This window comes from Pseudopipra pipra, chromosome 3 (genome assembly GCF_036250125.1).
Source record: "Pseudopipra pipra isolate bDixPip1 chromosome 3, bDixPip1.hap1, whole genome shotgun sequence".
In the NCBI taxonomy this organism is placed as follows: Eukaryota; Metazoa; Chordata; class Aves; order Passeriformes; family Pipridae; genus Pseudopipra; species Pseudopipra pipra.
Window position 1 is genome coordinate 112549421 of NC_087551.1, and position 71853 is coordinate 112621273.

A 71853-nucleotide genomic window follows, 5' to 3' on the forward strand; every position below is an offset into this window, starting at 1 on the left:
ACATAAGAAATGTTCTTCATTCTTACCCTGGGAGATTGATTATTCCTGCTCCAGAGCATTTGGAGTACGTGGAACAGTTCAGGAGAGGGGATGCCAAAGCTGCAGCTTGGTGTTTGGTGAGGCATCCCATCACATTGCCTCAGGGTCTGGGTCCTTGTTGACAACGTGTGCCCACGTTTCTTGGGAAAAAAATTGCAGTACAGAGGGATAAAACATAGAGACGTGAATTGCAAACAAAAGTAAACTTGGATACAAGAGTAATTCTCAGTCCAGTAACACAGAAAACACTTGGAGGGGCTCCCTTTTCCAAACAGCCCACAGGATGCGTGAGGCTTGTTCTGGGAGAACTAGACTGCGTAAAACTGGATATGAGCCGGAATGTGTGGGCTCACAAATAGGGATTCCTGCTGTCAAAACCTGGAGAATACTGGAGACAATTGAGTGGCATTTGCGCTGATTTTTTATCATGGTTAGACAAATCAGTGTGTTCAGTTTCGGGCCCCTCACCACAAGAAGGTGCTGGAGAGTGTCCAGAGAAGGGCAATAAAGCTGGTGAAGGGCCTAGAGAACTAGTCCTATGAGGAGCAGCTGAGAGAGCTGGGGTTGTTAAATGTGGCAAACTGTTTGGACCTGCCCATAGGAGCTCAACACATGTGGCTGAGCTTTCCTGATTTGCTAAAAGCTGCTCCTGATATCTTTCTCTCTGCTGGGTTTGGTGATGTTCCTCATTGAAGAATGAGCACTGGTGGGTTTGGGAAAATGTCAAATGATGGGGACAGAATTTTTAGCAGGGACTGGTAATGACAGAACAAAGGTTCATGCTTATAAACCAAAAAAAAAGGTTAGGTTCAGACTAGATATAAGGAAGGAATTTTACAACACTGGGCACAGGTTACCCAGAGAGGTTGTAAGTGTCCCATTCCTGGAAACCTTCAAGGTCAGGTTGGATGAGGCTTTGAGCAATCTCATCTAGTTGAAAGTGTCCCTTGTCTCACTGAAGGGGGTTGAAGTAGATGACCTTTAATGTCCCCTTCCAACTCAAACGATTCTATGATCCTGCAGTTGTATGATTCTATGAAAAACCCTTATTATGTATGCAGAGGTGGTAGGGAAACTTAATTTACCAAAAAAAAATATAGGAAGTTGGATTTTTAAGAGAAGAGTCTTGGTATTATTCACAAAAAAAAAAAAAAAAAAAAGGTATAAAATGGTCACCAAAGCAATGATTTTGTAAATCCATCAATAAGCAGGCAGTAAATTTTAAGCTACATTTTGAGATACCTGCAGTGTTATGTGATTTTCCCCCTGTGAATTAAATTGAAAAGCTTTTTAATAAAAAATACTGAATTCTGAAATACACGTGAGAACATGTGGAAGAAAATTGTTGGGGGGGGAAGAGAGAGTTTGAAGGCTTTTGCTAGACCTAGGAAACCTGTCTTTACATGAGAGCAGCGAGCAGCAGAGGGCGCTGGGATAAACGGATTTGTTTTAAATTCCAGCCAACAACATAGATGTGCTGGGAGCTGGATACTGAGGAAGATAGATTTTTATTTATAGAGATCCACGCTGGATTTAAAAGGCAGATCAGGACTGAAAGTCCATTTCTGAAACAGAGCCTTGACTAAGGACAGGAAAAGTTAAAAAAGAGAAAAAAATAAAACAACCAAAACAATAATCTTGGAAACAGGATATGAAATGAGGGCAGCATAACTTGTTCACTAAAATCAGATTTTTTTTCGACTTCTCACCAAAGTGGCCATCACATTATTGCAGGTCCTCTCCCTCCCCAAGCTATCAACAGTTATCTCATTGGGATGATTGGGATATTTGACCTAGTCTGTATTCTAATTGTCCTACGGTGAGTAATATTGAATGTATTTAACAGTGGGGTATGAAAGATTCATTCTAATTATAAGGTAGGGATTCAAATGCTGAGTGGCCTGTTAATTAAAAATAGGTGTAAATAAGAAATTGTAATTTCATCCTTATGAGGGAAACCCTCATAGCAACACAATTTCCAGCAGAAATTGTAAAATCCCAGTTATGGACATGGATCTCTTGGATCAATCCAGAGGAGTCCACAAAGATGCTCAGAGGGATGGAGACACTGCTCTGGAGACAGGCTGAGAGCATTGGGGTTGTTCAACCTACAGAAGAGGAGGCTCCAAGGAGACCCTAAAGCCTCTTCCAGTGCCTAAAGGGGCTCTAAGAGAGCTGGAGAGGGACTTTGGACAAGGGCATGGGACGATGGGACGAGGGGGAATGGCTTTACACTGAAGAAGGGCAGGTTTAGATGAGATATTAGGAAGAAATACTTCCCTGTGAGGGTGGTGACATCCTGGCACAGGATTCCCAGAGAAGCTGTGGCTGTCCCAGACCTGGAAGTGTCCAAGGCCACGTTGGACGGGGTTTGGAGCATCCTGGGCTAGTGGAGGGTGTCCCTGCCCGTGGAAGGGAGGTTGGAAACAGATGATATTTAAGGTCCCTTCTTACTCAAACCATTCCATGCTATAAAGGCCGGAGGTGAAGCGGATTTCGGGAGCAGCTGCTGCGGGAAGGGAGTCCCCATCAGAGGGCGCCGCTGTCCCGCTCATCGCGCTCCAGCGCTCCCGGCTCCCGTGGGGCCATCGCCCGCACCACCGGAGCTGGAACGGTGCGGGGGGCTGGAGGGGCTTCCTCCGGCATGGGCAGGGCCAGATGTAATGGTATCCTTTCAAAAAAAAAAAAAAAAGTATAAAATATTCCTTTGCCATCGCAGCTGCCAGGCTGAGGCTGCAGTGCCCCTGCCCAGCTCACCGCTGAAAAAAAACGGGGTTTTCCTTGGAAGAGGTTGGAAAAACACGCCCCAAACTGCCGGAAAATGGCTGTTTTTCACCTTTTATTTTGCTAGTTTTGGAAATATAGGTTACAATGGTCAGTTCTGAATACGTGTGTCGCCTCCTGGACTCAGCGCTCGTTGCACATTTGAGGTATAAACCGGTGCAAGTGTCGCTGTTTGGAATTGCTGAATTAGACTGGAGGCAGCTGCGGGGGTGAGGGGTACAAAACAAGCGAGAAAAAATTGCGAAGAACCTTTGTTCAGTTTGATTTTCTAAATGATCTCTTGTTCGTTTGTCGTGTTTTGCAAATGCAAGAGAAATGTAATAATAGTGGGGTTTGAAAGTCAGAATTTACTGTCTATACCAATCTGTTTGCAAAGAGACAGTGGACGTCAAGTCTATTTTAGCTTCTTTTTTTTTTCCACTCCTCTCCCCTCCCCCAGCACTCAGAGTATATTTAATTCAGGGTGCCACGAAATTGTAAAGCATTAGCCGTCACGAAGCACATTCACTCTGCCCTGTGCCAGCCTTCATGACTCAAAGACTTTAACAAAACTGATGGCAAACTGTCCTTTTATGAGCTTGGCATTTTTCTAAGAGGGTCATTCAGATCTATAGGTGGATAAGGGTGTCTGCCTGGGTATCTCCGCACACCCACATGCAAACAGCACACATCCTCTCTCTTTTTTCAGCATTTTTTACTCTATTGCTTCAGTTGAAATGAGCAGTCCAACCCACCCAATGATGTACTCTCCTTCTCCTCAGTGCAGCACTGGTTGTGCTAAGGAAAAACTCATATCTGCCTAAAGAACTTCCAGCAAGACCGTTGTCCAGCTCCTGCTGTAATATCTGGCTGTTATTTGCCTCTTGCCTTTTGTGGGTTGAGGTTTTAGAAGAAGATGTACACGGTGAAATGGGGAGGGGTGGCGGGATGGTGCAGAGGGCTGAGGGGAAAAGAGATGAATTTATACTTTCTGCCTTAATTTGAGGCCAAAGCGAACAGAAAAAGCAAAGCCCACCCTTCCCACCAGCCAACCACGCACCAGCAAATGTGTCTCCTGACAAAGTTCTCTTCGTTTCCGAGATTATACATATATATATAAAAGCGTCTTTACCTGTAGGACCTTTGAAAGTACAAAGGACACTGTGCACTTTCCCATAGGATCCCATGCAGAATAACAAAGATTTGTAGGAACCTTATAGGCAGGGCTTGAAATTTCCAGAGACAGGACCTTGAATTTAGAAACACCTTCTTTCTCTCTGTCTCTCTGCCTCTGTGTCTCTTTTTTCCCCCGTTTTTTTCCCCCTCCTGGTGCACCAGCCCACCGCAAAGCTCGATTGTTTCCTTTCAAAGGCAGAGATGGGCTCTGCTGCCTGTGCCGGCTCTTTGCCGTTCAACGTGTTAAAAAAATCGGACAATGAGAAGGAAGGTTCTCCCGGGGAGGAAAAAAAAAAAAAAAAAAAAAAAAAAAAAAAAAGGTTAAAACTGGTCCAACTCCTCCTCTCCCCTTCCAAACCGAGGGCTGTCCGGGAAATGCACAAATCCAACTCTGGTTTTAATCGTTTTCTGAAAGTAGTAATCGCTATTCAAATACGTGCAGTGAAGGGTTTACTAAACTCCTTCCCCCCCGCCTTTTCCCCCCCCATATAAAGTATTTCTAAGTTATAAAATATACAGTCCAAGACTAAAAGTATAAGTCTTTCCAGTGGAAAACATTGATCTAAATTTACTCCTTTTAGATTTGCTTGAATGTGCTTTGATGAGACGCTGTTTTGGTGTTTAACTGCATATGAGAAGATAATTTCTGGACATGTAAATAAAAGCATATTGCATGGGGGGAAAAGCATAATATCTCGTTGCAAATGATGAATCGCTTAGTGCAGAGGCAAATTATTCTTTATTTTATTTTAGGGAGGATCGAAAATATATTCATTTAATTTCTCCATTCTATCTATCTATCTATCTATCCATCTATCTATCCATCCATCTACTAAAATAGCAGATATATACACTACATAATACATTTATTTAATCCCTCTATATCAACATATATATGTGTAAATGTATAATTAGATACACAAATATGCATTTAAACACACTCCTATATAAACTGACCAGGCTTGTGTGCATATGTGCGTATATAAAGTGTAGCATCCATGTACCTATGTGTGCAAAAATATATATAATTTACATACCTAAATGTGGCAATTAATATGTCTATACGTGGAAAAAAAGTTGTCCGTTCAGAGATTTATGCGTGTATATGTGCACGTACGTGTAATCTGTGTATGTGCAACTCTGTATATATATATATTTTATATGCTGCATATAAGTCTCTATATGTGTATATGTCTATATCTAGTCACATATATGTCTGTAGCTATATGTAACTATGTAACAGATAATGTTTTTTACTATCCCATTGAGGTAGACTTGTGCAGCCTATTGTTTCAGACAACAGATATAAGTTGCGATGGAAGAGGAACGTCGGATTTGGTGTCTGTCCCCCATTTCCAATTATAGATGGATCATTACAGACAGAGAAGTACTGAGAATCCAGACATCTGCTCTTCACATGAATGCACTCACCTCCTAGAGAACAGCCAGCCATCATGCTCTGGAAACTGGTTGAAAATGTCAAGTATGAAGATATCTATGAGGTGAGTATATAACATGCATATAAGTAAGAGAGTATATGTATATTTAAATACACATCTAGTATATAGATACAGGCATGACTTTATAATACATATATATCTCTACATATACATCTAGGCAGAAATAGAGACATACACCAACACACACAAGTATAGAGACGGGAAACCAAGAGTAAATGCTTAAATGCTTATTTATTTGCATATTTGTATTCAGCATGCCAAGTCTTAAACTTTTTTTTTTTTTTTCATGGAAAAGCTGTTTGATGCGATTTAAAACATCAAAGAAATGATCTGGGGATTGGAATGAGGCAACTTAAAGGCAAGAGTTTGATTGTTTAGACCTCTAATTAGATATAATTCGATTAAATATGGACAAATGTCGAGGAAAAAAAAAAAGAAAATAGAAGAAAAACACAATCTGGTATTCAGGGACCGGATGCATTTCATTCTTTTATTTTTTATTTTGCAATTCCAAGCTAAGCTCAACCTGAATGTGGATTTTCTTTTTTGTTCCCTTTTCTTGTTTTCAGAATCGGATACGTTTTTTACGACTTTTTGTGCCTCTATAGCAATAGATAAGATGTGCGTGTATACATATACTCGCATTAATTAAGCGGCACATACATTCTCGCACGTATGTGAGCACACGCACCCGAACCGATACAGTCAAAGGCAGCTCCGCACAGTCCGCGGGCACGAAAAGTTGTGAGCTTTATTCAGACCTTATTTTCGAGGTCAAAAAGCAAACCAAGGGTGGGGGGGGTTAAAAATCACAGCTCAAACACCGCGAAACCTTTCTTAATTTTTCACGGTTTCCTGAGCCGGATCTTTCCCAAACGGGCTGCGGGAGTGTATTTCTTGTAAGTTAAACCAGCGTGCGGGATTTGCTCAGAAAAGGGGTTGGGGAAATATGTGTATGTAAAAGAGGAATGGCGCTCCACAAAATCTCTTTTTTTTTCATAATTTTTATTTTTTAATTGAGGGGAAGGCATTGGCTCGGCAATCTCGGAGGGAGGGGGGGTGATTTTCAGAAGGGAGCAATTCGCCAGCTCCAGAGCGGGAGTTGCTCCGTGGGGAGGCGGCCGGGAAGGAACCGGGGACTGGGAAAGAGCCGGGGACAGGGCAAGGACTGGGGAGCGGACAGGGGCCGGGGAGGGACTGGGAGCTGAGGAGGGACCAGGCGCCCGGCAGGGACCCGACAGGAACCGGGCAGGGACTGGGCAGAGACTGGGCAGGGACTGGGCAGGGGTTGGAGATCGAGCAGGGACCGGGGATCGAGAAGGGACCGGGGACCAAATAGGGGCCGGGGAGGGACTGGGCACTGAGCAGGGACCAGGGAGTGCGCAGGGGCTGGGCAGGAGCCGGGCAGGGGCTGGGCAGGGGCTGGGAATCGAACAGGTATGGGGGACCCGGCAGGGACTGGGTACCGAGCAGACACAGGGCACTGAGCGCGGGGCTGGGTACTGGGCAGGGGCTGGGCAGGGACCGGCTAGGGGACGTGTCCTGGGCAAGGGACGGACAGGGGACGGGACAGGGGACGGACAGGGGCCGGACAGGACTCAGGGTACCGGGCAGCGGCGGCAGCCCCTCCAGGGAAGCTCCATCGGGGCCGCCCCGTCCCCGCATCCCTCCCCTCCGGCACTTACAGAGGGGAAACTCCCGGGAAAAGCGGAGAAAGAGATCGAGGGGAAGGTACAGCTCCGGCTGTTCCCGGCCGGAGGAAGGACGGGATGGAGGGAATCGGGGAGGGGATCCGGCAGCCGCACGGAAGAAATGTCTCCATTCCCAAAAGCTGCCGTCAGGATAATTATCCTTGGCAAAACCCGGCATCTGCAGAACGAGCGCAGAACGAGCACGTGTGTGTGTGTGTGTGTGTGTGAGAGAGAGAGAGAGTGTGAGTGTGTGTGTGAGTGTGTGTCGGTCTCCATGTGTGTGTCCCCGTGTGTCCCCAGCCCGTGGAGCCCTCGCTGCTTTTCCCTCCCCATCCCCAGGCACAGCCAGGCCATTGTCTCTGCCCGCAGCAGCAGGCGACAAAACATCTCTCCTCCCCGGCTGCCGCGGTCGGGGATGAGGGGTTTTATTCCACCCTCCTTTTCAGAGGGATTTTTAAAAGCGCTATGAATTGACGGACACTCGTGCTTGTAGGTTGCCGTGGGAGGGAAGCGGAGTTGGGGCAGCGATTAGGGGGGATTTGGCTGCGGGGTGGGTATTCCCGAACTTGGGGGTGCGCTCCGAGGCATCTTGTAACGTGCAGCATTAGAAAAAAAAAATATTGTTGTCGATTTTTTTTTTTTAAGCGCTGAAACCCTCTAGATTTGTCTTAAAAAAATATTTCCCTCTCTTCTTTCCGATTTATAATTAACAACACAATGGTAGAGGCGTCTCAGCCACTTAAAATGAATCTGTTCTTAAAACAAAAGTGTGTGTGTGCGTGTATGTGCGGGGGGGGGAGGCTGCTCTGGGAAGTGTGAGTCTATTTAGGAAGGAACGTAAGTTGAACTTTAACAGAAATGGCAGACAGTCCAGTTGAACGGGTTCCTGCAACATCAAAAAGGTTTTATATCGCCCCTGGCTTTGCCTCAAAACTATAAATTTACTATCCTTTAAAACTCACTCCATACATTTCGCATTTGGGTGAAAATCGGGAGATCTATGTACATTTATACTTTTTTTCGTATCGAACTGTAGAAATAGGATTCAGGAAAAAAAAAAAAAAAGAGCCAAACAACGTAGATTCAAGTATTTATTTGCCTATTGCGAATAAATACGATCTGTAACACGCACCAGAAGGGCTTAATCTTCGCTGTAAATAGGCATCTATTACAGTGACTGCACAGATCTTCTTCCATTTCTTTAAAAATAACAACAAAAAAAAAGGATTAGAAAAGCCTCTTTTTCTTCATTATTTGTTAAAAAAAACAAAACAACAACAAACTAAAAGAACAAAAGCACCAAAGGCAATCAATTCCTCGTATTAAGAATGTATAATTAAATATATATTTAAAGAAAAAAAAGGGAATATGCTTTTCTTCTTCGCCTCTAGCATTGCTTCATCTCACTTCCTTGCTCCAGCTCAGCAGTGTCTACTTTCCGCATCTTCCTCCGCTCGAGTTAATTGAAGTTCTGCCTCTTCCTTGCTAAACTTTTTCCCCCCTCTCCCTCTCCCCAAACTCTGCCTCTGCCAGCCCCCCTCGTCTGATTACATCTAGTAATTCTCCACTGAATGAACGTCATTTACAATAGTAGGGGAGCTCTCGAGCTGGCTGCCAGCTTCACGCTCCATTTGGTCCTGCATTCTCCCTTTAAAGTAGTCGTGTAATATTAATAGTCATGAATATCAATTATTATGAGGCGGTGTAGAGAAGGAAAGGGAGGAAGGGGTAGAGGAGCAGTCTGAGCCTAGCCTTGGGTTGAAGAGGATTGTATTTGGGAGCTCAAAGGCAAAAAAAAAAAAAAAAAGAAAAAAAAAAAAAAAAACAACAAAAAAAGGAGGAAAAAAAACTGAGAGGGAGGGGTAAATCATATATGTAGATAGAGGTTTCCAGGCTCGGTTTTGGGGGCATTGGTCTTTTTTTTTTTTTTTTTTTTTTTTTTACCTCTGTTTTTTTTTTTTTTTTGATGGATAGACTTCGAAATATCTCAAGCTGTTCTCCTGTGTCCAACACGTCCCTGTGCAGATCTCCTTGATATTTTTCCCTCCAGTTATTAGTATTATCACCATTATTTTATTTTTAGCTATTACAAGACTTTTTTTATTTCCAGATGTTAGTCCACACCTATTCCGCCATGGTGAGTTTGGATCCATGTTGTACTAGAATTGCATGTTCTCTCTCTCTCTCTCGATCTGTTGTCTCTCTCTCTCCCTCTCTCTCTCTTTTTAAACGCCTTTGGCTTGGTAATTTAGCACAATAATTGGAGGAGGCTTGCAGCTGCTTCTCCCTTTTTGCATTGTGTGTTCCCGATTTGAGCGAGGGGAGTCTGGGGGGAGAGTAGGGGGAAAAAGAACTTTTTTTCCTTTTTTTTTTTTTTTTTTTTTTTAAACCATGTGTGCCACTGCTTGTGGGGGTTTGAGCTACACTTTGTGGAATAGATATTTTTGTTGTTTACTTTAGCCTCGCAGCTTCAGTGCGAGGGAGTTGGACAAAACTCCTCTCCCACCTTTTCTCTGAAGCCTCTACACATTTCTCCCCCCCCCCCCCACCCCGTCCCCTCCACACACCCCAAAGACTTTTCATTACAATTAACCCCCACCCCATACTCCGGAATACAATATTGGAAAAGGAAACAAAAGACACTGGAAGTTGCTGCAGAAATCATAGCGACTGGATTTGTTCAATGCCGATGTTTCATTTTTATTTTGTTTGATTTTTTAAATTTATTTTTAAGGGGTAGACTCTCTTTAAGCAAAGATCCCGCGTGGGTTTTATTTTGAGTTTCTTTTTTTTTTTTTTTCCCCACGTCCTTTTTTTGCACAACTTCTCACCTCGGAGTCCTCCGAGAAGTGCAACTTTCTTTTTGGGCTTTTCCACGTGAAAATGGGTTGGTGATTTTGAGGACTTCAGCAATGGGAATAAACAAACGTTTGGAAACTTTAGGCAGGGGAAAGAGTGGGTTGTTTGGATGGATGGGTGGTGTGAGGCTCTTAATTTTTTTATTATTATTTTTTTTTTTTTTTACCTTTGGTTTGATTTGGGGGGCTGTGGATGGAGAATTGTATTACTGGACTGAAATTGCAGATCATATATGCATACGGAGCACTAGTCCTACAGTTTTAATTTTGACATTTAGCAATTCTCCCTCACACCCCCCGCCCCCTTCCCCCTTCTTGATGGTTACCGGGAACAGACACAATGTGGGTACGAAATACTGTAACATTTCTAATACGTGGCAGGGGAAAGGGGCACATCTGAATTCCAGTTTCCAACTGTTTACGGGTTTATTTTATTTTATTTTGGGATGGGTTTTGCTCTTTTTATTTTTTTTTAAAGGTCTTCTTTTTTGTTGTTGTTTTTATGTCATTCCGCCTGTAGGACCGGCATGATGGAGTGCCCAGCCACAGTTCCAGGCTGTCCCAGCTGGGATCCGTCTCGCAGGGACCCTACTCCAGCGCTCCTCCGCTCTCTCACACCCCATCCTCGGATTTCCAGCCGCCTTATTTCCCACCCCCCTACCAGCCTCTTCCTTACCACCAAAGCCAGGACCCTTACTCCCATGTCAATGACCCCTACTCCCTAAACCCCTTGCATCAGCCCCAGCAGCACCCCTGGGGACAGAGGCAGAGGCAAGAGGTGGGATCAGAAACCGGGTCACTGCTGCCACAGCCTCGGGCCGCCCTGCCCCAGCTCTCGGGACTGGACCCCAGGCGGGACTACCACTCAGTAAGGAGGCCAGATGTCCTCCTGCACTCAGCTCACCATGGCCTTGACTCCGGCATGGGGGACAGCCTTTCTCTACATGGCATCGGACACCCAGGGATGGAGGAGGTCCAGGTAAGGCACCGCGTTCCTTTCTCCTGGGCAATGCAGCTGGAGCCCCCATGCCTGGGCTGGGAATGATCAGTGAGGGATTTCCAGCGATATTGCTGCGGGTTGCCATTCTTTTTTTCCGTTCTGGGATTGTAACTGTGGTACTCCCCCTCCCTTTCCCTCTATTTTTCTATATTTTTTTTTTATAAGAGAATTTATTTCCTTGCTGTCACGCACAGGCTGTGTTCTATAAACCCTCCCCTACATGGCAAGCCAGCAGAGTGCAGGGGGAAGGCGGACATGCTGCTCCAAATATTCCACGTGTTTCAAAAGCTGGCAGAGTTCAAGCCTGGCTTTTCAAATTCCAGTTATTTCCCATGCAATCTCAGCTTCCACCCCCTTCCCCCCCCCCCCAATCAATTTCCTGTCGTTCAGGGATTTTGATGAAACTGTCGAATTACTACATTTTTCGTCCGGGAGGGAGGCAAAATATAAACAAAACCCAAACCCAAAGCAATAACTGGTAATCAGAAACAAGTCCGGTGTCCATCCCCCCCCACTCCCTCCTTATTTTTTTAAGTGTAGTTGGGTAAGGTAGCACTGATTTTAAATAGTTTTATTCTCTCTTTTGGGTAACAAAGGAGTTTCGCCGGGCTCAAAGCACAGTATTTCCCAGCTTTCTTCCATCCCACGCGAAACTCATCATCACGTGTTATTTCCTAAAAACAGAAAGGCCCTTAACAGCTTCAGTGCTGGGCTGGTTTGCACCTTGCTGGAGCTGGGCATGCACAGCCCGTGGGGACCCCCGAGCCCGAGGCTGAAGCCTCCAGGGGCCAAGTCCTGCATTAGTCTTTACTAATCGGGATTTTGGGGGTTCCCTTCCATTCTTTTTAGTTGGTTTTTTTTTTTTTCCCCCAGAATTTCTATATCATATATTATATATATATAAATATATATATATATACACACACATATGTATATATGACACATATATTTAGTCTTGGAATAAATAAAGAAAAGAAACATTGGATGAAATACGGACTACAAAGTTACAGAAAGGGAAAAAGAAAGAAAAAAAGAGGAGCCTGGGAAGAAAAAAAAGTAGCCATGAAAAAGGATGTGCTGAACATTATAGGAATCAGCGGCAGGGAAGCGGAGGGGATGTATTGCTTTGGCTTGTGGCTTGGCTTGTTTTAGGGCTTCACGGGAAAATCCCCGGTCCTTGCTGGGTCGAGATGCTTTAGAAATAGAAAGGTTTTGCTGTTTGGATTTGCTCCTGCCTCCGAGCTCAGTGACCGTCGGGTCGCTGGTTCCTGCAGGTTTCCAAGGTGGCTTTGAGACCTGGGGGCAACCCCTGACCCCCACGGGCGCGATGCGCAAGTCTCGTCTCGCATTCCTGGCTCAGACAAACTGGTCTGCAAGTCAAGGCGAGTTTTACCTCTGTGAATGCGGGAAGGAGATCGCTCTCCTTTCTCTCTGCAGCCGATAGGCGTTAAATGCTGTTTGTGCTTTGATATTTACACTTTCCCCGAAGAAAAGCCGGTAATTGTTGTGCTTTCGTGAGAAAAAAAAAAAAAAAAAAAAAAGAGAAAAACAGAAAAGAGGGAAGGTAAAGGAAAGAGGTAAAAAGGAGAGAAGAAAAAGATAAAATGCAGAAAAAAAAAGAAAAGGTAGAGGAAGGAGAGAGGGAAAGGAATGGAAAGATATGGAAAGGAAGAGAGACAGACATAAAGAAGGAAAAAAAGGAAAGAAAGAGAAGAAATAATAGGAAAGAGGAGCTCAAATGAAGCAACTCTCCATCCCTTTTCCAATAAAACATCCCTTCTGCGGACAGGGGACAGTACTGGCGGCAATTGCCTCCCCTCGATGCCTCCGAGCGCAGCGGTGACGACCCGCGGCCATCCCCGACCTGCTCGCCCGGGCTGGCTGGGCCGGGGGGGTGGGATGGGGTGGGATCGGGGTAGGATGGGGCAGGCGAAGCTGTGGACCAGCAGAGCTGGAGTCCTTGTTTTGGGGTACTGAGACAGCAGGAAATTAAACAGACCCTTTATCTCTGTAAGTTTGGTCTCAGGTTGGGGGGAGGAGGGTGTCCCAGGGAGAAACACATGAAGGAAGAGGTGTCCAACTGCAAGTCAACACAGGCAGGAGGGAAAGCATCCCAGAACTCTCTTCTACCGCTCAGCATTTTCTATTCTTGTCCCTCCACTAGTGACAGATGAAATTGGGCAGTTTTCCATCCTGATATTCAGTATGGATTTATTCTAGATTCGAGGAATCCATTCTAGCTACAGGGATTTTTATTTAGACCACATATACTTATTATCCGCCACCACTAGATGGAATTTCCAGGAAGGATTTCAAGTATTATTTGTTTAATAGTCCAGAAAGTTGAACTGATATCTAGATATAGAGTTGGATAAAGAAGTTCTCTTTGCTTTAGCTTATGCATGTCTTATCAAATATGTGCCATGAGGATGGGCTGGGCTGAGGAGGAGACAGAGAAAGAGAGTGCGTGACAGAAAGAAACAGCGGTTATTTTATAAACACCAAATCCAGGCCATGTGTGAGCCATTGTCCAGGGCTAGAATTAAGTGATTGTAACATGATAGCGCTCTGTTATTGTAAACAGGGCATATTGTATTGCTATTGCTGCCCCTTTCGAGAGGAATTTTCAATCTGCGATTTACAGCCTTCAGACAGGGAACAGAGAAGCCAAGACCTACATATTGAAAAAAAATTGCATCATCTAATAGGGACTCTGAAAAAAAAATAAAAACCCACCATTGCAACCCCAGATATTTTTTTCTCCCCATCGACTGGGCAAAAGTAGGGTTATAGTAGTAAAAGATACAATGAAGGAAATATTCAGACTCTTTGAAGGAAAATAAAGGCTGGATTTTTCAGGTTTTCTCTCAGATATGTCCATAGCTGTTGAATAATGTGATTATAGATAGTATTCAGGAAGCTCCATGCTATCAGATTATTGGAGGAGGGAAGGGAAGGGAATCTTCCCCTCCAGATTTTCCAAGTACATCTGGAAACTCATCACCTTTCCCCTCCCTGCACACACACCTCCGCTCCTCCTCCTCCTCACTCACGCTGCTACTACGTGCCAGCTAGAGACAAGGAAAGTTAAGTTGCACCAAAACACCCAAGTCTCTTATAAAGTAACCCCTGGTATCACTTTTAACTAAAGAAGTCTAGTAATTAAAAGTCTGAGTTGTTTTTCCACGTTTCCGCATGCAGTCCTAATTAAATCTTTACGATCCTCTCTGTGACTATTAACTGCCAGCATGCTGAGCGAATATCCTGTACAAAAACCCAGCAGGAGGGCGTAATTAGATAGAAAATCAGACAGGAGTCTTCTCATTAACTACAACAACTAACCCACGTTGCTGATGGAGCGAGCGGAGTGCATGCACACGCATAAAGGGTGTGCACAACCATCGACTCCAGAGATAGGGCGAGATCAGGAGGAAAGATGGAAAAAAATAAAAGGGAAGGTGGTGTTTCATGTTTACCTCCAATTCTGTGCCATCGAGGTGCGCCACGCTGCACTCCAGCAGGCTGCAGGATTTGCTCATCATCCCTCGTCGGGAGCTGCTCAGGGAAAGGAGGGAAGACTTTGTAATTTTATTTTGTGCCCTTTAGGTATGTAGCCTATTGATTATGGGAGAGAGACACAGCCATGCCCAAACACATCACATAAGGCAACCCTCTGCGTGTGTGTGTAGGTTCGTTGGAGGGTGTATTCAAGGAAAATGAAAGGAAAGCTCTCGTAGAAAATATTGTTCCGTCACGTTTTGGGGAGATGTAATTTTCTCCTAAATCATATTCCATCTGGAATGTCTCCGCTGAGCACAGAGATGGAGATAAGGGCTAGATCCGGATAAGCTCAGCCTCTCGGTGTAGCAAAGATAAAGTTAAAATAATAGTGACGAAAATCATTGCTTTGCTGTGAAGGTGTTTTCCTTATCAAGGAAAAATGTGACAACAACCCAAACATACAATAACATCGAAAACCCTAAACCCTAAATAATAACGAGAAAAATAAAATAATAAAGTCAAGAAACTCACAGGTCCCTCCTTTCTCTAGAATCGACCCTAAAATGGAACCTGTCGGAATTCTGCAGTAAATTGCTCTTATGACATCTCATCTCTTTGGGAGATGATTTTACTCTGCCGGACGCAGATTCAGCGGTAGTTTTAGTTGTTTTTTTTGGGTTTTTTTTTATATATATATATCCCACTTTCGTGTTGAGAAATGAAACGCAACATTGGCTGTGTCCTCTGTGCCCGTCTTTGTTCTCTTCCCTGCCAAAGAAGTTAATGCCGTAATAACAGGTGTGCTCCTCAGCGGGCTGAAAAGAAGGGGGAAAGTGTGAAAACACGGCTTTGAAATCGGGACCTTTTTTCCTAGGCTATCAATTTGGTGGTTCATACTTTTGATAATGTATATTCCCGCTCCTCCCTCCCCGTCCCCACTAATTCAGGACATGGAAGCAACCTCGAGAGCTGTAAATCTCTTTCTGCCCGTCCCCTGTACAATGTGGGCGTTGCGCTGCGCTCCGAAAGGCTCAGGCTTTAATTAAAAGTCCATAATGTAAACTATGATATATAAAAAGTAAATGGCCCTTGAATTATTAAGATGTAGCAGGGTTAAACAAACAAACAAAAAAACAAAAAGAAAAAGGAGGAGGGGAAGGAAAGGGGAGGGAGCATTTAAGTTGTCCTTAATCGTGTTCATTTATGTCATGCAATAGATCTTGCAGATGTTGCCAAATTGCCACATTTTCAAAGGAAGAAATATAAAGCTTTATGGAATGCAAAGAAGTCTATGTGATATCTATGTTTTATAAGATAACAAAACCACTATTGCGCCCCATATGCTTCTCACCTCTTTTTGTTTTATTAGAAGACTATATAATTTGTAAGAATTTCATTTTCTTCTCGATTTGGGGAAATAATAATAACAACAATAATAATAGTAAAAGAAAAATTCTCCCTCCCCTAGTGAATTAATATAAATGGAAATAACAGGAACTCCAGTTTGGAATGACATGATTTATGTACGCGATTCTTTAATATCCAGTCAATTTGAATAGTGATGTTTTTATATCCACAGTCAGTTGAAGATGCCAATAACAGCGGTATGAACTTATTGGACCAGTCTGTCATTAAAAAAGGTATGGATTATTCCAACGAGCTAGACAAACTTTTACTGTGTAGCAATATCTTCATGATATATTTTGACTTTGGGGCAATTAATTTCTCCGGGAAGCAGGAATACATGGCAGCAAGATGAATAGTTGATTGGATCAGCAGATAGAGTGAGGGGATAAGATATGTGAACAGAAAAGTTTATATCCCCGCCTCCCCCGTCCTTCAAAGGGTTTAGTGACACAAATGCTCTCTAATGGAGCACCCCATACTCGAATGCAGTTTCCATGGGCCCTCCTCTCCTCTTTTCCCCCCTCACCTCGAGAGTCTTCGATGGGAACACCTTGGTTTTTAATAGAGGAAGGTGGTTGATTCCCTTTGGGGCTTAAATGCATTTCACAGGCGAATAAAACGTGGAGAGAAAGAGATGCCCATGGAAAGGCAGCCCCGACCCCCTTCCCTGCTTCCTCCAAGATTCCTCCCTTCCCCCTTCCTCCAAGGTTCCCCCCTTCCCCATGCCCATTTTTTACATCTTTCTACATATGCGCCCATGATTTAGTGCAACTGCAGAATCACCCCATACTGTTAAAGGGAATGTGATATTAACAAATGTTTGCAGTCTCTTGTACAGCTGTAAGCAAAATAATTAACTAATTAAACTAATTAAATGTAATTACAATAACTCATTTTGGGCGTATTGCAGCTGCTTAATTTTTTTACATTTCTCTGACAGTCCCTGGAAGATGCTCGGCGATTAGTGTTGTGTTATGCTGATAGACATTAAACAGATCACACGCTGCAAATGGAGGGAAAGCTATCTTTAATTATCTAAGGAGTTTCTATTTCTAGATTCAATTTTAAGTACCAGAGATGAGGCTTAGAAATGCTGTCCCTTATGCTTACTATCAGCAGCACTTATCTCCAGGACCTTGTTATTTGTCAAATGCTCACAAATGGTTTAATAGCAATGATCTTGTAGGATGTAAAGCAAAATAACGCGGAGGGTGTTTGCTTAAAACGTGTTGAAGGCAGCACGAGGTCCTTCCGTGTATTTATGGTTTGTTTTGCTGTTTGCTTGGTTTTTTGTTTTTGTTTTTGTTTTTAATTTAAATCTTCATGTACGGTCTCTCACACACATGATCAAGGTCTAGTTGTTTGAGGGAGGACAGATGAAAACTTGAAGACCCTTTGGCAGCACCATTTATGACTATTGGTTGAAAAGTCGAAGGTTTTTTGGGTTTTTTGGTTGGTTGCTTGTTTGTTTGTTTGTTTATTTTTTCTTTTTTAAGAAACAGAAAGTTACCTTTAAAAAGGAAAAAAAAAGATTTCTGCTGTTTTGGTTCAGTTTGAATGTTTAATGGAGTATCTACTCAGGGTCTGTAACCTGATGGTTTCTGGTTGTATTTTTAACCTTTTTTTTTAACTCGCTCTCCTCCCCCTTCCCCACCCCCACTTGACACCTCATACATGATGTTGTCTCTTGTGTGTATTTGATTAATTGGTACTTGATTTGTGGTCGAGAGACTCCTTCCCAATGTTGTTCCGCGCTGGTTTTTAACAGAATGCACAGTTCAAAATACTCTTTTTTTTTTTTTTTTTTTTTTTTTTTTTAAACACGCACACGTCTCTGTCTCTCCCTCCTTCAGCTGACGAGGACAGCAGAGACATTCCACGTGTGTGCTCGGTGCTACAGTTAGAGAGCGAGTAGCACTAGAATGTGAATGTCAATAATTCTATGGATCAGGTATAGATTTTTATATGTGTAAGGTATATATTTAAGTGTGCTTTTTATGTGTGGGCATTGCAACGACCCCAGGTCGAGCAGCTGCCTCCTAAGGAGACCCAATCTCGTCTATATGGGATTACATGTGCCTATTTGCAGCCAGAAGAAGAGATACTCTGAGTTTACACATGATGAGCAGGAGACATATGCACTTCGGAAATTAGGTTACTAAAAAAGACCCTGAGATGTGTTTGCAACTGTTTAAAAGTCACTGCAGCAGCGTTTTCTTCCTTAGAAGTAATGCTGAGCTCTAAGAGACTTCCCAGCATAAAGGAATATTGTATTTTCTCACCCAGCGATTTTCCTGGGTGCCGAGGAAGAGAAATGGATAATAAATAGCAGGTCACACTTGTGGCAGTCAATATTTAATCGGGACGAGAGAAGGAGCAATACAGAGAGTGCTCAGTATCAATTTCGCTTTGTTCCCTGCAGTTTGTAGCTGTGAGGATGTACTTTGAAGGAAGAATAAGTTATTTAAACTCTGTGAGTCGTTATTGCAGGCAGATGGCACAGATAGATAGAGAGACAGAAAGGTATTGACTGATTTTTGTCCAGTGGAACGTTCCCGTGATACATATTTGCCAGTCGAGGATTGGAGGGGGTCTACTTCACCAAATCCTGGTTTAGTGCCTAAAATTCTTTAATTACAAAGCAGTGGGAGAAGTATGATGGAGACTTAGAGTCTAAACTTAATTATATCACCCAGACTGTGTCTGTTCATGGTCTTTCAGGCCTGCAGAGGGAATTATCTATCTATGCAAAAGCTTTGCCAAATTATTAAGGAAATTTTATAAGGATTCATACACGGCTATTGATTTATCTCACGTATCGATCCCCCACAATAGATTACACATACCCTGCCTCTTGTTATGTTTGCTATCTGAGCTTACTTGACATTTCTGAAGTAATTTAGTTAAGAGGAAATGAGTTGTTCCCAGTAGAGAGAGCAAACGAGTGGAGTGAAGGTAGCCAGCGTGATAAATGGCTCTTTCATTTGGAGATCTCCAGAGCTCGTTTAAGGCTAATTTTCTGTATTAGCCCCCTTTGAGCTATTAATGCAATAGGCAGGGACCGTGGCCCCTCGTCTCTTAGCTGCCCCATTAGAGCGAGCATTAAGCTACCAAGCCTGAACTCCACCGTGGTCGTGGTGGTGGTGGCGGGGAAATAATGAAAGGTGCTTTTTAAACTCCCCTAATCTAAACTGGCAGAGGGTGGTTAATACGATTTGAAGGGGGCTGGTCAATGAACAATCAATAAACTAATAATGAGAAGGATGCGGTACATTAACAGCCTAAAAATGCAACGAGACATTAAAAAATCATCGTTAACTCCCAGTTCCATTAAGATTTGGGTGGTGGAAGTGAGAGGGAGGGAGCCAGATAAATCATCAAGATGATAATAATGATCACCAAGAGCATTAATATCAGTTATAACTAAGCTTTCAGAGCTTACCGGTTGCACGTTTGGAGGCCTTTCCCTCGATTTCTGCTGAAATGAAGGGAAAGTTTTCCATGTGTCAGGAATAAAAGATAGACCTCCCTTGTCAAGTGCTCATCTGAAATCTGCTTGGCACCGACTGTGGTGAAAGAAGTTGTCCTCTTGCAAAATCTTTCGTGGCCCAAGTCCCGAGTTAATTTTTTGTGACTCTGGGGCACAGTCAGAGTCTTAAAATTATTCTGATGTATTTATTTACTTTCAGCTCTTTCTGACGATCGCCTGCACACTCACACCTGATTTAGCATGAAAGGCCATTTTAACTCGAACTCCTTAATTCGTGGTCTCCTTGCAAACACACTCTATTGTTCCTACTACTTTGGGGAAACATATGAAAGAAGGTGTCCTAACCTTTTGCTTTTAACTCTAAATAACACGACATGACTTTCCTCCCCACCTTATGAAGTTTAGGATAAATGATTAACTGAAAACCACTCTGGCCTCAGCTTTTCAGGTGATAGATCTGGGAATCGGAGATGGTGCTTTGCTGCCACTCAGCTTCGTGCTCATTCCTGGATTACCCACTGAACCTTAGGACCCCCTTTAATTGAATGCAAAACAATTTCGAGGGAATACGTTTCACTTTGAAATTTAGTCCCGGCTTGCAGAGGAAAGGGACTGCGGTTGGAGGAGAGGGGAGGGAGGAGAGGAGGAGACGAGGGGGACAGGAGGAAATGGGAGATGAACACACACTTTCCGTATTTGTTCATTAAAATTAAAATAAGATCCGGGTCTTTTAGATCCAGCGTGTAAGACGCTGCTCCGGACTTTTTAGACTTGGCCACTGAGTCAGATCAAATCACCAGTTACAGCAAAGTCCTGTTGTTATACTGGACAAAGAATTTTCTACTCATTTCAGGCCCAGTAGGCAGATTAAAAAAATGAAAGAATTTAACAGCTGATCAATAATTAATTTGTCCATGATGTTTGTTAGTAAGAAATATAAGAAACATTTCCTCTGATTGATTATTTGATTGATTGATTGATTGACTATCAGATTATTCACCGGGGTTATTGCAATAATATCTATAGCTTAAACCCCTATTATTCAGCTATTTTCAGGACATAAATCTATTATTTCTTTATATTTAGTGTCCATAAAATGGCTTTTATTTCCATTTCCTCTTGTGAGTTCACATTTGTGCGCATTTTCACAGGTTTTTGGCAAGCAACCCAACAGAGAACCACCATACAAAAAAAAAAAAAAAAAAAAAAAAGAAAAAAAAGAACCCTAAGACTTAATGTATGCACAGAAAATTGTAAACATGTAAAGAACTGAAAGCTTCACGCTGAGTTTCGCCATGCTCCATTTCCCCACCATTTCCTGCTGTCGTTTTAAAGCGATCTCACTCATCTAGAGATCCCGTTTGCTGGAACAGTATGCTTATAATTACTAACAAATCAAGCGGCTACTGTTGCTCTCCCGGTTTATTGATAAGCTGAAGAGAAATGGAAGGGGGAGAAATGACAAAGAGGCTGGAAGGAACCACAGGAGGAGAAAGAGGGAAAAAAAAGGAGGGAGAAAAAAAGAAGGAGGGAGGAAAGAGAGATAAAGGGATGGAAAAAGAGAAAGGAGAGGAGAAAAGAGAGACAAAGGAGATAAAGAAAGAAATATAAAGCAAGGGAGAAGGCAGGGATTTTAAAAGGGGGAATTATGTATTTGTGAGTGCTCACATACACACAGCAAATAGAGTTTGGGAGTGAAAGAAAATCGAAGAGTTTCTGCTGGGGATAACAAGAACTAAATGGGATGAAGTGAAAGCAGGAGTGGTGGGGACTCTGCGTGGATACGTGTGTATTATTCTGTTTTACTCCAGCAGTTGTGGCAATCCCCAACCAACTGGGAAAGTTGACATCGGCTAAAAATACACCCTGCATTAGGGTTTATTTACATCCACGCAGGGATTTGACACATGCAGCCGCACACACGGATCTCTTCACCCACAAAACCTCCACGTTCCATTATCTCTGCTGCTGTCTGGGCTATATCTGAAAAGCTCTAGCCATGATAAACATATAGATATGATATAGATAGAGATAATTCATTCCATGGCAAACACTTTTTTGAGGCAGCATTAGGTAATTTACAGAAGATACAGAGCCTAGATAGAATACATCTCTCTGAAGCTATGAAATTGCAATAGATATGCTTACACCGCCTGGTAAGCCTCAAAATGGGTTCAGAGTTATCAGGCTCCAGCTGGTGGGTATGTTCCTACGGTCCTTTTCAGGGAAACAGTGGTAGGAGGAAAAGCTGAGCAGCTCCCAGCATAGCAGGGAAGGGAGCCAGCTTGCTTCCCAAAAAGCAATTTGCAAGGGAAAAAAAAATACCGAGCACGTGAAAATCCATATTTCAAAGGTTAACTAATGTAATGAGTGCTCCGAAAGGCCAAAGCGAGTGGGCTGAGGTGCATTTAAGCATTGCACGGGTCCTTCTCTCTTTAGTGAGTTTGGACTAAGATCAGATGTTCGTGGAATTGCTGCCTCTTGTTTAATTTCTCAGTTCACTGGACAGTGACCTGATAAACTGGTCACTAAATATAGCCACGGTAAAGGTGTACTCGAACCACTGAGCCCGTGAGTTTGACCCAAGAAAAAAATGCCAGTCATGAAGATCTGTCTGGTGGCACTGTTTTAATCTAACTTTTTTTTTTTAGTTTATATTTTTTTTAACTTGATACTTCACTCAAATAGACTATCGTACATGAAATAAGTGATATATTTATGTATAATGGGGGAAATACATATGGTTTTTTGCTCTGCTGTACTACCTCTGATACACAAAAAAGCCTTCCTATATAGAATCAATGGTAAAAAAAAAATCCTATTAATAGCAATGAAAGCAAGAGCGGGCCTCTAACTCTTTTATAACTGTTTCTGAGCTGTTCTCAAACTATTTGAAACCGCCTTTATGAGCTGCATAAAGTGCCTAAGTAAAAATAATAGAGAAATAGGAATCCATTTCACTTTCTGATTCCCTGAAGTCAAGCCACTCAAAATAATTTGTTTATACTGGAGACTATATACAAGGCATAAGAAGCAATATGTATATCTAAAATCGACATGCCTTTTGGTTTTTAGCTGTTATAGAGCTTTTATTGTGGGGGTCTGGTCTGGCAGTAGGAAATGATCTGTAATAAAAACAGTGAAACACGGTTGTGTCTATTCCATACACTGAGGTTATAAAATTGGCAATTGCCCAGTAGTTAGCACTTGGTAATATATTAGGATACCCGATCTTATTGTTTAGCAGCTCCAGACGACTTAAATATCCGCTCAACCCTAATGGTTTGATTCTCCAGATATGTTGCAAATAAACAGGGCTTTTATGACTTAACTGACATGTATTATAAGTACCTAAATAGCTGGCATATGTGCATAATAGAACCCTATTATTTGCCGAATTGGTTTTGCAATTGATTGAGTGGAAACGGGAGATTGTGAAGTAGTATCTGCTCGAAGAGGGTGTGTAATCAATTAGTCTTCTCCTCTGAAACATGCCCGCTGGACTGCCAGGGCTCTGCCACCAGCAAACCCCCCAGTTTTGGAATATATTTTCTATAAGGAAACGTGTGTTGCCGTGAATCCAAGAGGAAGCAGCAGTAGCAGCTGTCAGGTCTTATTAACTCCTGCATAAAACATACCTTAAGTACGGTTTGTTATCAATTACTTGCAGAAATGAAACAACTGGGAAAATGCAGTGAGGCTCCCTATAAATTAAAGTGATTGGGTGATTGATTAGAGCACCTGCTGTAAATCATAACAGTTACACACAATTATGAGAGAGCTATTTAAGTTCATTTGTAAACAAAACTCATGTCACGGGGGAATTGCTCTCCGTTTTAGTTTAGCCAATTTTTTTGTTTATTTCTGAGTGTGTCTGGTTGCTATTATAGGAATTTGTTCATTATAATCCCCTTGGTTACTCTTAAAATAACCTCACTGGTTTCTCAGAAAAAAGAAATATTTCGTTTTATCTTAGGCAGAGCAACACGGTTTTATTTTATTTAGCTTCACTTTATCGTCCTCTTTTTATTTTTCCCTATAACTACCTTTAAATATGTGTTACAGTAACTAAAACAGCTTTATTTAGGGGCGGGAGAGTTCCCAGTAATTCACGGACAGCACAATATGATCAGAGTGGAGAACACCATGGTAGGACCAGATATTTTTTTTCCTGGTGTTCATTTTTCTAAAGGAAAAGACTCATTTTATTTCATAAACCAGACTTAATAAAAACACAAAGCAATAACAGAGCTGTCTTCTCGTTGCTGTATCCTCCAGCCTTTATACTTATTTAAGACAGCAACTCCCTTCGTGTGCTGCATTTATTCCTGGCTCAGCTTAGCAGTAATGGAAACATTAGCCAAAAAAAAGTAAATTTTCCTCTTTTTTTCCCCTCCAGAAAGGCGCTGTCCGTTGTACAAAAGGCATCGGGGGGCTCTGGGTGAGACACAGGCTCAAACCCGAAAGTTGCCAGGTGCTTGCCAATATGTATTTTATTTCCCAATGATTAAACCCTGCATAGAGGCTGTACTGTACCACCCTTCTCTCCATCCATCATTCATGGAGCAGTTTCCTAGAGGTTGGGGGAGCAGCACCCTTTAGGTTGCTGGAGGTAGCCAGAGTTTCAAAATTCCCTTTCATTTTGCTGTTCTGTGCATGTCAGAGAGACTGTGGTTATCCCGTGCTCCTTCGTGGCGTGATGATTTCTCTCTCCCCTCCTCCCCTTTTCTTTCTCCAGTTCCGGTTCCTCCAAAATCTGTTACTTCTTTGATGATGAATAAAGATGGCTTCCTGGGTGGAATTTCAGTCAACACCGGAGAGGTGTTTTGCTCTGTCCCCGGCCGCTTGTCTTTGCTTAGTTCAACTTCAAAGTACAAAGTAACTGTGGGAGAAGTTCAGAGGCGACTTTCCCCTCCAGAGTGTCTGAACGCATCCCTCCTAGGAGGAGTCCTTAGAAGGTAAGAGGCATGAAGATGACCATGTGGGGGGCTCCCTGCACACACCAGAAACACTTGGTCAAGAGTAAAAATGATTGCAAATATGCATTGACCTTATTGTTATAGCCTGTGTGTGTAACTTTATGGATAAAGTGAAGATAATCAGTGTTCAGACATTGAGATGAATGTATGGACAGCAGAGAAAGATTTGGCCCTGTTTGCTCACAAATGAAGGAACTGAGACAAGGAAGATTTTTGCTTTTGTATATGAACAGAATTTCTATCTTTTCTCCTACTCACACTTCTCTCTTAGAAAGTGGGCAATATAAAATGCCACACTGGATGTGATTCAGGGTGAACTGGAGGTTTTTGAAGACTTGATGGACTAGGGATTTCCTGGATAAATCCATGAGGCTTTCTCTGTATGGCAATAGCAGTCAGACAATTATGTCAGTTATGAGACCTGTTGTCACACAAGACATTATTGAGATTGGCAGGGAACTAATAGGCAGGGTAAGGTAGAGAAGTACCTGAGTAAAGAAAAGTCATCAACAGGTAGCTCTGAAAATCAGAAACTTAGTGCTTCATGCAGAGAAAGTTGCTGGAGGAATCACTCGCAGTTTGACTCGAGGCCTTTGCTGTTTAATATTTGTGCAAATCACCACTAAAATCCTGGTGGATTTTGCTGAAGACCTCAAAATATTTGGCAATATTGGTGCTGAGGAAAATGGGGAGATCTTGTTGCCACTCGATCATATCAAGTGGGAGATTGTGGTTTTATCTAAAAGAAACAAGAGTTTAAGCTCTGAGGTGATTAACTGGAAATACTAAGAGGGGGAAAGGCTTTTTTCTTCTTGGCAGGGACTGAGGGACTATGAATTGTCAGTATGACTTGGCTGTAAGAAAGGTGAGCCAAAGCTCTGTCTCCATTCAGAACAGCGAAGAAGTCATGAGGTACCAGCATGAGGTACCAGTTCACCCACTCAGACTGACAGGAGATAAGACTTCATTTTTTATGGGAGAGGTGGACACCAGACTGGTAAGAAAAGTAGGACTTTTAGACAGGAACAGACTTTAGACAGGAACAAATTCATATAAATTGACAGTGAATAAATTTCAGATCATGTTTAAAAGTTGCTAATCTTAGAGGAGAAAATATCTTGACAACTCCTGTAGCCACGGTTGGGATGTGATGAGTCTAAGGTGGTTTAAAATGCAGTTTATGTTTGGGGTTCCCCCCTTACCACCCCCTGATGTCGTCGGAGTCTCTGGCTCCATGTCTGGAGATGAGAGGGAAAATTCTGCTCCGTGCAGTCACCCAAACACACACACGAGAATCAGGTTCTTCTAAAATAGATGCAGTTCCACGTGAATGTCTGTAATCATTGTTCAGCTGCAAGCTTTGCCAGTGAGAGCAGCAGAGACTTTTACTTACAGATGCTAAACCTTCCTGCTCCTTCTGCGCAACCACAAATGGAGCAGGGAGACCATCTGAGAGATACCCTGTAGAAAATACAATTATCAAGGTAAAGAAACATTATTATTGAACTTCAGTGGATTTCTGGAGGTGGCCCAAGCCGTAATCATTGGCTGCTGTTGACTTCAGTTCCTATCTCGAATCTAAATTTTAGACAAGCTTTTGGTTCAGAGCAGACGAAATATAAAAAGCTGCTCTCTTGCAGTTCTGCCATCCAGTCCGATTTACTTTGATATAAAATAGTGAGATGCCAGTCTGGCTTCTCTGTAGTTTTTGATTTCCTTTCGCTAAGTGTGACTGCTAATTCTTAAACAAATTTTAAGTAAAGAACTTAGAGATAGTTGGGACAGACTCTGCTGTTAGGTGCCAAAACTCTCCCGGACTTCGCAGGCGGCAAGATTTCATCCCTGAGGCTTTACATATGTATGGGCGTTCGAACAATAGCTCTGAATTTCCCACCCATAGCTCACTCATCCTTTTATTGCCCTTATCAGTAACCTCCGACAGATACTCAAATCTTTCCCCAGGCAATCTATTCCCTCTATATAACGCCCCCTGCCTCAGGTGAGCTCTTCCTCTCAGCATCGCCTTCCCGCACAAGAACACACTCACGCGCTCGCGAAATGGTTTAATAAATATTTTCCTCCTCTTCTATTTATCCACAGGCGCACACATTCTCCCTTTGAGCTTTTCCGATTTTTTTTTTTTATTCTCTCTTCCCGTTCTGTCTCTTTAAGGGAAAAAAACCAGGTGATTGAATCTTCCTCTACCTTTCTGCCCATCCCTTTCCTCTATCGTAATGCAAGTTGGCGTCATACAACAGGAACCCATTTGTTCTCTAGATCGGGACCTTTCCGTTAATTATTGCTGTTTGGCATTATTTGATTTCCCTGGATAAAACAGGGAGAAAAGTGGGTTCATCCCCACCTCTACCCTTGGGAGAAATTAGGCAAATCTCAGCAAAGCCGAGCAGAAATCAACACCCCCAAAGTCCTTGACGTCGAGTGAAAACCCTCCCAGGCTCCGCTGACTGCACAGACTAAACGTTTCTTCCAGGAACACCGCGGGGTTAATCACGATGTTAATTTCTTTGCAATTCTAGAGCCAAATCGAAAAACGGGGGGAGATCTTTGCGAGAAAGGCTAGAAAAAATCGGTTTGAATTTACCAGCCGGCAGGCGTAAGGCCGCAAATGTCACTTTACTCACCTCCCTGGTGGAAGGTAAGCCGAGGATCGCAGCTCCCTTCACACCCCTGCCTGCTCTGAACTCCTGTCTGACATTTTACCAACCAAAAAACCCTCAAAACAAAAAGAAAGAAACACCACCAACTTTGGGGATCAGGTGGGAAAACCTTGCAGAGGTGAAACTCAGGGCGGGCTAGGAGAAACACCGGCACGATGAAGGATCCCATTCCCAAAACTGAAGTCACTGGCTGGAGGATCATTGATCCTTCTTGGTGGCAAGAATGAAGGAGTGTGTCTATGCGTGTGCGTGTGTGTGTACCTGTATGTGTATGTGTATTTCTGCAGGGCAGTCCCATTCCTTGTTGTTATTCATTTCCAGCCTATGCCCTCCGACTCCACATCTACTCCATCCTCTCGCTAATTCGCTCCTCCCGAGCTGATTTATAGCCGCTACAAGATGCTCAATAGGGAAAAATAATACAATTCTTTTTTTTTCTGTAAGAAATCAGAGCAATTTAAGACTCGCAAAGCTCGGTTTCGCTTAAGGTGACTGGAGCTGAACAAAGAGACCAGCTATTTCCGAGGAAGGAGAGAGGGAAGGGGAAACTGAAGTTTCAACTCATTTCAAGTCAGCTAATGGCATTTTGGTGGCCTTTGATTTGTTGTTACTGTACCGAGAAGGAAAATTTAGAGTCACTAATAAGTTTAGGATATGTGCGTGTTTATGCTAAGAGAAGTTGGACCTTCTCCAAAAAAAACCTATCCGGAACAGTATGGATGCAATTATAAATTCTATGTATCTGCACTACACATACACACTGAGAGGCGTATAAATAATCCACTTATCTCTCCTGCATGTAAGCGTGCATAAATATTTGTGCTAGATACTAACTTTTCAACTCTTTGGATTGAGTTATGGGAGCGATAAGACCTTTTACCGCGTGCAGAGCTGAAGGAAGGCTCGCAAAAACACTGAGCCTGAGAGGCAGGAGCTCCTCCTGGTACCCGCGTGGAGGTGATGCCGAGCAAGGCACAGTGTAGGTTACGGATACAGGATATAGGGTCTCGCTGTAGGAAATGTGAAGCATTTCGGGGGTGACAAGTTCCCTTTGGCGCTCGGGTTAGCGCAGCTTCGCCCCCGCTGTGTGTGTGAACCCCCAGTTCACAGCCCCTCTCCGAGGCTGCTGTGAGGTTCAGAAGCTGGTGGGGTTATGTAGTGACGCTGAGCTCTATGTCAAATGCGCAGCAAGGTGTACACGCCTGTGCTCTCCCCTGATTCCCTCACAAATCAACAGTTTACCTTCAGGGAGATCCCTCCCTTTGGAAAAAGCTGCACCTGATGGAGTTTGATTTTTTTCCTTTTTTTTTTTCCCCCTGCCACCAGCCAGGCTTTTGCTGCTCCTGTATCGCCAGGAGCAGGAATGGTCCGGTCAGTCCCCGCCTCTGTTGCCCTAACGCTGCCCGGGAGGACTCTTCCCGGCGCGGGGATCCCACCTCCAGGCTCTCCCGGGTGCTCTCGCCTTCATTAACCGGTTTGATCATTAGCGAGAAGCATTGAGAAGCAGGAGATGACGTTAAAAAGCAACTCCTGATAGTTAAAAATAATGTGGTCCTGGAGTTATTAGACATACCTGTTTTACGTGTTGGAAATCTACCCCCTCGTCCCTCAGGCGATGCTTTAAAGGGTTTAATGCTTTATTCTAGAGGGGCTGAGCTATAATCTGGTGGAATCCCCCTAGAGTCTGAGGGGTTTTTTTCCCCTCCTCTTTTCCTCCTTTCTGCAGCTACTGTCTTCTTGTGGCATGAAGTACACCAGTAGGAGTTGGATGACACAAACCTCTGGAGGCAAGAAACCTGAAACCAGGCAGGCAGGAAAAATGACAATTAGAATTAGAGTTAGAATAATAATTATTATTTTTTCACAGAAAAAGTTCCCATTAGTTGTTATCTTTCCACCGGGCAGAGAGGAGTTCCTGTTACATGATGGTCAGTTAAAAATGCAGATTATTAAATTGCCATCGGGCTAAATACAGTTATCTCCATAATTTTATAAATGTGGCACTAACTGCGATAATGATGCAAGTACTCTGTGTGGATAAAGTGTGTATATAATGTCCCACAAAGAATTATCATTATATTCACAATATATCCACATCTGTGAAGTTTTGGACAATGATCTGATGTGTTGAAATAGGAATAGTTTCTCTGCTCTTAAGAGGAGTTTGAATTCTTTAGTCTTTCAGGATTCTCTAGGTTTCCCTTGTGGTTTTTTGGTTACTTTTGTTTTTGGCCCTGCTAATTTTAAAGTTTTTTTCTGTGTGTGAGTGGTGTATATGTTTTCCCCTGTGTTCTGCACAACCATTGTAGCAAAAACAAATCTCATCAGCTCAAAATCTGTCCCATCAACTTCTGTCCCCAAATTAGGACTTGTGGAGGGAAAACACATACTTGGAGCCTGTCCCTAAGGTGGAAGGGATGCTATGAAGCCTGTCCCTAAGGTGGAAGGGATATTATTAGCTTTCCAAACACGGCCCGAAGGAGCTGGTGTCTCCCAGGGGAGCGGTGGGCAGGTCGGAGCCAGCCCAGCCCGGGGCCGGCGGTGCTCGGAGGTGTTAATCCCCCTCTCGTTCCCTTCAGGTGAGGCCGTTCATTTAGCTCGGGATTTTGGGTACATCTGTGAAACGGAGTTCCCAGCCAAAGCTGTTTCTGAATACCTGAACAGACAGCACACGGACCCCAGCGACCTCCACTCCAGGAAAAACATGCTGCTTGCTACAAAGTGAGTGTGAAGTTAAATACCCCCCTTCTGCCCTTCCCCTCCTTAAACCCTTCCTCTGAGCTCGCTGATAGGAGAAAGCAGACGGAGTTTCCAGTGGCCCCGAGGGGAAGAAGGATGCTCCTATAGCCCCACGGACCTCTGCATCCCCTTGCAGTGGGAATCCTGTCAGCAGACTCTGCCCCTAGAGAGGTTGTAGGCGACTGTTCCCTATCTATTGTGCATCATTTCCAAGCCACTCCCAGTTAAAGGAAAGGGGGGAAAAAAACCCCTCTATATTTTGCTTCCACAGCATGTCTGTCTGTCCCTCCTGCTGCTCACACGCACCTGTCTGTCTGCTACCAAATTGCAATGGCTTTTCCGTGTGATTTAATTAAAAAAAATATATTTATAAAAAAAAGAGGAAAAAAGGAGAAAAAATGGAAGAACAACACCGTGTACTGCTAATGATTCTTGGTTTGGCCCCTCCAAGCCATCTCTCTCCCTAGGGACTTCCTCGGTGGATGTGCTGTATGTGATGATTTACACTTGGCTGTGCCTCCCAGGCAACTCACTGGAGGCTTCATGGTTTACTCGAGTCCTCAGCAGTGGGTGCTGAGTGTTCACACATCTTCATCTATCTGGAAAAAGAAAAAGAGGGAAAAAAAGAAAGAAAAATACCAGCCCAAACAGTTCTCATTTATTTCATGCTCTGGGACGTGCCTTGCCTCCGATGACAGTGTAATTTAAAGAAATATATGGAGGGTCGAAAAATCATTTGCTCAAATTTGTCCAGATGTTTTTTAGACGTGATTGGAATTTGATTGCCCTTTCCGCAGGGTCAGAAGATATTAATGTCCCAGAACTTTAATTGCTCGCAGACCCTGCTTTGCTCTTTGAAGATGTAAAATGTTGGACTCATTACTGTTTGTTCTCCAAATTCAAAGTTTCCTCTCTTGCACTTTCTTAATGGATAATACACATAGAAGTAGACCTTTTTCTTTCCCCACCCTCTGAAACCTTTAACCCACTGGGAATTTCAGAGAATTTCAGAGGATGAGAGCTGAATGTCTTTTTTAAAGGGTTTCTTTTTTCCTTTTTTTTTTTTTTTTCCTCTTTTAAATTCTGGCCTTTTTTTCCCCCCCTCCAGTCCCTGGGTAGGCATTTGTCTTAAAAAGCCCCTATTCCTTTGGGAACCCTTAAAGAAACTCTTCCTTTGGGAACCCCACCAGCCCCCAGGATTTCTACATTGCCCAGGCACTTGTTGACTTGAAGGTCTTGTGGACCAGAGCAAAGCAAAAGTGTGTGTGTGTGTGAATTCATTAGAAAAGTCGAATCTGATTTTTCAAGGGTGCAGGCAAACAAACATGAGCCAGATGTCGACTCTGATGTGTTCATTGGGGTGTCACCCCCCCCAAAATAAAATTAGAAGTGCTCACTTTGTTCCTCATGCCATGAATAAGCAATCATGGAGTCCCACAGTCCTGGTTTTTCTCAGTGAGGTGGCCCAGCTTCAGCAGTGTCAGGGGAGGCTCCGTTTTGGCCCTTCCCTGCACCAGGTGCCAGTGCAGCCAGCAGCTCTCAGTGCATGGTTGTGCTTTCCTTTGGGAACACCACTGGTGGGAGCTGCTTTGAGCCAGTCAGGCCTTCAGGAGGATGGGTGGTTGGCAGACCCAAGACACATGTCCCTTTCCTCCTGGTTGTTTCTAGAGCCACCAAGCAGAGTTGGGTTTTCACAGCTCTTTGGGAAAATCCTTGTGGCTGCTGGAGAGATTTTTATGTCCAGATCTGGTGTTATCCTGCAAATGCAAAAACCTTTCCCCTGAAGAACATAATTCTGAGCTGCTGGCTCACCATAGCTGGTCCTCAAACAGTTTTGGGAAAGGAAGGCAACAGAAAGGTCCCATCTTGTGTCTTGGGATCAGCTTTGGCCTGACCCTGCCCCTTCCTTCAGCCTTGGTTGTCGCAGAGAATGGTTGGACGAGCCTAACGACCACTTTTCTCTCTCTCCCTTCCTCTCTTTGGCTTTCTCTCTTCCCTGCAGGCAACTTTGTAAAGAATTCACAGATCTCTTGGCCCAGGACAGGACGCCCATTGGGAACAGCCGGCCCACCCCTATTTTGGAACCGGGCATTCAGAGCTGCTTGACTCACTTCAGCCTCATCACTCATGGCTTTGGGGCCCCCGCAATCTGCGCTGCCCTCACGGCCCTCCAAAACTACCTGACTGAAGCTCTCAAAGGCATGGACAAGATGTTCTTGAACAACAACACTGCTAACAGGCACACATCTGGCGAAGGACCAGGTAGTAAAACTGGAGACAAGGAAGAGAAACACAGAAAATGAGAGAGAAAGAGAGAGAGAGAGAGAGAGAGAGAGAGAGAGAGGAAAAAAAATTAGAGAGAAAGAAAGAAAAAAGAAAAAAATAAATAAGAGGAGAAAAGAGAGAGAGAATCTTTTAAAACAAAACCTTCTTAATTTTAGCTTTAAAAATACTGGATTGGCTTTGGAAGAATTCTATTAGGTAGGACAAAATAATAATAATAAAATAAAAACAATAATAAAGAAAGACAATAATTTAAGATCAGAGGAGCACAATGGCGCAAGAACAGTGGTTCAGAGTCTCTTGCCAGGAACGTGTGAAGACAACCACCAGGATTTTTTTCCCACTTCTGTTCTTTCACATTTTTTAAATAATGATTTGGGGGGGGAGGGGAATATAATAATAATTAATAATAATAATAAAAGAAAGAAATGAATAACTTATTGGAAGAAATCGCAGAAACCTTTTTGGTGTCAGTGCTTTGATTTCTTGAGCTGCACAGTCTGTCTTGCTTTTATTTTTTTTTTTACTTTATTCTTTTTTTTTTTTGTTTTCAACAATGTCCTGTCTCCACCTTGACTAAAATGATCTTCCAGAGTGTTCCTTTCTGAGCAACCCCATCATTCCCCCCAACTCTTCCCATCTCATCTCACCACCCTGGTTCTGTCTAGACTAGGAAAGGAGGGGAGGTGAGCGCACAGACCCCTCAGCAAGCCATCAACCAGCTGCTTTCATGGCAGCATCTTAACTTCAGGTGCCACCAGAAGGGGAGTTTCGAGTCACTGTAGCTCAGCTGAATTAGCCAACTCTATTTTTTAAGAACTGCTTTGTTTTTCCTGGTCTAGACAGACTCTCTGTTTAGATGACCAGAGTTTACAGGCGTGTCTGGGTGTGTGTGTGCCTCTGTGTGTGCATCTGTGGATGTGCACACACACCTCCTCAGGGGGTGTGTGAATGCTGTGTATGTTTGTGTATATATATGTATATATGTGGATATATACATATATATATATATATATATAAAATATGTGTGTAGAGCCGCACATATTAATGCATGCAAACATACCTTTGTAATTTAGTACTTGTCCTTGATGGTAAAATGCTTTGTCTATAAATGGGTTGCAAAATCTGGAAGTAAGGTCTGGTAAAATGTCAGCACTATCTGATTTCTTAATTTTCTGAGATCTCCTCTTTTTCTCTAGGGAGTTTTATATTCCTAACTATGCCAATGTTTCAGTCCTTAATTTCCTTGATTAGTGTGTGTGAGAGATATCTTCCCCCATTTTTAAAGAACTGTTAACAACAACAAAAGATGAGTGATATGAGTATGTAATTCTTTCTCAGGAGTATGCACTATTTTATTTTCTTCTGTTTCCTAAAGCTTTGCCCGCTTGGCTTATGAGCTTCTTCAAAGAGGACTAGAGATCCCTACACAATATATCAGGTACAGAGAAAAAAAATCCACAATTCTGATATTCTGATACTTTTTATTTTTTTGCTTTTTTTTTGCTTTTTCAAATCAAAGCCAGTTGTTACTGAATTCTGTAGGTGCACTTCTTTAAAGAAGCTCAAAGGGAATAATTTGAATGAGATAAAAATATAAGTTGAAATCGAGGTGTACTGTTGCAAAGAAAATAAGAGCTGTATTGAATGTTACCACACTTGCTTGGCACTAGGGTTTTGTACCCAGGGAGGAAAGGGTTGCCATGTGAGCTGGCTCCTCGTGATGGGAGCGGGGAGGGTTTGCCAGGGAATATCCTGATTTCTGAGCTCAGTTTGAGGAAATCTGTTTCTCTTAGAAAGCTTTTAAAAAAAAATGTCTTGTGACTCTTTGCGTTTGAACAAGTCGGTGTGGTAAGGGGGGAAAAAAACTTCTTAATTCCAATGTTTTTTCTTGGTGGTTTGGTGTCTGACAGGATGTCTTATGCATATGATTTGGGCTGATGAGGGTGGAGGGGAATTCTTATTTCTTTCCTCTCTTTTTTTTTTTAATTTTTTTTTAACATACATTTCTTTGTCTTCTCTGGTAAAAATAACTCTGAAGTGTAAGGATGTGAATTTCTGTTTGGATTCCGCTGTCTTGGGTACTTGCATGTGTTTCTCAGTGGGGTAGGGTTCGTGCACTAACACATCTTTTTGCTTATGTCAGAACAGTTACTGGGTGTGGGTAAAACCTCCTGGAGTCACTGGCAAAACTCCAGTGGGGTCAGGCCTCCCCCCAGGATCCCTGTTAAAGCTGCAGGACTCAATCCCACCACCCCAAGCAGGCCCACCTGAACTCAAAACGAGAGAGAGAGAGAGAGAAATAAAAGAGAAGCCTTAGCCTTGCTTTAATTTCTAGATACCTTCCAAAGTGGATGGTGGGGGAGAAACAATTCAGCAATACTCTCAACATCCCTCAACAGAATTTTCTTAAAACATAAAGCAAACAATCCTCTTGTCATCCTTATTGTCCTTAGCTCCCTGAGACACGGTTACACTTGAGGGCTTGCCCTGCTTTTCATATCTTTGTGCAGCAAGGTCTCAGCTCTTGTTCTCTATTTGTGATTTGGGCATGTGTGTGGCAACAGAAACCCAGGAATCAACCAGCTCCAAGGAGCACTGACCCCTGTGGAGCTGCTCCTCGCTCACGGACCTTTGGTTCTTCTGGGGCAGAGTGCTATAGGGGATCTCCTGTGAGAAAATGGGGGAACTGAGGCTGGTAGCCTTCTCCATGGGCTGTTGGGATGAGTTGCAGGTATCCTTAGACCCTGGCATGTCCCTGCCAGTGGGTTTGGTTGTGGCAGGGATCGGCACAGCCCTGAGGATGTCACCAGAGGAGGTGTGGTAGTCAATCCTCATGGATCCCTCACCAGCAGGCTGGGGACTCCCAGACTGAAAAGCAATCTCCAGGCAGCTCCCAGTCCTCCAAAACCTATCCCTTGCCAACCACCTCCACTTTCATCAGACCTCTAGGGAAGGGCAATCCAGACTCCAGTGCAGGGCATGTCCCAGCAGTGATGTGTGGGACAGGGCGAGGGTATGTGTGTGTATCTGGGGAGGAACAAATGGCACCACCCCAAAGCACATCTTCCTTCTCTACCTGATGAGAATATTCTGTTTATTGAAGCAGAGCACAAAGTGCTGGATGTTGCTTTGTCTGCCTTCTGCAAACAGGATTTTTTGGGTCCAGGCCTCCAAAATCACCCAGTGGGGCTTTTGGGTGTGGGGAGCCCCCAGGTTGGCTCTCAGTCTTCCACCTCCCCAGCTGCACACACAGGCCCATGGGGACCTGCTCCCTGCCACCCCAGAGCTTCCAGCTGAAAGCTCTGAGGGAATGTTGGGGTGGTCTTCCCTTGTCTTTGGGAGCAATATTGGGAATGCTCCTTTTAACTGCAGAAGGCAGTTATCCCACCACCACTGTGAGTCAATGAGGAGAGGGAACCTTTGGAACTTCTTGGGGAAAGACCTACTTGCACATGTGAGGGCCTCATCCTGCTGCTATTGAAATCTCCCCTAGGCACAGGTTTGATCACCTGGATCAGGACCTAAACGCTGAGCAGGTTGAGGGAAGAGTTTCAATCTGTCTCTTGTGCCTTCTACCTGGAAGAGACAGACTGCACGTGTCAGGCTGTGCATCACTCAGGCAAAATAAAGCCAAATTCCCATTGATTGCAGTGGGATGTCCCCTATTTGCTCCGCAAAGTATGGAGACAAAATCCACGAGGTTTGCGACTGAAATGCAAACAGGGAGAAAACATGACATAGAAGCACATATCTCTGTTTTCCCTCTAGCTTAGTGCTGCTTCCAGAGGGAAATATCCATTGCTTGGTGGCCCCTATCAGTGCTGAGAGAGATGTCCCCCCCAAACTAAACTCAGCCTCCCTCTGGAAGGCATTTTCCTGCTCCCCTCCACTTTCCCAGCCCGACTACTTGTGTTGGCGGGGCACCTCAGACGTTTATCTGATAATTGAGTTATTAAAAGATTTGGTTTCCTCGGGATCATAAATCAATAAACAGGAGGATTAACACGGCAGCTTTGCTTTGTAACTCAAGGGAAAAGTTTGAGGAGAGACCGTGAAAAGTTTGTTTTCAAACCAAACAGGTGGGTTGCTGTAAATTTTATTTCATTCTTAGTCTCGTTTTTTTTTTTTTTAATAACTATTCTCTATTTGCCGTTGGAAAGATCTTTGTTTTTGTACGCTCCCTGACCTTTTCTTTTTTTTCCTGGTTGTTATTCATACAAGACGTGAAGGAAACAAGAAGCCAATTTTATGGGAATCCTTTTACAACCCGATGATTTCTTTAAAATCGGGTCGTGTCTTGTCCCACCTAATAGAAATTCTCTGTGAGAAGCTGTTTAAAGTCCCTTTGCATCCCAGACCAACCTCTCCCCAAATCCCCAAATTTGCATTTGGGGCCGGGAAGGAGGGGGGGAAGGATGGTTTTAAGACCTTCAGCTGTGCCCAAAGGGCTTATTCCCTTTCCCTGCTCATCTCTTTCTGACCGGTTTATCATACAGACCTGTCCGGCTCTATTTTAATGCGTTTCTCGGAGAATTTGGTGCTTGTTTCATCTGCCGTAAGCGTTACCAGATCGATCCGGCCAACCTCCCCCTCCCCTCCGGCTTCCCTGTGTGAGAGACCGTAGGCTTTTTACAAATAGTATATTTTCTTATACAAAGGGAAAAAAAAAATAAGAAAACATCCCCAAACACACTGGCAAACGCCTGAACATTGAGAGAGAGACGAAACACTGTGTGCCAGCGAGATATAAAGGAAAAAAAAAAAAAGCCCCAACAAATGCAAAGCTCTGAAAAAGCAAATGAGAAACTGGAAAGATGAAAGAAAAAATAGTAAATTCTCCTTTTATGCCCCAAACGATCCTTTTCACCTCCTCTTCTTGAAAAATCTGACCATGCAGTGAGAAATATCAGTTTATCGACTCTTCCTGAGAAGAAATGCGGAGAGGCATTCAGTATTGAGTTTGTATATATTTATTTATGCTTAATTTAACGGGAATGTGTAAATATGGCGAGCAAGTAGTTTTTGGGTTATTTATCTGTGACTCTATACCTCTGTGAATGGGTGGGGGAATTTAAAAACAAAAAGTATATTAAAAAAACAAACAAAAAAGAAAGAAAAAATAAAACCAACAAAAAAAAAATATCCCGCTTGACTAGATAGTATCCTATCTGAATCTTTTCTGTTCTTTATAGACAAGCTGTTATGGTAATGGGTAGAAATTGGTTTCTTGTCCAGTGATGACCTGATTTACATAAATAATAAGAATAAGAATAAAAAAAAAAGAGATTGTTGTGTTTTGTTGTATTTTCCTCTTCAGTTTTTTTGAATGTTGGTGCTGCTTTGATTCTGCAGACGGATTTACTTATAACGCCAAGAAGTCTTTATTTTCCCATTCTAGGCTTTGGGGAAATTCAGGATATGTCTCTACATTAAAAAAAAAAAAAAAAAAAGACAAAAAAAAAGACAATAAATATTGCTTCTCAGAAATGTTGGTATTTTATTTCTGTCTGACTCAAAAGTGTTCATATTTTTTCCCACTCTTACCTCCTCATTCTAAGCAGACCTGTAATAAACCTCATGTCATGTTAACGTGAGCTTTCGTTTCATTTTGCTTTTACCAGCTGAATTAGGAGTAAATCTTTTTCATTCTAAAGTATAAGCCATTAAAAGAAAATGTTATGTAAGCCTGAAATATCAGCAAACTTTTTTTGACCCCACTGTTGTGTTACTGTTATTGTACATTTCATTTCTGTATACCTGGATGTGTGTGTATATATATGTATATTTATATATACTCTTATATAGAGATCGGGATATGTTCGTATTCACAATGCGGGATTATTTTCTACCTTTGGGTCTCCACCTGCAGCACCAGCAATTAACAAAAGAAAATATTCCAGCGAAAACTCCTTTCTCCACCTTCCCCCCTCCCTTCTCCTCCGTTCCCAAATCGCCTTTATTTAGGTTTGTAATCGCCGCGGAGCTGAGGGGAGAATCGGATCCCCAGGGCGAACCCGGAGCCACTCCGCAGTGACTCGGGGTTTACCCTGAGGTTGGGGGAAGGAGGAGGGGGAGCAGATTAAGGCCTCAGGATTTTTTTAATTAATTGTTTTTTACTGGTATTATAGACAACACTTTTTTTTTTTTTTTTCCTGGAAAGGACTGTCGATTTTAACCCTGCGCACAGTCACCCTGAAAACAAACACATGCGTGTGCTCAAACAGGGAGCCCTGAGGGTGGAAAACCGGTTTAAAGCCTCGCTTTTACTGCGGCGAACTATTTCAGTTAAATACCCGCTCCGAAGGCTCGTCTGGGTTGAGGTTTATCTGTTGTTTTTTAAGAGAGCGGTGGTTGGAGAGGGCAGACAGAGGTGCAGGAGCCCTAACAGGCGGTGGATCGGTTTTTGCAATTTAATATTTCTCTAGGAGGGGATGGAGGAATAGCAAGAAAATAAATCCAGCCCCACCTCCATCTCCCAAACTACCTCCCTTCTCCCTCTCCTTCCAGCTTGGACTACAGGAGCCGGCTCAGCTGATCGCCCAAGGTGTCCAAAATAAATCATCATCTTCATCATAATAAAAAAACCTAAACCAAACAACACTGCAAACGACGACCCCAAAGTGTGTTCTATGGGAAAGCTTTCGAGGCTCGGCTGCCTCGGCTTCCGCCAGGCTTGGACTCAGCCGTGACCTACTTTCTCTCCGTGGTGTGATGGCAAAAACGCCCGGAGCAAGTTTGTGGGGCCCGGGATGGAGGAGGCGGGTGGGTGGGTGGATGGGGGGACGGGAGCAGCAGTGCCCGGGGTCCCAGAAGCGGGAAAACGAGGTGGGGGAGCAGCAGAACTGCGAGAAAAGAGCAGAGGGAATCCTTCCTCCCACGCCTTTTTCTTTCCTCCTTTTCACTGGGGCTTTGCAGGGCGGGGAGTGGGGGAACCCCAAACCTCCTCTCCTCAGCACCTCTGACCCAGCTGCGGGCAGGTGTGGGGCGAGGATGCCGGTGGGCTGGGAACAGCAGCGGCGCTGGAGCTGATTCCCCAAAGCCAGGCGGTATGCCGTGCTTTTGGACTTTGTTTTGTTTGCTTTTGTTTTCATCGCACCGATGGTATTATTTTTAGTAGAGCACATGTTTTGCATGAAACCTTTCAAAATAGCCCTCGCCGCTCCCAGTGGAGTCTGGGAGGAGGTTGTTTGGGGGGAAAAGGGGGAGACCAGGAAGTTTCTCTGTTGTCCAAGAACTTATGTAAAAAGGGGATTAAAAAAACCCAAACTAAACCAAAACAAATGCATCGGGAAAAGCTCTTTGGTAACCCTGCAGAACGACCTGCTTGTGGAAACCGAGGGCTCCCTTTAAAACGGGACCCGACGAACGGAGGAAGGGCTCACCCCGAAGTTTCCAGGCCCCAGGCGACAGTGTTAAGCTTGCAAATTCAAAGCACATATATGTGTATGTTTACAACGAAGTGAAGTTCGTTACTCCGGGAGGCAGTGGTGTGTCCTGCCCCGGCGGTGCCCAGGATGGACTCGGGCATTGGAGCACGGGCTCTGAACGAGGTGGCAGGAAAGTAGACATATTCCAGCTGATCTCCTCTTCTTCACTACATTTTCCCAGTGATCTTGAACAAGCCAAGATCAGATACATGTATTTTCTTTTCTTCTTTCTTTCTTTCTCTTTCTTTCTTCTTTCTTTCTTTCTTTCTTCTTCTTCTTTCTTTCTGTCTTTCTTTCTTCTTTTCTTTCTTTCTTTCTTTCTTCTTTCTTTCTTTCTTTCTTTCTTTCTTCTTTCTTTCTTTCTTTTCTTTCTTTCTTTCTTTCTTTCTTTCTTTCTTCTTTCTTTCTTTCTTTCTTTCTTTCTTTCTTTCTTTCTTTCTTTCTTTCTTTCTTTCTTTCTTTTTCTTTCTTTCTTTCTTTCTTTCTTTCTTTTCTTTCTTTCTTTCTTTCTTTCTTTCTTTCTTTCTTTCTTTCTTTCTTTCTTCTTCTTTCTTTCTTTCTTTCTTTCTTCTTTCTTTCTTTCTTTCTTTCTTTCTTTTCTTTCTCTTTCATTCATTCATTCTTTCATTCATTCTTTCATTCATTCTTTCATTCATTATTCTTTCATTCTTTCTTTCATTCTTTCTTTCATTCTTTCATTCTTTCATTCTTTCATTTCTTTCATTTCTTTCTTCATTCTTTCTCTTTCTCTCTTTCTTTCCCTCTTTCTTTCTTTTTCTCTTTCTCTCTCTCCCTCTTTCTTTCTTTCTTTCTCTCTTTCCTTTTTCTTCATTTCTTTCGCTCTTTCTTTCTCTCTTTCTTTCTCTCTCTCTCTTTCTCTTTCTCTCTCTTTCTCTTCTTCTTTTCCTTCCTCCCTGCCTCTTGGTCTTTCTACTGTTCTCTCATCTGCTGCAGCTCAGGTTAAACCCAAACTGAGTTTAACAGTAGCAGCAGTAACCCAGCAAACCAGCAGAACCCAGCTCAGCACCACGCTGGGTTCTCATCTGCTTTTCCAACCATGACCAGCAGGGACCTTCCCTCCCTCCTCCTCTCTTGCCTTACACCATTCTCTTCCTAGAACTCCAGGTAGTTCTAGTTTCCATTACAAAACTTCACCGTGATTTATACTGTCATAAACATCAGTTTTGTCTTTCATCCCTTTGGGGTGAACTCTTTTCTTTTCATTCTTCCTTTGGCTTTTTCCCCCTCCCCCCCTTTTCCCTCACACCTGCGTGGTATGGCCCACATTAATACGAGACCTCATAAATAACATCTGGTGTCCCTATGATGAAACTAGTCAAATGTCTTAAATAATCCCCAGGACCGATACATTCACCGAATTCCTTTGTTTGCTCTTTCTCCCTCGTAAACAGGCATCCACACATATTTTCTCCCTGTAGCTGGACGTGTGTCTGTGTCCGAGCAAAGCTGTACCAGGACATTGTGTCACACGTCGTGTCACAAGTGCTCGTAGCTGGAGTCGGTTCCATTCTCACACCACCACTGGCTTTTAGGAATTAAGGGAAAAAGAAAAAAAGCTTCTTGTTTTTGCCTTCGGAATTTAACCCTTGCAACAGAGTCCAGCCGGTGCAAGGGACCGGTCCTTCCCGACGCTCTCCCCTCAGGGCAGGGCTCTGCTGCTTCCCGCACATCCCGATGTCCCAGCGTAGGAAACGCTGCCCCGATTTCCCTTCCAGCAAAATCCCCCCGTCTGCCTGTGAACGTTTCCTGGGGCAGGGGGAAGTAAATCTCTGGGGGTTTAGGAGTTAAGAGTGTCTCTATACTCTCTCCTTAATATGAAGACGAAAAAAACCTCAGAATCTCAAGCAATCACGAAATGACCGCAATCACTTTGGAGCTTCCTCCAAACAACGCTAAAATGAAAAAAGTATGTGTGTTTGCACATGTATTTCTTACCCGAATTTTCAGAGGCAAGAATCCTTTTACCCCCGTCCGGCCACAGATGGGACAAATATTAAAAAAAAATCCACGCAGAAAAAAAAAAAAAAAAAAAAAAAGGAAAGAAAAGAAAGGTTTAACATTTGCAAGGTGTTTTTAAAGCAAACACTCTCTTGAGTGCAGTGGGACCTCCACGGCTCCCTAGCGTGGGGAGGTGCTGTGCTGGTGATTATTACTCCTGTTAAACATACAGCGAAATCTCCCTCATCTCCTGACAGCACGCAAGGAGGATGCTTTCCTCAGGTCCAGGGGAACATTTCCTTTAAAACAAAACCCACTGGTCCTTCCCTGGTGATAAATTAGTGCCTGTTGAGATTTATGAAGAGCATTGTCTACAATTGCAATTATATCCAGAGTTTTACTGGTTTAAAAAGCCAGAGTGAATGGAATGCGTGTGGGCATTTCTTTTCCTTGTAAAAATCCATCAAAGGACCAGGGGAGATCTTTTTGCCTCATGAAACTAGCGCTAACAATAGTTTATCTCAGTGCACAAAGCATCACCTGGCATTTTTTTGCTCCAGCAAAACTCTCAGTGACTTAACCGAAAGCTGCAGTTTTCCCAAAAACCTGTGAGCAACGATCGGGACGAGATAAGCCCCGCTCACCCATAAACTCCGCTTTATTCCAGTGCAGAGCGGATCCTGTTTAGGCTGGGAAAAAGGAAACCTGTTTCCAGCTCTGTATAGAAAACCACAGTACAATAACTGGTAATGATGAGAAGAGGGTGTGGAGTGGTGGTGGAAGAACTGCAAATGGGACTAGAAAACATTTCTTTGGGTAACTAGTTTTCACGGAAACAGTCTGGATTTAAAAATGCATTTTAAATTGGTATAACGCCAGCAGAAAGGAACGAGGTGAAATACTTGAAAACGAAAAGTTCTGGATTTGGTTATTAAGATTAAACGGTGAATGTGAGATATTGTTTTCCTCGAGGAATAAAGTAAACATGGGCTTTAACCTGCCCCAAAGCCGGCTGTTCATCCCTACACAACAACGTCGTGCAGCCAGATGAATAGGGAAGACTGAGAAAGCGAAGGGAACTCTCGTTAAACCCCTCCAGTCCTTCTTTCCCGGGATCTTGCCATCGCAGCCGGAGCCTGGAGGCTTTTCCTTGCGCCCGGCAGCTGCCGGGGGAGTACGGGGGCGATGTCCGAGGCGTAGCAGGGACCTCCTTCTCCTTATGCTTCACAGGTTTCTTTAAACTTTAACTTAGGAGTGACATGAGACGAACGAAAGTAACTGAGCCCCGACCTCGCATTTTGGAAACAGATTGGTTTTCTACTCCCTTATTTTATTTTTAATATGTACACATTGTTTTTCCTCACCCCCTCCTCCTTGCTTTGACTTAGGAAGTTGGGGCTTGTTTGGAAAGTTTGGAAAAAGTAATAATTAAAAAAAAAAATGGGGTGAGTTGGTTGCAGAGAGTTATCCTTCTGGATAAAATATGGTGATTGTAGCGGTTTTCTCGCCGATGTGGAGCAATACCACCATCCCAAATAAACACCCAGAAGACGAGTGTGAGAGTCAAGTAAGGGATTTCCCCCCTCCTCCAGCCGTAAAAAAATCGTGTCTGTGTGTTTGTGTACATACATGTACTTGTGTCACTGACCTGCGGGAAATATTTTACAGCTACTTATTTCTCCCAGGGCAGAAAGTGAAGGGTATGGGGTGGTTTTCTCCTTTCCACACTGCTTTTCCTACCTCTCTGCTTCTATGCCCCATCCTGTGCAGGCAGCCTTTCACAGGCTCTTTTATTTGCTAAGAACACCTGACACACGGCTCCAGGAGGCTCTTTCTCCAGTCTGGGCTCCAAGCCCTGCCAGGAGGGATGGCCCCGCTCCGAAACACGCTCGGACAGGGCTGGTGCACGGCGAGAATGAAAGGTGATGGGGCCGGGGGGAAAGTTGGGTTAACCCCAGTGATAGTCAGGGTTAAGGTAATCCTTACCGGGATAAAAAAATAAAAATAATAATAATACCACCAATATAATAATAACAAAGTTGGGAGAAGAGAGAGGGAGAGCTAAGAGGGGGCTCGTCCTTTTCCCTCGTCACGACCTCCCTCAGCCTCTCAACCCTCTCCCCTTTCTGGGGTGGGGGGGGGGTCTGCACAGCCCCAGAGCGGCTCCTTCTCCCCTCCGTGCGGGGTGATAAGGAGATTGCCCTGCCCGCTCTGCTTCCCCGACCTCCCCCTTTTCCCTCGCCCCCTTCCCAACATCCTGTCAAGCAATAGGCTGTAAAATAGTTATCCAGCCCAGCACACAGGCAAGTGCCGTTTGAGAGTAATTTCTGCCCCGAGCACTTGGCCGGGGGCAAAGCAAGCGTGCTCTCTAACTGATCAACCTGGATATTTCATTATTCATTAATTTACTGTTTAACCAAATCCCACTCATTATCAGAGGCAACGCTTGGCAGAGCCCAGCGAACAGTAGCAGTTGGTGTCAGGCGTGGAGAATTGGCCCATTTGATCCTGGGCTGTTTTATTATTCAACACCACTGACTGAGAAAAAGGCCCATGAATAATAAAGAGCCAAAGCGTGTTTGAACTGAGAAGCATGACACAGCCTTACAAAACAGCAGTTAGGAAATTAAAGGCGAGGTGGCCCAGGCTTTGCATTTTTTATCCTCACCGTGGGCGCAGGCATTGGGATCCCACATTTTTGTTGCTCCTGTGTTTATTGTTGCTGCTATTACTATTTTCCCACAAGCTGTTGGAGAGGTGTGAACCCAAAATGTGAACTGGGATATTTTCATTGCAAAGTTGCTCTCTCTGCTCTATCCTGATTATCATTTTGCTTTTAATCACGGCATAGATTGTGCTGCATGATTTTTCTCCCTTCCTTTACTCGGTAGGAAACAAGCCACTATAAACATCAGATCTGGATCACTTTGGCTGTAAATGCACAAAAACACTCTCAAGAGAAGGTTAACTGAGCACTGGGATGCCAATAGTGCCATAGAAACTCTGCTGAGATCCCTATGGACCCTCAGGGCTGGGACTAGTCCATCAGGATCAAGCCTCCAGAAAACTACTACTCTGAAGGCATTTTTCATATTTTAATGAAAAATCAAAATGGGCAGTGACTGATCATCAGCTGAAAAGCAGAATACACCTCCTAGACAGTGACACCATTCCAATTTTTTTTTTCAAGTTGGTAGCAAACAATATAATAGTAATCCTTCTTGTCATGGTTTTCACTCTTCTGAACCCGAATCTTTGCCTTTTGTCCCTAATCCTTGCCTCATGTAAGGCAGAAGCTCACAGTGTTATGTCAGTCACATCAGGGTCAAATTGCATTTTCCAAAACACTTCCATGTTTTGTAGGATGCCTAAGACTGTCCTATGGAGTGGTGACACTTAGCATGGCTTTTAAAGAAATGGTGGCTAAAATATGAGGTCCTGAAAAAGAAGGAGGAGCAAACAGTCAACAGTACCTTTGAAAAATGTTGCCCAAAATGTCATCCAAGAACACTGCAGCAAAATAGATTCTCTGAAGTCACAATAATTACAGGAGTGAACCTGGAGTATTCACAACAGCCTGGCCTGAATCTCACCCTTTTAAATATGAGAGGTATTTGGTCAAAATATCCTTTCTGTGTTGCCCTTTTGATCTTTGTTGATTAAGACAATGCTGTGGGGAAATACTTCCTAATTTCCTTATGTTGCATTATAATTTCTCTTAGAAATAACATCCCTGATGTCACCAGGGTGTGGCAAAGATCTGGCTTTTAGTCTTTCCACGAGCAAATGGCAGGATGTATTTTGCCCCTTGTACTTTTCTCACCTCCTTCTGTTGACTTTGCCAAGAGTTATAGTAGGAGCATTCATGGTCTTTCAGTCCTCCTTGTGTACAATGATGGGCACAGCATGGGCATGGAACGGGGGTGCCACACTGAGACTGGTGTGTCCCTCCTCTGTTGTTTGCTTCTGTTCAGACTCTGACAGCGCTTATGATGTTTGGATGATGAAAAGTTTGTTGCCCCTGTTTGTGTCCCTCCCTTCCTTCTCCCTCATCTTCTCTCCTGCCCCTCTGGGATACACAGAAGTGGGATTTCTCTAAGATGTGCAGGGAATGATAATTGTAAGACCAAATGCAGGTTATCTGCACATATTAGTTCTGGTCAGGATCAACAAAGACCTCCTAAATGATTTAGAGTTACTTGATGTGGATCAATTGTTTGTTTAATAAAAAAGTGGCCAATTCAACCCCACACCACATGTCTTGTTTTATTTGTGGCCTGGCTCCCTGCAAAGGCATCTTTGAACAGGCCATGTGTATCCTATTGTGGTGGCGGGCACTTATCCATAGATTCTGTCTCGTCCTGCAGAGGTTTTTTATGTTTGGATGGCTTTGGTTTTGATATTTTTCTTTTTTTTTTTATTATTCTTTCTCCTTTCCCCCACCACCTGCCATTACTTCCGGGAGTGAATTTAGTTTGGATTTTGTCTTGATAAAAACCCAAGTCCAAGTCTCTGTCAGGAATATGCAATTGGAAATTTGCTTCTCAGATAGAGCTTTGCCTTTTCTTTCTAAATCAAAACATGCTTTAGAAATTACTTCACATTATCAGAGCTTCCTCTTAAGTCTGATTCAGGCTGACTGTGGGTTTTAAATGCTGGAAAAAATAATACAGTGTTTGGGCATGCGGGTGCACATGGGTTGGTTCAGATGATGCTTGCTCTGTTTGTGCCCCTAAAGTGTCTGTACACAACCTTTTTTCTATCCTCTTTTCTTTCAGATCTTTTATTAATATTCTTGAATGTGGTTAATGTTCCTGGAATTGAATTTATCCTGTGAAACCAGTCCCATAGAAGCCCAGATTTCTTGTTAACATTTGTATGGGCTTCACACACCTCTGAGGTGGGTCTTATCTTCATCAAGACCTGATGGGTTTAAGGGAAAGGTCATAGAAGCATGGAATCATGGAATGGTTTGGGATGTAAAGGAACTTAGAGATCATTTAGTTCCAAACCACTGCCATGGGCAGAGACACCTTCCACTAGACCAGGTAGCTCAGGGCCCCATCCAACCTGGTCTTGAACGCTTCCAGGTCTATGGTCACTGAAACAACCTTTTGGATGACTTTAAAAGGAGGATTTTACCTGCACATCACCATCCCCAACTGCTCAGGATGGCCATGCAGTCATGCAGAAGGGACTATAGACACAGATCACCTCAGGTGACTGTAGACTGCTTGGGCAGCAGTGAGTGGTTGTCCATGTGTCAGGGAACACCAGGAATTTGCTTTCATAGCACTTCCGTGGATGCAACAAGGAATTGAGTAGGCGACCATATTCCTCTGTAAGAGATTCCATCAGTTTCTCCAGATGAAAGATAGATATAGCTGGAATCTCTTTATGGTTGGAACTGCCTTTTGTTTCAAGTACCCAGTATTTTGCAAATTGGGACCTTGATTTAAATTCCCGCCAGGTACTGAAATAAAACCAACCACAGCGGACATTTATCAGGAGGTATAAAATAAGTATCCAAGGTGATTTCCTGGGAAGGCAACATTCCACAGGAACAGTGAGTCCTTCTGTTCCTCAGTAAGAAGTGGGTGCTCTTTGTGTCACTGAAAAGAAAAACTGAAAACCCCACTGCACTGTCAGGATGAAGGAGGGAATGTGGTGTTTCCATGCGTGCAGGAATGTGACGAGCAGACGTGCACCCAGTGAAGGCTGTTGAGTGTAAGTGGATGTGAATGCCGGGGAAGGATTATACTGTAGGTGCAGAATTGCAGGTTTAATCACATGTGATTATAATTGAATGTTGGGGGGAGGTGGGTGAGCAGCCCTGGTGGTGTAACTGGATGGGGAGTGTGAGGGTGTGATTGTAATTAAGTGTGGGTGTAACACTCTGGACATAACTGGATGTGAGTGCCAGGGGTTGGGTATGTAACCCAATGTGAAAGTGTCTCAGTGAGTACATGTTAGTGGAGGGAGCAGGGCATGATTGGAGCTGAAGGTGAGTGTGGCTGAGTGTGTGTGTGATGGGGCTGGTGTATGAAGGAGGGGTCTCAGAAACCAGGATGGCAGCAGTAGGACCACAACTGAACAGCTGAATGCTCGTGTTTCTGGAGTGAGGGATGTGAGGGGCAAGCAGTGTGTGTGTGTGCGTGTAAGCAAAATGCAGCCTGGGCTTTCTAACCTGCAGTTTTAGCTGGGACAACCCTTCTGCTGGTGTCCTCAAAGTCACAAGCAATCCCACTGACTTTACTGGAGCTGCATATGCATGAATAAGTGCTCAGTATCAGCAACAAGGACTACAAAATTAGTGGATGCAATTAATGAACCCAATAGTGAACAGTGCTGGGCCAGTCTACAAAACATGGACTATTTGCTCAAATAAAATACTATACATATTTTTTCCATGTTCATACTCCTAGTGCATTGATTTTTTTTATGTATACTTAACCTGTAAGTTTACTGGAGGAAAATATGTACAAAAAAGATTTTCCAATGACTATTAGAGGATGTTTGTGGCAGAGGTATTTGAAAATACTTTTTTTCATGTGTAACATGTGTTTCTAAGAGCTACATTTATTCAATCAAGGCAAAGACCTAACACATCATAAACCATATGTAAAATCAAAACTAATTAGCACAGCTTGATTTTCATGTATCAAACATACACAATCAACAGCTCATAGACCTGAGACTGAGATGCCTCCAAGAAATTATTTGGAATGTGAATTCAAATAATGACTAAATTGTAACCTCGAAGACCATGTGTGAATGAAAAAAGGAGGTGAATTAATTCAATCCTTCTTTTCCCCTCCTAGTTGTGCAGCTCCAGTTATTTGTGTGCCAGAATGATTTAAAATGATGCTACCAGCAACGCACTCGTTGCCTTCTACCAATACAGGCAAGTTTCCTATTATTTTCACCTTCCTTTTAACAGCTTCTCATTGAGACAGGCACACACTTCTCTTCACATGCCTTAGGGCTTCTTGACGCTTCAGAATTTACCAGAATAGCTATTCCAGAATTCTGGAATAAAACTGGCTACATAGGGGCTTTAATTAAGCAACTACTTGGGAACCATTATCCAGAAACAGTAAATTTCCAGGAGTAGAAAATCTTTAGAGAAACATTGTGGCTCAATGAGTAGTGACATGGCATGAAAGTGAGGAAAAAATGCTGTATTTTCTCAGCTCTGCTGGAACAGCTGCCTTAACCCTCATTTTTTATATTCATAAATGGGGATAGAGAACCATATTTTGGTTATTTGCTGAGGACTGAAGTTAACCTCACTAGGTTTTGCTTGGCTCTGAGAGAGACATTTGTGTAAGTTGCAAAGTTTCCCTCTGCATGGATGGAGAGCACTTCTTCCAGGAGTGGCTTGTATGACTCTGACCTGAGTATCCAGATAGGCTGGATGAACATCATCTGTACTTCTCTGTTTCTCACTGTGCTTGAGAGGGACCCAGAGGCCTCAAAGGAGATGTTGTGAATTGCCTTTTACACTTACTAATGCCCTCAATGAACTAAGAGGCCACATCTGATTGCTAAATTTGACATAGGTAAGTGGTAAAAAAGTGTTTGTTCCTGGTTATTTTATGCTGAGAAGCACTTTGAGGTCTTCAGATATAAAGAACTGCACTTCCCCAGTAGTCTCGATGCTACTATAGAATTTCCGTCTTCCTTGTGATGTGCTTCTTAGTATAAGTGGATTTAACTTCTGGCACAGTAGGATTCAGCTTTTGTGGCCTGATAGGTAAGACATGAGTTCGCCTTTCTCAGTATGTTTAGTCACAGATGTGCTCACCACACCCACTTTGCTCTGACAGCATTGCAGTGCCTGATGTAGCTCGGGAGGAACACACAATGTCCCCTGGCAGCAGAGGGTCTCCTGAATGTGGTCTCCACATTTAAGACTGGCCACTGTTTGTGATACAAAGGCAGCTCTAGGATGCAAAATAGCTGTCTAAATGAAAATCACGCTCCCCCCTGTTTCCTCACTCCTGGTTTCACAGTGGCTTAATTGCAGCATGAGGAAGCGAGACTTTTTTTCTAAAGTAGCCTGGTGGTTTAAGAGGCTTTGTTGGGAGACAGGCCTGAAATCTTTCAAGAGGAACAGGGCACTAACCTCAAATCTCCTTTTTCCTGGGAAAAACAACTCTTACTACACTTTGAATAAAAGTGGTTATGAACTGGAAGTAACACCACTTGTTATTCACCCACGCTGCTCAGATCAGAATGCACTTGCTGGATTGGACCCCCTTAGGATGAGCACCCCTCTTGTGAGCCTCGGCCATGTGACATGTCAGGTCAGCTCAGGACAGTGCTGATGAATGCAAGGGGAGTTCCTAGAATCATAAATCATGAAATGGGATTGGTTAGAAGGGACATTAAAGACCATCAATTTCCAAGCCCCCTGCTGTGGGCAGGGACACCTTCCACTACACCAGGTTTCTCCAAGCCCCATCCAACCTTGAACACTTCTAGGGATGGATCATCCACAACTTCTCTAAGAAATCTGTTCCAGTGCCTCACCACCCTTTGACAAAAGAACGTCTTCCTAACATCTAATCTAAATCTCTCATCTTTTAGGACAGATAATAGTTTTAAAACCATTTCCCTTTGTCTTGTCACTATCTGTCCACGTAAAAGGTCTCTCTCCCTCTTTTATAAGCCCCCTTCAAGTACTGGAAGGCCACAATGAAGTCTCCCCAAAACCTTCTCCTCTCCAGTTGAACAACCCCAATTCTCTCAGCCCATCTCCATAGCAGAAGTGTTCCAGTCCTTAGATAGTTCTATGATTTGTTATTAACTTCCTTCTCGGTTGTAGAGGTGAGCTCTTGGATCGTTCTCCCAGCCGTCCCTGAGATATGAGAGTCTGAGGACGTGGATTTTAGTCTGATCTGTGGGTGTTAAGTCACTGAGTGTCTGCTTTAACACCCATCCATCACTGCTAAAGCTTTCAGTGACATCAGTGGCCCAAGACTGGGGCCTTCAAGTGCAAATTTTAAGGAATGAATCAGTGCACACTCCTATAAAGGTTCCTGCTGGAAATGACTTGATTAAAAATAACACACTTAGCAGAGGTGTTTCAGCTCCAGCCAGACCTCATTAACAGAATCACTCTTGATGTTCTCTTTGGCAAGCCTGGCGTTAGGTCTGCTTGGAACTTGTTTATGAGGTTGTTTGAGGTTTGTGCAGCACACAAGATCTACAGTTGGAGAAGTGTCACTGCATGAGGCTGTAATCCTCGCTGTGGTCAACGTGTTGAGAGTTTTATATTTCCTGACCGCAGGATCTTTCCATAAAGTGAAGGGGGGGAGGGAGATTATTGTGATTAACCAGCTGGTTTATTAAAACTTCTGGAAGCCATGGTGAAGCTTTAATGAGATTATTGTGTCCATAAACTGCAAAGTTTCTTCTGCTCTTTCTTGTTACAGGGAAAAGAAGGGAACCAGCCAGGCCTTTCTCAGGCCATGTGAAAGGTTTTAGAGACCATAACTCTGGGTGTGAATGGTGGCAGTGAGAGAGGGAGAGGCTTTCCTGATGCACTCACCAGCTGAAAATTTGTGAGGTGTTTTTTCCCTTCCCCATGGTCTCTGGAGGTGTAAACTGCAGCAGGAGCTTTTGGCAGCTGCTGCCAAAACTAGAAACAGGGACAGGAATCCCTCCTACCCTCAAATCTCCCTGGTTAAACCTGCAGGCTGAAACACAAGCAAGTTTTCCACAGGCTGGCCATGATCTGTGGTTTGAAACCATACATTGCATTTATAGACCCTGTTTTGGCAGGGTCCCTAAGCACCTACACAACAGCATGTGTGTGACTTCAGCCTGGTCTGGCTGTGTCCCCAGTCACAGACACACCAGGCTCCCTTTTCATGCTGTAGGATGGATGGAGCAGCATTTTTCACGTGATAACAACAACATTTAACATTTGTATAAGGACAACATTTTTTGCCCTGCTTTCCAATATCACCTAACTCATTGCTCTGCCAGGCAGCAGAATAACACGATACAGGGCACAAGGAAGAGGTTAAGTTTGTCCTGGATCTGAGGAACAGCACTAATAAGGTCAGCTGTAAGAATTTCTTGGCCTTTCCTTCTTGATTCCTCCATTCTTTCTAATAACTTGAAATGAAATGTGAAAAAAAATAACAGGCCAACCTAGTAATTTCCTAATCTTCTCACTGCTTGTTAATTATATTATACGTTCTAGATCTTAATTTCCTCATTTTAATCACTCTTCCTTGTTTTTTTATCCACTTTATTTTTTTCTTTGCTTTCACAGTCTATTAAAAAACAAGAAAAAAAGCAGGATGGCATTTAGCCAACTGTCATTTTGTTTGAAGATGTGGAAAAGACACTGGAAAAGCTTCACAGGAAAGAAGAAAAATATGTCAGGTTGTGTCCATTCTTGTGAGTCTTTCTGAACATCAGAAACAGAAAAAACCTCCTGACCCAAACAGTAGGAAACTAAAATATTTGTAACATAAGGAGTTATAAGTCCATCCTCTACAGCAGACAGCTTGGAGCTATCAGACCCCACTTCCTTGGCATCTGGCCCAAATGGCACAATCGAGTCATATCAGTATCCATATGGGGCAGATTATTCTTCATTTGGGTGACTTTGATGCAAAAATAGACAATATCACACCTTCTGGTGTCAGGCTACAGCAGACAGTGCCTCCATATCCACCTCTTTGTAATCATATCAGTAATTGTATTTTTTTTTAACAAATCAGGAAGGAAAGTGCTGAGACACTTCAGTAGAAACCCTCTGTGCATCCTAAGGTGCTACAGGTCCTAGGAGCCATGCTGATAATTTTAAGCCCTGATTAAACATTTCTAAAAGAAACAAGTGTGTGGTCTGTTTTATAATGAGTACAATAAAAATTACTGGACCCAATTTATCCTTAACAAATGCAGAGCCAGAGAAGAATCCTATTTTTTAGTTGTAGCAAATATTTATATTATTATTTTTTTTTAGGCATCAGCTCAACAACTTCTGTTTATTTGTAACATAAATGAAGGGGAAAGGATGTTGTTAAATGAATAAGCCATTTAAATACAGGCATTATAAAACACAGGGTTGGCTATTAAAGTAGTTATGAAGTCTGATTCAGCTTGCATTTCAATCAGGAGCAAAATTATAATTGATTGAGTAGAAACAGGGCCTGGCCTTAATTTCTTCAGTGATGTCCACTGTAAAATAATTGATTCACATTTTTGCCCTTTTGATCTTCAACAGCCTCAACCCATTTTAGGAACGAACCTACTTAGTCCTACACTGTTCAGTATTCAAGAAACTGCAGACTTTCCCTACCTCTTATCCAACTACGTCCAGAGATCCAGTTTATTTCAAATACTTTGGGAGTGGGACATAAGTGATTTGACTGTCGAGCAGTGGTGACATGGTGGTACCTCTCAATTAGGAATCTCATACAGAAACAGTTGATAATTTGTATTGTTCATTTGGGTCGGCCTTGAGGTGACACTGAAGGTTAAATTTGCTCGTCCTTGACACATTCTCCACACAAAGCTGGGGCCCATGTGCTTGAATGCACATGGTATAGGAGAACACAGTCACCAAATTATAGCATTGTTGGGGTTGGAAGGGACCTTAAAGACCATCCAGTTCCAACCCCTCTGCCATGGCAGGGACATCTTCATTAGACGGGGTTGCTCAAAGCCCCATCCAACCTGGCCTTGAACACTTCCAGGGATGAGGCAGCCACAAGTTCTCTGAACAACCTGTTCCAGGGCCTCACTACTCTCACAGGGAAGCGTTTCTCCCCAGTATCCCATCTAACCCTGCCCTCTGTCCCTGTGAAGCCATTCCAGGCCCTCGTCCAAAGTCTGTCTCCAGCTCTTCTGCCTATCCCCTCCTTACCACGGCTTCCTGTATTCACCTGTAAAAGGCTTGAGCAGTCTGTGTCTTACAAACTTAAACAAAATAGAAAACCTTCGAGAATAAGACACGAGGTAGGAATGACCTTGAATCACAGAATTACATCTGCTGGTGAGGGACTGGGGAGTATGAGGTGTTTTCAGAGAAAGTTTTCCAGCAAGAGTTGAAAATGCCCAGAGGTCTATCTTCACCTCACTCTATTCTGGACCCACACAACATCAGGGGTGCCTGATATTGCAGATCTTCTGGGAAAGGTGATGTTAAAGGAAAGGGTTTTTTTCCCTGCAGCTATCAGGCTTCCAGGGAAGTTCTGCATTTGGACACCCATCCCCTGCCAAAGATAATTATATTCCCTCCGAATTCCCAGTTTATTTCTGTTGGGTGAATAAAGTTTATGCCTCAGATTGTCTATTAACATTGCGTTGCAGCAATAGCTGTCCCCCCAAAAAAAGCTTTGCAAGGAAAAGGTGTCTGGATGGGTGTGTTCAGGGTTTGTGTCCCCTCCAGGCAAAGAAATCACTGGTCATTCTGTGGGACTGCTTGGTTTAGTCCAGGACTGTACATCTGCATATAATACATATTAAAGCCCATCAGTCCCATCCCTTCTTCCATCTTTAACAGCACAGAATTATTTCACAAGTTTCTATTTTTGCTAATTGGCAGCAGCTCTGTAATTATGAGATAACCGCTCCAAATGAAATATTTGGGATTTGGTTTGAAATATTGTCTCTTCCTGACTGCCTGGAGGATTTATGCAAATGCAGGAAAAAAAAAAATCTACCCTAAGTCAAAAGATTCTGTGGTCTTATCCACCTCTTCCAGGACTTTATGAGCAGGAAGGAAGGTTAGGGCAGTTTTTCATTTCCTATGTGAATGTCAGAGCTTGGAACAATAATGGGGTCTGGAATTGCTCTTAATAAAAAGTATGTTGGAATTATCAGTAGAATGGAAGGGAAATGCACCAGGTGAGATAGGAGATATAAAAATAATTTTCCTGTTACAAAGTAGTTTTCTCCTTTTAAATGGCATGAAGGGCTAATCTGTTTAGTATCCAAGCAAGCTATTTATCTAGTAATTTATTTTCCTTCAAAAAAGTTCATCTGATATTATTAGGATATAAAAAGACTGTGTATGTATTGTCTGGTTTTTTTTCTTTTTTCTTTTTTTCCTGTTTTCAACTAAAGAAAAAAAGCTGATTATTTCAACTGTGCATCTGACAGCCACTGTCTGCAGATCAGAAGCACAAGCTATGGATCAGGACATCTATAAGATTCATCAGACAAGAGGTTAATTTTAAGTGTGAACTTTAAAAGCTTCAGCTTACTAAGTTTGGAAGAAAAGATGACACAAGTTCAAGGGTTAACATGACTCGAGTATCCCAGGACGAGCTAAGTACAGCACCTGGGAGAAAGTGGCTTAAAAATACCTTTAAAACATATAGAATTAATAATAATTTGGTAAGTTCCATCAGTTTCCCATGGTCTGAGCAACCTGGTCTTGTGGAATGTATCTCTACCCATGGCAAGGGGGTTGGAACGAGATGATCTTTAAGGTCCCTTCCAACTCAAACCATTCCATGATTCTATAAACAGTTAATACAAAAAGTATATCATGCCTGGAATTCTGTGCAGAAACTTGGAGACTTTGTCAGATTTCCCTGTTCACAGGAAAGAAAACAAACCCAAATGCCATAAAATACATGAATGTTGCATTACACATGTAGATATAGTTAATGTGTATAGTCTGTATATTCATGTACATACACAGGTGTTTAAACAGGGGAAGTGGAGAACGACAATGAATCATTGTTGGAGAAGAGAGAGACACCAGAAATCAAAACTTGCTTCTGGGAAGCATAAATATGAAAAAGGGATATTTGTTACTGCAACAACACTCGTGAGATTTCCAAAGAGATACTGAATATCTGGGGGGTAGATTTATCTCATGTCATGTTGTGTGTCTAGACGGTGGGTACCCAATCTAAGCTGGTTGTCTGAGCTGTTGATCATCTCTCAATAGTCAACGGGAGCAGACAGGACCCTCCAGAGAGCAGCTCATCTCACACTGGGATGGATTAGGGCTTTTCCAGAGGTTTCTGTCTTCACTGACTGTAGGAGGAACTGATTAAATAGTGCAGACAGATGTCTAACTTTCTGATGGTTAAAGTTACGAGAGGTGAATTTACTCCTCCTGTGCTTCCAGATTAATGCCTCCAATTGCAATAAATTCCTGTAGTGTTTGAGGTGCATTAGGTCAGATTGCTAATCTAAATATTAGGAAACCAAAGGCTATGAGCTACTCAAACTTTTATACATCTCCAGTCCGTAAGCATTAATTATATCTTCTCCATCATTTGTCCTTCATCTGTCCTTTGGCTGCCCCTATTAATTCAAATTCATGGAGCATGAGACCATATCCCCACTGCTTGGATAACACCTAAATCCTATGCATTTATTTTGGCACTGCCTACAACCCAGTGCCAGATGAAGCCAAGCATGCAAGTACATAAAGTATCATTCAGAGATAAAGAGAGGTGGGACTCAGCTGGAGGTAAAAGCATCTCAGTGTTGTTTCCACCATAGGTGCCTATGGGCTCTCCCAGAATTAAACATCCTACCATGGGAAATAGTCAGCACTGTCAGTGGAGCATAGAGAGGGTGTCAGCCCACACTCATGTTTAATTTTAATTTGATACCCCAGAAGCTCAAGTTGAGTGGTCAAATGTAGGTTATTTTGTCCCACCCCTGACTCTGCACTCACAGCTGTGGTCGATTTTGTGCAACTCCTACTGCCTGCCCACCTCTCATTTGTCTCTAAATGATACCTGGAGCTGTGGAAGTCTCTGCTGAGTCAACTGTTGTTGTACCTCATTTGTGGTGTCAGGTCCCTAAAAGCCAGACTTGCACAGGCTGTTCCTAACTGTGCCAGAGTGAGTTCAGCTAAAACATCATGGCTCTGAAGAACACGTTGATTGACTTGTCCAGAGGGCATCTTCCACATTAAAATCTGCTCTGTACCATGAGATTTGGGACAAAGGAGGAAAATGAAGGAAATAGGGATTTATCCTTCATTCCTAGCACCAGGCACGGGCTGTTCTGCAGGGAGGAATGCAAAATTTATGGGACCAGGGTTAAAAGAGGGAAAATTTCTTTGCACCTGGCTTGTGGGCTGGGATGGAAGGCTCTTGTCATCGTGTGTGCACTGTGCACTGAAAAGTCATAGAGTAAAACATGCACATAGTCCCTGGAGAGCTCTGTATCAGTCCTTGTGGTGTCAGCTGACTCATCATGCAGCCTAAATGTCATCGTTTGGGTTACTCCACCAAGTGAATACCTGCTGCTTTCTGTGATGCCTGTTTTGGGTGTTTGTAGTAAATGATCTGGATAACATTCTAAGATTTCAATCCAAGTACAAAGGAGCACAGACTCCATCAAATCTTTATGAATGTGGACCTAAGTGCTTCATCCTTTTTAATAACAAAAGGATTAGGACAGTTAAAAAAAAAATCACCTAAACTTTGTTTATTCATGTTCAGAAGTAGCTAAACCGAAATCAGCAAAGTGGCAGTGGTACAACATCAGTGTAAGCAAGGTCTGAAAGAGTCACAAAATCTGATTTTAAGCTCCACTAAGCCTTTATTATAATTCCCATGCAAATCATCCAGGATACTTGGTTCTAACGGGCTTTTGCTGAAGCTGTAACATTCACAGTGTGTTTCTCCCAGGCCTTGGATTTTCTGGCAGTGCACACGTGCTCACTGTTAATGAAAGCAAATGGCTACAGGGGATTCCAAGTCTTAAATTTAATAACAAAATTAAAACAAACAGTGATTTTGCACTGGTGTGAAGGGCTCTGCAGTGGACATGCCAAGGGTGAGCTGCAGCTGAGCCCAGACCTGGACATTATCTGATCAGCAGCTGGAATGGTAGAAAACACATTTTCTTCTCACCCTCTTCTCTTCCTCCACTCAACCTCTCCCTCAGTGCACCTGTGAAGTCTCAGACTGTTTCCCCTCCCTCTTTTTTATTTTCTTCCCTTTTCAACTCTCCAGCTGCTGCTGAAAAGGGAATTTCCAGAGCACCCAGGATCCCAAGAGCATCGTGTTAGGAATAAATAGCACAAAGACAAGTCATTCCATGGCAAATACCACTCAGTAGGAAGCAGGAAAGCTGGAGCAGTAAGTATGCCAGTAATTCTAATCAATATGCCCCCTTTGCATGTCAGGCAACAAATGCAGAACAAAGTTGGTTAAAATGCACGTCCTGGGACATTTTAACATCTGGAACTTTTTATGTATTCATGAAGATTGTGAGTCAGATTCAAAAAGCTGTTTAAACAAGTGTGTTGATACACATAAGGTTTACTGTATATATAGAAAAAAAGCAGCATTGTTAACATGTTTTTTTGTATCCCTGCCAACCTCCTGCCAACTGGGGATGGAGTGTAGGTTGTTGGCACGGATTCCTAAAGCTCTCATTGGAATGGAAACTTCCCAGTGCTGGTTCAAAGGTTAGCTGGTTGTTTGATTTAAGCCAAAGAGCCTTAGAAAACAGGGATTTATTTTTTCATCGAAATGAACATTTATGTTGGTAATTCTCACCTTTGTTTTTGGTTGTTACTGGAGATGTTTATTTGGGCTCGAAACAAGTGGTCTGGTTGACTTAGTACTAAAAAAAGCCTGATTTAATTTGGGTAAGACTTGCATTAGAGCAGTAGCTGACTGTTTATGAAGGGATTAAACTCGCTTCATGCTGGTTGTGTATAGATTAGATTCCTAGTCCTGGTTAATCAACTAGCAACCTGCTTTAGGACTGAGTGAATCCCTGTCTGGAGGTTCCTACCTCTTTTGTATCGAATCCACATGCAGAAACTGGAAGGCTGTTTTGGTCCAGGTGCCTAACACTGACTTAGGTGTGATTAGTGCCACTCTTAACAGGTGCTAGTGAGATGAACTTTGTGCTTCAGAGACATAAGCACTTCCAATCTATTGAATAATCTCCAGTTATTTAAGAAGTGAAATTTAAGTTTGTCTCCAAATTCATTTTGGCTTTAATGAAGGGGAGTGAAATATTTATTTATTTTAAAATCATGAGGTTGGAGTGTGAAGCTGCTCTTCATTTCATGAACCCTTCCATCAGCAGTCTCAGATGTCCACAGGTCAAATGAATTGAGATGAAAAATTGTAGCCTGAGCCCTGTGGTGCACTATGGAAGCATCTTCTTGGGGGTAAAGCAGGAAGCAAAAAGATTTAATTTTTCCACCCACTTGTTCACTAACCATAAGGGACTCTGGGCCTCAGGGAATCCATCAGGTAGTTTTATATGCAAGAGAATGAATTTGAGCTACAATTAATTAATTAATCAGTATAAAACACCCTGAGATTTTGCAAGAGTTAGAGGCAAAAATGCTAATGCTAAGGTATATGGCAACCATAAAGATAGTGCACATGTAGAAAGAAATAATATTTTATGAATGTGTTTACAGTATCCTCATTTAATATCCATTTGGTTTGATTGCCCTTAAAAAAAAAATCTTTATTCAAAATGTTACATTCTGTTAGCTCCTTGTAGACTCATAAAACTTAAAATGTAAGTAATTGAATCTTAAATTCATGATTTTTTTCTTTAAAAAAGTAGTTTTACATGAAAAAAAATCTTATTGTAAATATTCTGTCAGAAGGTGCTTGCAGCCAGTTTTCTGGTTAGAGTTTAAAGTGTTAAATTATGCCTCAATTCTTTTCTAAGATGGAATTTACATGTCTATAGGTTAAAAGTCTAAATTTAAGGAGGTTGCTATGGATTTCCTTTGTATGCAGTGGAGAAAACAGGTAATTCCTGAACAAATAGACCTAAAAGAAGTATTTTACATAGGTGAGATGAAAGAGTTGCTGAAAGAGTCTATTTTTCTCTCTTAGTTAGGCAACAGGTATAATTGCACTATAAATTGCTCAAATCACTATACCTTTAAGTGCATTAGTAAGACTAAAGTCATCAAGACTTTAACCACACTCAGAAAGGATTAATCCCACCTCTGGTTTCCATTTTTTCAAATGAGACAATGCAACGGATTTCTCTATCTGACCATGTTTGATTCACAATAGTTACATATGTCTTCTCACCACAGAAGCTGGACAATCTTCAGTGCAGTTATCTTCACAACCAGGTGAGGTCAATAAGACAATTAAGTTCCATGGAAATTAAAGTGTATTGAGAATTTAGGCCCAACATCAAATTTGATATCACAAAGAAAGGCAACAATAGAGGAGAAGGATGCATTTTGTTCTGTACTTAACTCCACACACATTTCAATCCCTAGAAATGTTTAAGGCCAGATTGGATGGGGCTTTGAGTGGGAAGGGACCTTGAAGATCATCCAGTTCCAACCCCCCTGCCATAGACAGGAGACCTTCCACCAGACCAGGTTTAACCTCTTCAGTTGGACAGTTAAAATCAAGGTACACTGATGACTTATTGACCCATGTATTGGTCCTGATCCCTTTGAGATGCTCCAGGATGTGTCCAATGACTATGGAGCTGTTGGATGTGACACAAAAGATATTATAAACAGCTCTTTGGAGTGGAGGCTGCATCCACCTGCTTGTTGAAGTCTTGGACTTGAATTGTGCAAAAACCGTTGATATTTCTGTGAGAAGATCATCTCTTCAGAGATTTCTTCAACATCTGCTTCTCATCCCATCACAAATGCTGCCCATCTTTGGGATGCTTTGGCATTTCCACTTCCAGTCTCAGCTTGCGACCAGCAGTAAAAGAACAGAGGAACTCGATGAAGTCTGGTTTGAGTTTAGGTGTAAAAATGACCGAGGCTCATCTGCTTTCTATCTTCTATGAATTGCTGGCTAGTCCTTCTCAGTCAAGATGTTCAAGTGAAGATTATTACATTTTTAAGGAGATTGTGTAGGGGCCTAGAATAGGGGCTGGGTTAAAGAACCAGGAGATCCTTCTCCCTGTGTCTCCTCTATAAATCTCTCATTATCAAAATAATGTCTCATTTGTGGTCTTGGATGGCTCTGCCTTGAATGAGTCATATTTCTTGTGATACAGATGATTCATATCACTTCTGGTACAGCCCAGGCTTGATCTGCACTAAAGCTTAGCAGCAGAAAAGCTATAGCAAACAGGCTCTGCACATGCTCCAAGTTTCTGATAATCAGCCCTTATTTAATTAAGCTTCATATCTGTCTTGTGAGGTAATTATTATTATTTTACAAGTTGTACTTTATTGTAAAAAAGAAAAAAACCCCAGATATTAGGAGATGGATGAAAGTGATGGGAGGTGTTATTGTAAAGATCTGGATTTGGAAGTGTCTGTCTTATTGTTGCTTCTAAACAGACAATGCCCAGTGCAAGTTTAAGTTACAACTTCAACAGAGCCAACGAGTGTCTTTATTTGTCTCTTGTTGCACACCACGCTCTGACTCAAGGAGGACAGATTACTGAGTGCTTGGTTTTAGTGGTGGAAGGGTTTATATGTGCCTTTTCCAAGGGATAGCCATCAGGAAGCAGAAATCTGTGCCTTGGTGAGGTTTTGCAACCAGACACAGTGAATTCTGAGTATGACTTTTTAGCCTCCAATCCCCTTCTATCAAAGTGCATGGCCATGGTTTCTCAGGCTACTTCCTTCAAAAGATAAACCCTCTCTTCCTCTGCCAGTGAACAGGATTGTCCAGCATTTAAACTGGGAAGAAAAGGATGTTTTCCAATTTAGACTTCATGATTTTCGCACTTTTCCTGCACACTGCTAAGGTGGATCAGGGTTTCTGCTTGTGGAGGAGCTACCAATGGTGCAGTTTAACTGGATTCAACCTCTAAGAGCTCTAAATATACTTGAGGAGGAAGAAGTTGTGAATGAAATCCAGATGAGGGAATGTGTAGTTAAGTAGTGATTTGAGACAGTTTGCCAATTGTGATCCTCTTTGATTCTGCCTCAGCAATATGATCTTCACAGATGAACCTGGCAAGTAAAGATATGTGTTCTCTTGATCTTTTTGTGTTTGGATCTGAAAGCAAACACTGAAAACAGTTTTATCTTAAAAAAACACCAAACAATACAAAAAGAAACAATCATGTGTTAATTGCATCTCTTGTGTAAAATAGTTGAAATCATAAGCACCCATGAAAGTCCTACACTTTTCCTCTTTAGAAAATATTATATTTCTAGTTTTTCACTCCACATATTTTTTTCATCATTAAAACAAAGATAAATTAGCCTGCAAAGTCTAACAGCATTGGGTTTCTTAATAATTGCTCGCTTGTACCAGCAGACATGATCCAATATTAGATTTCATCCCATTTACTCCAGATTCATTATGAGGACACCTTCACAGATAAAGGTAGAAAATTAATCAGTTTTAAATGAGAACATAAATAAGATACCTAAGTGATGTGTTTATAATATCACAGAAAGAGAAAACAGTTTCTTGAAAAACAAGCTGCCCTGTCTATTCAGAAACCCAGGCTGGTTGAATCTATGGTTATTTTCCTGAAAGAATTTAGAAAATATGTGTAATCTTCCTATACTAGTATTTCCATCTCTAGGCACTTGGAAATAAATGGCTGATGAGATGATACATCAGACATCATCTCTATGAGATATAACAATGCTAATCAGGTAAATCATAACAATATTTACTAATGTAGCTGCAGTAACAACTCCCAAACCCTCTATTTCACATGGAGCTTCTGTTCTGAAATGCTACATTTAATGCAGTGGATTATTAGGTCATAGAAACATAGAATTGTTTAGGCTGGAAAAGACTTCTGAGATCATTGAGTCCAACCCTTTCCCCAGCACTGCCACATGCACCACTAACTCATGTCCCCAAGTGCCACATCTACACATCTTTTAAATCCCTCCAGGAATGGAGACTCCACCCCTGCCCTGGGCAGCTCTGCCAGTGCTTGAATTATTTTCCTGTCGATGTTGACTTTAGTTGAGAAACATTAAGACACAAGGAACATAGGTAGTTAGCTAAAACTAGAAAGGCAGTTTGATCTTCTAATTACTGTGTATAAATGTTACCGGAAAGTTGGTTGGTTATCAGGAATCTCAGGTTCTGGATCATTGAAATTCATTTTTCTATAGAGCTGTGACTACCTGCTAGATTACATGGACTAAATTGGCTTTCCCAATGCAGTTCCTTGCTTACTGACAGGTACATCACAAACATAGTCACTGGAGTCCACCACACTGTGAAATATTTAGTCATACTGATTCCAATGAAACAGATGCAAAAACCTTTTTCTTCTAGCTGGAGGTTCAGAGGAATATCTCAAAAGGAGCTGGAAGATTGGAAATTTGCAGAGATGTTGTGTCTGTTTGCATGAATAAGCAGAGATTCATTTTCCAGGTCAACATCCTTTTGCAAAACATGCAATTCATGTTGAAAGAAAAAACAACACAACCCCCCCCAACAAACAAACCAACAAAACAAAAACAAACCCCAAACTTCTGAAAGTCCTGAAAAAAACCACCATTGTTTTGGCAAGAAAAGCAAGTCCTAATATCAAGCTAAATATCTGGAGAGATACAACTGTAATTAATTCAATGATAATGAGGCAATCAATACATTGACACTTTCAGATTTGACAAGGATGATTACTGGATCGCCATTTATCTCCCAGGTTTCCCAATACTCAGTGCCTTTAATGAAAAGTCTCCTTTGACTCTTTCCCATTTGATGTTTTAGCTTGTTTGAATTATTAGCTCTAATTTTGTCAAGCTGGAATGTTCCGGAGCAGGTTGCTGGGATACTGCAAGATTCATGGGTTTTGGATATTGTACCACAGTAAAACAGCTGGAGGGGAGGGGAGAACCGGTATGGTGAGTAATGGCAAATGCATCCATCACAACAAAGAAACTTCTATCAGCCCCACTGGCAAAACAGTGAGTTACTGAACTATCAAGGATATCAGGCTGAGGTTTTTGAATGATGGCTAAATATACTTTTCCCTTAGAGGAGTGATCTTGCTTTGGACTGATGATATTTGTTGCTATCAGTGATGACAATGAACATCTGTGCTCGGTGGTAGCTGCTTGTAATTTCTTTGCCAAACATATCTACTCACAGGACAAATAGATGCATTTTGAAATGAGTAATAAATAAGACCAAAAAAGCAAGCAAGATGTATAGAGATGTGGCACTGTCCAGCCACCTTTGAAAGAGTTATTTTTGTCTGACCTAGTAACATCACTGAGTCTATTTATACCATCCCCTACAGTTTATTCTAAAGCTTTTTAGCAGTGACATACAATGTTCCCATGGGATAAAAGAACTACCAAGCTCTGTCAACTCATAGCTTGTTGCAGAACAGATGCCTTTCTTCAAAACTCTATCAGTGTATGTACAAAAAGCACCAGGAAAGAAATTGTGGCACAATTGAAGTTAATGGTGAAAAGTCTCATTGACTTCAAAAAGGACAAGAGTTCAGTCACTGAACACAGCTCTGAAATTCTCTCCAGTTTTGGTCTGCCTTTGGAAACAGTTTTTGCAACAATGAATGAGGCTGAAGCACTAAAGCCTGTCAAATTGGTATTTAAAATCTTAATTACCTTAGGGATGGGTATGGATTTAAAATTTTGAGCTGGCTTTAATCCACAACCCTTCATCTTGGTTCAATCATTTTGTCTTCATCATTACATTGCTTAATAGGTCTGGGGAACATTATATAAACTATCATGTTACTCACATGACTTTCATATGCATATGCAAAGTCAGACTGGATAATTGTAAGGGGTTTTTATTGTCTCAACCATCTCTTTGTTTAAGGTTGTAGTTCACACCCATCCTCCTTTTTTTCTTCCCATCCCAGTTTTCTTAACTGAGAACTACAAAGAAAGAGGGAAAAACATAAACGTGATGGGAACATAATGCAAATAGCAGTGAGCACATCTCAGAGCTTGGAAGGAACTTTTAAGGAAGACAAACACCAAAGAGGGTGCACAGAGACTGTTTCATGCTTGAACTCTGCTGTCAGGGGAGCAGTTAAAACATACCACCCAAAGTGCAGCTGTAATTATGAGAAGTGAACTAATAATGGGTAAGCATATAAAAGCAAAGACTGGAAAGGGACTGTCAAAATAAACTAGGAAATGAGGCCACTTAAAGCATGAAGACTAAACTCAAATACATGGCACAGGCCTGTAGGCACTGATGTAACTTTGTGAGGGACAACTGACCTTTTGTTCACACCACTCAGGAACCCTGAAATCTGCTCCCTCTTGGTTTTTGCAGTGAGAAGAATCTTCAATGCGAAGTCTTGAATAATCTGAATCAAGTTTGGATTTAAAGTACATTAACAGTGTATCATGGGTTTGTAGTGCCATGGTCTGTGTTCAGTGTGAGCAGCCACTTCTGCAGGGGAAGAATGGCTGTCCTCTATGTGGGACCAAAGCTGATGCCTAGAACCTTTGGTTCTGGACTTTGTTCCTTGATCTCTACTGGTTTCAGATGTACAAAATGAATGTTTATTAGATATTGTTTTCTGTGGGAATAAGCAAGAGAGAGATGGACATGTTCAAATGGCCTCTTGTGGGTCTCTAACCTGACTACAACAACATCTCAGCTTAAAAAAATGCTGGGTTGATTCAGATTGTTAGTAGCTCTGAAGGATCAAGACCTCCTCACTATGTAGTAAAATGAGAGAAATTTTTACAGTGTTGGATTTCTCACTCTAGCAAAGATTCCATTGCAAATTTATTCTCACCAGCTGCATCAGGAGATGGTGTCTCTTCTTTATCATCTTCTTGAGGTGGTGGATGCAGTGGTGAACTCAGGAATTCTAGTATGGGATTCCCTTTCTGATTAATATACATAAATCTAGTTTAGATGACTAAAATCCCAAAGCATGTTTGACTGAGTGTCCTGAGTCCATAGTGGTATTAGACTGCTGGATACTACTAAGTATCCAAGACATCCAAGTCCAGTTATTAGATATTGAGCAATATTGTCTAGTAGAAGGTGTCCCTGCCCATGGCAGGGGGTTGGAACAAGATGATCTTTAAGATCCTTTCCAACCCAAATCATTCTGTGATTCTATGATACGACACAGAACATATAAGAGATCTGAACTCTTTTGATTAAATATCCTGCAATATCACTAGACAGCTATGGCTGACTACTTGAATCAAAATCCTTGTTAAAATACAGTCAACCTCCTCTAAAGGTAGACATCTAAGCAACATCTATTCTAGGAAATAAAACACTTCCAGAGTTTGGGGGTGAGGATGGTTTTGCCTGTGGTCAAGATGATACTCTCACACAATATTCTTCTAGTTAATTAGAATTCTTCTAATTCTTCTAAGGTGAATTAGCACAAACCAAAGAATCTTCCCAATGGAGAGTTTGGATCTGCCCATCTCATTTTGGAGGCTAGAAGACTTTAAATCACGGGCATGGCCAAATTTTGTCAGTTGGCAAAATGACTCTGATAAGACCCTCACTTTATTGGGTATATCTGTACTGATGATGGAAGCAGAAATACCTCTTTCCTACTTTGACATCAAAGTTGAGTGTCTTAATTTTGAACTGAATCCCATCTCTGGAGCAGGATGGGGCAGAGCTGGGGGCAGCAGACAGCCCAGGACATCAGGCACCTCTGTGGGGATGGGGACATGAGCTCAGGAGCTGGACTAAGGGTCAGGACAGTGAAGGTAACCAGGATTTGGCACACTCAGGCAGAGCCAAGGTCAGGTCTGAATGTGCTTCAGTTTCTGTCAAGGGGAAACCAGCATTTTTATTGATCTATTCAGTCTGGCAGATGTTTGAATAAGATGTTTTTTGTTAGAGCTGTGATCTCAGAGTTGCTCTTAACTGATTAAACTGGTCTCTGGATTGTAGTATGATGACCCTCCCCCTGCAGTCACACACCTCCCTCCTCTCTTTCATGCTCTTTGTTTGTTCTAGTGTTCTTTTGTTGCATTTGTTGATTTTCACTGAGTAGTCATTTGAATGATTTACCTGAACTTTAATGGTCTCCCCCTTCTCTTCCTGTTCAGCAAGATCATTTTGGGGATCCAGATCAGAGTGAGGTTCCCTAGTTTGGGGACCCAGCTCACAGTGAAGTTCCACAGTCCCAAATGATAACAACGAGGGAAGGGGCAGAGGAACACAGCCTTGGGGGACACTGCCAATTTTTGTAGACATATGTTCTTGGGGTGGCTCAAAGCAATGGTGAGCCCCAGTGTGTGCGTATTGGGTGCTTCCTGTGGTAGAACACAGCTGGTCTCTCTGACTATTTATTTAATAGTGCTTTTATTATTGCTGGTATTAAGGAATTATTCAGGGAAGATAAGAAAAAGGAGGAAATAAAAACGAAAATAATTTCTCCAAAACCAGTGTACATTTCCTAGCAAAGTGAGGAAAATAATAGAAGTCTAATCATATAAGTTAAGCTCTGTTAATGGGAATAGCCCTTCTTGTAATCAATTCAGCAATCCATTCTCTCTTTTATTTTTCTATTTACTCATTACCTTTTAATGTTAAGTAACATCAGCAGTAAACTGGAAAAAATGGGGATATTTTCTAGATACAGTCACTAACTGAGCAGAAGTGAAAATGAGCATCTCGCTTTGGATTTTGAAGGTGGAATTTCACTGGTAGCTAACACAGGGTTTGACTCTAGCTAGAGTCAAAACTTTTAATTTAGGCTCAATGAAGAGTGAATGGAAAGTATCAACTCCAAAATTCTCACCCAATGATAACTGATGTTTGAGGCATGCTAATAACCTGCTGTCAAGATTATAAATTAGATTAACTATTCAGTATACCTTTATGCTGAAAAAAAGAAATTTTCATCTCCCTTCTGTGCACTGATCTGAATTGGGTGGGACAGTCAGGCCTTGCACCACTGCAATTGGGATCCCATGCCAATACATTCATTTCACTGCCACTGCTCCTGATTTACATTGGCAGCAAATGTTTTTCCACATCACTAAGAGATATAGTTCTATTTAAGACAGATTTATTTCACTGGAAAGGGAGATGAAGTACTCCTATGATTACTATATGTATAAAAAAAAAAAAAAAGCTTTGCCTTTTTGCCTCCTTTCCGTTCTACCCCCTACCCCCTCTCCTTTTTGTAATGCTGAAGGTAATGAAGCAAAATTTGTTGCTACAGATCTAAACATGACAATTCGGCAATTTTTATTTCCTTAGTTCAGCTGAATTTGTTATTCTCACACAGTCCTGTAATTGCCTTTTTTTTTCCCCAGCTATCAAGTTCACACAGGTAGAAAAAAGACTGCTTTAGATCTGAACTTGATGCTGGAGGTCGTTGGGAAGATTATGTAACACGACTCAAAAAAAGCTTTACAAACTGTTCAAATAGCAGAACATTTCTAGTACAGTGCAGGAACATAAAAGTGAAACCAAACAAACCCAAACCGTTTTGCAATTACTGACAAAATCATGCACTGGCAGAAAATGTGAAAGCACAACAGGAGTGGAATGATGGAGGTGTTTTTTTTTTTTTCTCTTTTCTTTCTCTTTTGTCCTTTTTTTCCGCTCTTTCTTTTTTGTTTCCTTTGGTACCAATAAAGCAAATGCATCTCAGTTTTTGAAACAATTGCAGACGTCCATTCTCCCCTGCCTTACTTCTTCCCTTTGTATTCCTAGCACCAGGAAAAGATAAAATAACATTAGCTTCAAGTGTAAATTAAATGATGGATGTTACAGTTCCCTTTTTCCGAATCTAACTCTTTAAACCTTAGTTTAGAGACTTAAATGTGGAATGAGGGACTGTGTCCTGTTTCTCCCTGCTGGGTTCATTTAGGATAAAACCCAGGCTGTCCTGCATTTTAGTTGGAGACTTGCACACAGTGGGGGTGATTGGACTTTCTCTGCCCAAGGCACAACATATGCTACTTCCCATCACTTTAATAGGCATTAGTTCCGCAGACAGCACTGGTCAAATGTACATTATTCACAATCACTTTAATGCAAATATGCAGGGATGAGAGAGAAAATATGTCACAAAGAAAGAATCGGCCATTTCCGTTCTTTTCTGATTTTCTCCTTCTATCACAGCATCTCTTCTTTCAGCACACCTGTCTGTCTGCATAAGCACTGCATTTTTTTTGAGGATTTTGTTTATTTTTTTTTTGTGGTGGGTCTCAACATTGTTGGTTAAAGGTATTTAAATATAAAATATTTAAATTTTACTAAAGGTGCAACTTTTACTAAAGGTGCAGCCTTATTGTTATTCTTAGCACTCACAGGACCATGCTTTCTTTTTCATTGTCAGTGTCTTCTGTTTTGGAAGGTTCATTCTAATCATTATTTTTATTATTTTTGGTCTGCTGAATCCTTTTGTGCGCCCTCAGAATGACCTGTGTCTGTAACAAATAAAGCTTCCTAATTAAATTATTAACACCAGAAATGCATTCATATACTTCTACTTAGACGAAGAGTAGTTTCATGTTCTTTGCATTTACACTGTGTTTTCTTTACATTTTTGTTTTAGCTGTGTGAATCACACAGACAGCTCTGTACACTGCCACTGTTCTATAAATCCTGTTATGGTATTGAGTCATGAAGGAAATCACAAAGATATTCTTCGTATCTGCTGTCTGTTTACCTGCCTGTCCATCTTTATTTCCTCATGATGGTCCTGAGCAGATAAAAACTAAGCAATACCTCTTCTGTGAGGATCTCAGACAACTCTAAAAAGATAATGAGTACAATTCAGCAGCTTATTCGGAATATGATGTTGTAAGTCAAAATATCTAAGAATTTACCAGTTTTTATTCTTTTATTCTCATTTCTTTGCCAAGTGCAACAGTTCCCTTCCATCCTGCCCATCCATTCCTGCAGGTGTCAAAGTTTTTCTAAGTTATCACACTTTTGGTTGTTTCTTTCCAACCAACTTTCTACAAAAATCCAATGGATGTTTGGACTGAGTATGGAGCTTGAATCCAAGCTTATCAGGCATTTGATAAAGTGGAAAGATGTTGCAGTGTGGCAGCCAAAATCAATCTAACCTTTGGCTGCCACAGTATTCCTTAAGAGAGAGGAATTGTTCCTCTCCTCCTAATAATAGAGGCCAATTGTAAAACCTTGGCCAGACCCCAAATGGAGAATATCAGTTCATGAACTGTATCAGCACAACCCAAGTTACCTCTCCAGGGAGGTTCCATGCCACACTAGAAGGATCTGCATTGTAACAAAGAGACAGAGACATTAGATCCAGACATCTTGTGCTTGAATAAATTGAAACCCCAGATTTCAAGCCAAGAGCTCACCAGATCCACCAGGATAACTTCCTAGGAGAAGTGGTAGCTTCTGCAGATTTTATTTCTTTAAGGTTTTTTATTTTTCCTAAGAAAATATCCAGGCTCTACCACAGGTTCTTGGGGTCATGGCAGGAACTTATTATCATTATTTGGGATGTTTTGAAATGAAATAAAATATGGTCAATGGCACAGAACATTGGGGCATCATAAAGCCAAAACTATGAGTCCCCTATCAGAAATGAATTAGGAAAAAAAAAGTAATTTTGTTAGAGAGTCAGCTGTGAAACCCAAAAAATATATATTTTCAAAATAGATATATTCCCATGAGATATTTTAATTCAGACAAATTGGTATTTTCTGAAGAGAAACTATTCCCCTCTCACACACACCAGGTATGCCCACAATGTTCACTTTGCTCATTTCATTAGTGTCAAATGATTAGGCATGAATTGCAAAATGTAACATTGCATCAAGTTTGCTTTCCAATAAGTGACTTTTCATGACACAGTGCTGTACCAATGACTTCTAATCGAAGCTCAATTTTGTCCTTTTAAGTATAGAAGGAAAGACAAAACAATAGGTGTGTGCATGTATTTTGAAACACAGACAAAGCTTTTGGCAACCTGTTTATATCATCCCTTTGAAAAACAGTACTCAGTGCTACAGAGAGGATTAAATGATGGCAACATGATGGATGAAACTTGATTCTTTTGATTATTCTCTGATACTTTATTGTAACCTCACTAGCATCAATCCAGGTTTACATCACCAGAAAGGGGAAAACAATTTTACTTTTGTTTTTTTTTATGTGTCATCATATTGGAAAGTTACACAGATCATAATCAAGGCTGGCCCAGTGCCAGATACCAGGGAGTCCTGGCCAATGATCTATGTGTTTTCCTGGCCTAGTGAGATAAATTGCATCAATTTTTTAAGGAACAACAACAAGGAGCAAAGCAGCAAGCATTGCATCTGGACACCTTTAACTTCTCAGCCTAAGTGAGCTCACACCCAGTTACATCTGGATTAGCCAAGAGGTTTTTGTATTATTTCTAGTAGTCTTTGTCTCTCTGTGTGTATAACAAGGTGTTTTATTGGATCTGTCACTATCTCGCAGAAAAAAATAAAGGCCAATAAAAATAACAATTGAAATTACTATGCTCCTGCTTCTCCTCCTTCCTCTGAAGCTATTTGCTTTATTTATGTTTTTACCAATACCAGAGGAGTTATATGAGTTTTTAAAAAAGGTTTGGAGCTAGCCAAGCATTGCTTCCCCTTGGAGCAATCACTTCATGGACCACTTTATTTACTATACGGTTCAGATGTCAGATATTTACATTGTAGGGGTTTTATTATTAATAGATTTTTCAATTGGGAAAGTCTGTGTTTCCTGAACTTAGTAGGACTTTATCTTTTCTTACCATGGCGATGAGTGATTTATGTGGACAGCTCCTATTAATGCTAATGGAAAACAAATGCGTAAATCTCTCCACAGCACACAGATACCAGTCTGACAAAAGTGGTCCAAGCAATGGGTCTAAGTAGCAATTAGCATAAAAGATTGACATCAGCTCCAACTCAGTATTTATACAAGTACTGTTAATCTAAATACAGAATCAAATGAATCCCTTGTGTAATTCCTGCCCTGGAATTTCAGCACTGACGATTGTGGCACGCTCTGCCTTCAAATGCAGAAGCTAAATCTAAATGCAGGGAGTTTAAGGACTAAACTCTGATACCCTGGTTCAGGCAGAGGGGAACCTTGTAAACTGATTGACAGGAAGCTGAACACAAGCCAGCAGTGTGCCCAGGTGGCCAAGAAGGCCAATGGATCCTGGCCTGTATCAGGAATAGTGTGGCAGCAGGACAAGGACAGACTCTTCCTCTGTACTCAGCACTTGAGGCCACATCTTGAGTGCTGTGTCCAGTTCTGGGCCCCTCAGTTTAGGAAGGATACTGAAGTGCTGGAGCAGGTCCAGAGAAGAGCAACAAGGCTGGTGAAGGGACTGGACTACAAGTCCTATGAGGAGAGGCTGAGGGAGCTGAGGGAGCTCAGCCAGGAGAACAGGAGGCTCAGGGGGAACCTTCCTACTCTCTACAACTCCCTGAAAGGAGGTTGTAGCCAGGCGGGTATCAGTCTCTTCTCCCAGGCAACCAGCAGTAGGACAAGAGAGCACAGTCTTAAGCTGCATGAGGGGAGGTTTAGGTTAGACATCAGGAAGAACTTCATTACTGAGAGAGTGA

At 42.3% G+C, this 71853-nt stretch overlaps 1 protein-coding gene across 5 annotated transcripts; it reads left to right on the plus strand.

Annotated features, from left to right (window-relative positions):
- Positions 1 to 5253: 5253 nt before the first annotated feature.
- Positions 5254 to 38695, plus strand: TFAP2B (transcription factor AP-2 beta). 5 transcript variants are annotated; one of them, XM_064650781.1, is made up of 10 exons: positions 5254 to 5480; positions 10508 to 10966; positions 16068 to 16128; positions 23785 to 23859; positions 24124 to 24343; positions 26902 to 27020; positions 29622 to 29763; positions 31784 to 32043; positions 33443 to 33505; positions 38575 to 38695. In XM_064650781.1, the coding sequence occupies exons 1-9, from the start codon at positions 5400 to 5402 to the stop codon at positions 33481 to 33483; spliced, it is 1458 nt and encodes a 485-aa protein (XP_064506851.1). In that variant the 5' UTR covers positions 5254 to 5399; the 3' UTR covers positions 33484 to 33505; positions 38575 to 38695. The 5 variants fall into 5 exon arrangements, with proteins under 5 accessions (XP_064506851.1, XP_064506852.1, XP_064506855.1 ...); XM_064650782.1 differs by lacking the exon at positions 38575 to 38695 and having other exon boundaries at positions 33443 to 37661; XM_064650785.1 differs by lacking the exons at positions 23785 to 23859; positions 38575 to 38695 and adding an exon at positions 9240 to 9266 and having other exon boundaries at positions 5259 to 5480; positions 31784 to 37661.
- Positions 38696 to 71853: the final 33158 nt, after the last annotated feature.

What these genes read in the sequence shown, in the direction of transcription:
- TFAP2B (XM_064650781.1), top strand. Translation starts at nt 5,400, where the DNA reads ATGCACTCACCTCCTAGAGAACAGCCAGCCATCATGCTCTGGAAACTG. An exon ending in AGTATGAAGATATCTATGAG is followed by an intron (nt 5,481 to 10,507) that starts GTGAGTATATAA and finishes TTCCGCCTGTAG; the next exon opens with GACCGGCATGATGGAGTGCC. An exon ending in CTAGGAGGAGTCCTTAGAAG is followed by an intron (nt 24,344 to 26,901) that starts GTAAGAGGCATG and finishes TTGCAATTCTAG; the next exon opens with AGCCAAATCGAAAAACGGGG.